This window comes from Lactuca serriola, chromosome 3, assembly GCF_051521515.1.
Source record: "Lactuca serriola cultivar US96UC23 chromosome 3, Lser_US96UC23_V15, whole genome shotgun sequence".
In the NCBI taxonomy this organism is placed as follows: domain Eukaryota; kingdom Viridiplantae; phylum Streptophyta; class Magnoliopsida; order Asterales; family Asteraceae; genus Lactuca; species Lactuca serriola.
The window spans coordinates 48751476-48823564 of record NC_136410.1 but is presented as its reverse complement, the minus strand read 5'-3'; the positions used below and the strand labels follow the sequence as shown (position 1 = coordinate 48823564).

The 72089-nt window shown below is 35.3% G+C and overlaps 1 protein-coding gene across 4 annotated transcripts; it reads right to left on the bottom strand.

Annotated features, from left to right (window-relative positions):
* Positions 1-33066: 33066 nt before the first annotated feature.
* Positions 33067-67525, bottom strand: LOC145092207 (callose synthase 7-like). Of its 4 annotated transcripts, none has more exons than XM_079030130.1 (42): positions 67122-67525; positions 60413-60513; positions 60142-60254; positions 59975-60062; positions 59785-59895; positions 59053-59160; positions 58869-58958; positions 58679-58770; positions 58470-58602; positions 58254-58379; positions 58086-58162; positions 57926-58013; positions 57736-57849; positions 55494-55611; positions 55084-55415; positions 54942-54994; positions 54811-54871; positions 54652-54733; positions 54512-54561; positions 54339-54425; positions 50906-51111; positions 50743-50824; positions 50484-50647; positions 50270-50393; positions 50039-50145; positions 49868-49970; positions 49639-49790; positions 49436-49545; positions 49236-49343; positions 49086-49154; positions 48831-49017; positions 48627-48738; positions 37582-37704; positions 37385-37503; positions 35789-35872; positions 35594-35706; positions 35218-35447; positions 34337-35134; positions 34210-34260; positions 33928-34110; positions 33391-33483; positions 33067-33316 (listed from the first exon to the last, which is right to left on the bottom strand). In XM_079030130.1, the coding sequence occupies exons 1-42, from the start codon at positions 67321-67323 to the stop codon at positions 33083-33085; spliced, it is 5778 nt and encodes a 1925-aa protein (XP_078886256.1). In that variant the 5' UTR covers positions 67324-67525; the 3' UTR covers positions 33067-33082. The 4 variants fall into 4 exon arrangements, with proteins under 4 accessions (XP_078886256.1, XP_078886257.1, XP_078886259.1 ...); XM_079030131.1 differs by having other exon boundaries at positions 57929-58013; XM_079030133.1 differs by having other exon boundaries at positions 33067-33483; positions 67122-67524.
* Between the last annotated feature and the right edge of the window lie 4564 nt (positions 67526-72089).

The window sequence follows — 72089 nt, the reverse complement described above, 5'->3', positions numbered from 1 at the left end:
TCTTGCATATACAAGATTGGTATTCTTGTTGTAGAACCTATGTTGTTGGAAATATTGATCAAATTGGTTTGTGAATCGTCCATGGACATTGTAAATACTTTTGATCGATAACCTGTAAAAGATCAGACTTGTAATATTTCGTTAAAGTTGGATTAACAATTAATGAGATACGTCAATAAAGAGTGACGACTCAATAAATATTAATCAATGTGGAATTAAAACCCTATGAACTTCTTCGACAGAAGAGGTGTGTATGGATTACACAGTCTCCTGCTCTGATACCATTTGATGAGTTCAAAAACTCTTAGATCAATTAGATCTTTCACATGTACGATAAAAGTAATCAAACAGTTTAAGATCAATATGAGAAAGAACACAAAACAGAATCAAACTTATGCTTATGATTCAAAACAAAGTCACGCCTCAGTAGAGCTCGATGAAGAACTTCCGCTGTAGAGGCGAGCTGGGGTTTACAGAAGATATGAAATAATAACAATGACAACGATAATCTCTAAGTCTGCATGCATGCAACTTATATACTAAACCCTAATACAAAATTATGCACGGCTGGACAGGCCCAATACCGGCATTCAAACTAGGCTATGGACCGAGCCCATGACGCAACCCAATAGACTCAACAGTTCTACATGAAGGATTTTGGGCATTCTAACACTCATATGGTGTAAATGCAACCCTAGAAACCTTGGATCTATGTTTTCTCTATTATACATGCAAATATGATTTTTCCAAGGTTCTCATCCTAACTAGCATACCATGGGGTACTTGTAATACAAAACTTAATGGGATGACATACCTTTTCTTGTGGTTGATTCCTTGGAGCTTCAAGAGCCTAGCACCACCAAAACACCATGGAAAAGTTGAGAGAATAGTAATCACACTAGAAATCGGCCCACTCTTGTTCACTCACACACTAGTGCCATTTCATGTCCCAAAGACCTCTTTATATAGTATGGAGGATTAGGGTTACATTCATGTAAACCCTAATACCCATGACCTTTCATTTCCATAGAATCCATGGGTTAAAATTTCCATGGACTATCCATGCAAGCTTAGCCCATCCTAAGTGAACTTGGCACATTCTATATATATATATATATATATATATATATATATATATAAGAGCCCATATTTAATTAGTTCCTTTTGATCACTAAATTAATTCTTGACCAATACTAATTAAATAATATGATTTCATATTAATATATTATAACTTATAATATACTAATAAACCATAGACATACTATTCTCAAAAGACTATCCATACAAATTGTTCCAGTGAAGTGAAACCCAATGGACCATGCTACTCTTGGGTCGAGTACATACCAATTATAGTTATGGGCTTAGACATCTAATCCAACAGTCTTCCAATTGGATAATTCTAAAACTATTATTCAAGTATGACTCCAAGATCCCGACTAGCAATCGTAGCTCTTAAAGCTGTTGTCGAACTCTGACCTAGTCAAATAACGTGTCCATTAGATAAGGGATCATATATTCCTCCATTCTAGATATCATATGGACTTAGACATGGACTATAATCATTATCTCTGTCCATTTGTTGTTTCCCGATTTCCGATTTATGACGACTGACTAATTGAACAAATCAAATCAGTCCAGGCTTGGCCAAGCACTTAAGGGTGTCATCACTAAATTGTCGAGGGGCCCACATATATCGCTTTTATCCCTCCAAGGGTAAAAGGAATGGATAAACTTCGACCCAAATGTTCGCTTGTACTTACTCATCAAATTACACACAACGATATGTGTTATAACAACCAAGTTACTGGTTGCATTTACATATGTCAATGTGCAAATGACGCGCAACTACAACTCACACGTCTCCATTTGAAAAATATAAGATATTATCGTCTCATGATCACTCACGATAAAATCCATGAAGTGATTTAAATGAGTGTGAGTTTAATCTAATACTCGAATCTCATTCCAGGAGAACTCATGAATGTTGCAGCAACTTTTGCTATGTCTAAACACTTTAGACATCTACAAGCCTAATTCATGATAGTCTTGATTCATACCTGCTTCCAAAGTATGATTGACTGTGGAGAGTTTGAATAACCTAGTTATTTAGGAAGTCAAAACGAGCAAAGTGAAACACAAGAATAATCAAATCCAATATGGTTTCAGAACTTATGAATATAAATAAAACACCTTTTATTTATCACCATATTGATTACACATTATTCATTGCATAATGTTTCAAATAATCAACTTAATACTTGAATTAAAACAATAGTTGTCCCATGCTTTAAGCATGCATACTATGTTTTTCTAAACAATAATTATGTCATACTCCAAGTATGCACACTATGTCTGTCTATGATCATTACTTTGTGAAATAGATTAACTGAACATGATTCCAATGATGCTCATTTCATAAACCCCAATTCGTTATCACAAATGTAAGAATACAATATTCTTTGCCATTTACTGAAATCTGTTAGATTCCAAACTTATATGCATTGATCCTCTTGTAATGACTATGCACAAAAGTCACAAAGACTTGGCAACATACATTTACAAAGTATTCCAATGGAGAGCAATTCCATGGAAACGAAGTCTCAAATTCAAAGCACATCCTTTGAACATCCTTCTTGCATTAAGTTTTCTAATCTTACACAAATTTAATGAATAACTTCCACCCATGGAAACATTTCCACATTCCCCTTTTGACTATCTCTTCTAAACAAGAGTTTCCTCCTTTCAGAATATGTCAATATGGTCTCTCTTCAAAAATTTACACCATACTTCCAACTGTCCACGAGAGACCAATCTTGGGTAAGCCTCAGATTGTCCTCGACAATTGCTTAATCATTTCAGTCATATCTGTTTCTCTTCCTTTTTCCCTCTTAATGCCCTAGGCATTTGGAAATTTTACAACATATGAATATTACAGCACATGTAATCTATCCTATATCCGAAGCATACGAGACATGATTCATGATGTCTCATATAAAGACATGATACTAGACCAATCTTTTGCTATACTATTTCTATTTCTATTTGCCATGTTCTCATAATTCAAATTATGAAAAGGGATGCAGTAATCATAATCGAATTTTAGAATGCAAATAATGTAATCATGACTAAATTTGATTAAAATCTCACAATCTAAGCTTTTAGATTCGTAATGAAGTATAATTTCCTCTCCCTTAATTATAACAAACAACTTTTCAACCCCCACAACTTCACGAATTGAAACCCTTTTGTTTTCTATTATTAACATTGCTAACTTGCAATACTAAACATAATAATCATTCTCCTAGTAACATGATAATTGTTAGCATAACGCTTATGCTCCCACTAGCTTTGACATGTATCCAGAAATCAGCTGGACTTCTAGAAATCAATACTTTATTGACTTTCATACCAAAGTTCAAATTTCTGATATGAGATGCTTTTGATAAGACTTTATCAAAATCATACACCTTTTCTTAGATAGCTCACATGTGTGTCTAAACAATTTTAGAACTATGAAAAGGGATGTCGTAATCATAGTCTCAATTGGTTAGACCTTTTCCATTTCTCACAAGTCCATGTTAGTGTGCCGGTTAACCACACACGCTCCACTAACAACTTTGAGAATGCAAATATCGTAATTGCTATCTTCTTAAAATCTATTTAGCGAAAGCGTTACCTCACCATCATTTTCATGAATCGAAGAGAAACGTAATGAAACTTAGATTTTATGGTGTATGTGTTCCTATCCATGTGAATTTGTCAAAACCATAATCACAAGACAAGGTTAGTGACAAATTCATATGGACCGAACTTGTTCAATATTAATTTCTTGCCACCTGGTAGCACAAGAGCCTACCATGTCTTCCAAGTTGTTATGCAAGCAACCGAGAACTCATAGAACTCACATGCATAGTCAACTTTAACTGGAATGGGTATAGAAACAAGAATTATGTCAGCATGATAGGTTATAAATCTCAAGTCGTGTGCTGGTGATAAACTACATGTTTTATTCATGATTAGTTCTTGAAACTCTTTCAGGATCTTTGAGACTCCCACTGTCCTCTTGACATATAAGAATCTCTTACCAAGAACCATTCCTTGACAAAAAAATATTCAAGAGATAGTGCAGACTCTTATCAAGACAAACACTTCACACAATTAGCCTTAGTTAGTCTTTGTTTTATCCAAAACATCACAACTTACCAATTTCAAATGTACAAGAGTAGAAAACATTTTACTCTACATTTGAAAAGTGTTATAAACCTTCTTTAAGATACGTCACTCAAGTTACAATCTTGGAGTATGACTCTAAGAATTGTTTTGGAACGAAGTATGACTCATCATCTTGATTTTACCATTTCAACAATCCATGATTCATCTTCTTAGCCATAGGAATGCACTAAGATGTCCTTAGAGGATCAATCATTAAGATGAACATAAAACATGATACTAAAGTACTCTCCCATCTTTTCATATTTAAGAAACTTTTTTCTTTCTGCCTAATTTGATTCTTCTCATTCGTTCTGCCATATATTGAAACTTTTCCAACATTTCAGAATTATACTTAAACTTGTAAGTATAACCATATTTACTAAACTTTAGTAAATCATGACGAATAGTTTTATTGATCTTTGTGGTGGACTTGACCAGTGCACAAGAATGTGTACTTGATCCCTTAGTCCTTCACTTGACTCACATATACATGTGAACAAGGAATTAGTCTTAATTTTCTAAAGATGAAAATTCTCATTCATCATACAATACAACTTGCATGATTCCAAGTTTCTGTCCAATTGAAACTTGGGTGATGAGAATCTTTCCTTATTTGGTAAATTTAGACACTACCACAAATGAAAGAATCAAATTTATATTTCCAATATTGCTAGAAACATACAAACATCATTTTTTCATAAATGCCATTGCAAGGAGATATAATAAAATAAAACAAAATTTTATTTATTTATAAAATGCGGAAAAAACTTTTTTCTTACAATGAAACTTTAAATGAAAACTATGCTATTACATATTTCCTAGCAATCTATCATAACTCCTAAGCAGCAGCTCAAAAATCCGATCTTCGAACCATACGATTGAAATCCATCTTCGCGATCAGATTCAGCATACTCTTCCTTTAAGTTTCCTTCGCTTTGCTTGATCCTGCCAAACATCAAAATGCAACCAAGTCACATCATGTATTAAGAATCAACAATTAGAAACTTAACAGAGTTAGATAGCATACTTACCTGAAGTAGAGTCAAACTTTTTAATTCTTCCTTCTCTCAGATCTCTCAGGTAGTCAGGGCAGCTTCGCAACCAATACCCCTTCTCTTGACATAAAAAGCATATAAACTCTTTGGGAATGGTACAAGGGACTATCACAAAATTAGCCTTTCCCTTTACCTTTTGGTCAATCGGGTTGACCAAGGCCAACCCCTTTCCATTGGGAAGAGAAAACTTTTCGGACTTCAAATGTTACCATTGTCAATGTCCATGGAAGTTTGAGAAGTAGATCTTCCACCCAAATTTACTTTTCCAGTGCACCAAAACATTTATGACTCAGCAGCAACAATCAAATAAGTAAGATCAATAAGGGTCATGTCGTGGTCTGTCAAATAGTAGTCCTTAATGAACTCACTATACGACTCAGGAAGTGACTGGAGAACCCAGTCAACAGCCAACTTCCTTGAGACTTCAACACCCAACACTCTTAGCCTGTCGATATGTGACTTTATCATCAAGACGTGAGAACACATAGGCCTTCCATCTTCACGTTTCATTGCAAGTAGGGCTTGAGTGACCTTGAATTTTGCAAGTCTTTGAGCTTGTGGGTCACTGAGAATAATTGGAGGAGGTGGAGGAAGAGAAGTATGATTTCCATGATCCAATCGTGGGACATCATCTTCATTAGGAAAGCTTGTTCCAAGGGATTTGGGAAGACCATAATTTTCTGAACCAAACATCTACAATGGGAGAAATTTCAAGTTAGTTGATTTAAGTCCTTAATAGAACACCCAATTTGAAATATTAAGGCTAGGACCCAACACAATATTTTATAACTTGGAAGAGGGTTGCCGTAATTCAAACTATAAAATATTTGAAGGTAGGCGAATGACGATTCACCAATTTCTACCATGAAAAACGAAATAGGTATCAGGTTTTAATTGGATTGAAACTCCTAGATCTATTGAGATTCATTGAAGTTTTCAATGGCATGTTTAAATCTCGATTGTGCCCTCTCAAGTTTGTGACTGGGATGCCAAGGATCACAAACAAAGTGTGAATAACCATGCAAATTAACTTGGTAACCTTAATTTTATCACCTAATCGATGTGCCGGTTACCCATACGTGCTCCACCGATCTACGATAACCATTAAGTCACCCTTTTCCACTCATAGTAGTCCATGTTAGTGTGCCGGTTACCCACACACGCTCTACCAACAACTTGGTAAGGTACAAAGTGTAATTTCATGGGTTAGCACCATCTTCACATTTTCCTAAAGTAACTAATATTGGGAATTTAAAAAAGGTTTAGTTACTTTAAATTTATCATTATACTTATAATGAGAATTATAGTCCTTATCCTACCCGTTCGGCTAACGAACCTCCACCAATCAAGGAAGTGGTGGGTAAGAGTGGACACCCATTAAGCTGCCATTTTATAACACAACAACCTTATACCCCCTTATAGACCGGCTTCATGAATTAGGCCTACTAACGGTAAGACTGACTTGCTCTTATACACACACACACACACACACACACACACACACATATATATATATATATATATATATATATATATATATATATATATATATTATTAACTTATAATACTATAAAGTATAAGGGTTGAATTTGAACTTTTAGAACTCTGGGGTTTGGAATTAAAGTGTGTGTGAGACTTTAGAAATTCCAAAACTTGAGGGCAAGTTTTGAAACTATTCAAAAACTTTTCATTTCTATAACTTATGAGTTTTAATGGTTTTAAAGAAAAGACCTTTGGAATTCCATAACTTGAGGACAAGTTATGGAGTCCACTAATTGACATTTAGATCAAGAATTACACTAACCAACAATTTGCAAATAATTCCTATGATCTACTAAAACTCATAAGTATGAACATTCATATAAACATATATAAAACTTGAAAATTTGAGAATAACCATTAAAAAAGGATTAGCATAATCGTTACCACACCAAAAATAGGTTTTATAAGTCCAAAACAGTTTAGGGTAATGATTCTAGTCCATTTCCAGCAGTAAAACTCAAAAATCTGCACATAGGGCCTCCTACTCGCCGAGTGCAAGAGCCTAATCGATGAGTAGGATGAGTTTACACTTGGACTCGTCGAGTCCCCCCATGGACTCGACGAGTCCACTGAACAATGATCAGATTTTCGACGTTTTAAAGCATTTTGCATCAAGTATAATGAAAACAAGCCTAGGCTCTGATACCACTGAAGGGTTTTGAGCATTCTAACACTCCTATGCTGTACATGCAACCCTAGAAACATTGGATCTATGTTTTCTCTATTATACATGAAAATATGATTTTTCCAAGGTTCTCATCCTAACTAACATACCATGGGGGTACTTGTAATATAAAACTTCGGTGGGATGACATACCTTTTCTTGTGGTTGATTCCTTGGAGCTTCAAGAGCCTAGCACCAATAATGTGGATGCCTCAAGTGGAATCAAAAATCACCAAAACACCTTGGAAAACTTGAGAGAATAGTAATCACACTAGAAATCGGCCCACTCTTGTTCACTCACACACTAGTGCCATTTCATGTGCCAAAGACCTCTTTATATAGTATGGAGGATTAGGGTTACGTTCATGTAAACCCTAATACCCATGACCTTTCATTTCCATAGGAACCATGGGTTAAAAACTCCATAGACTATCCATGCAAGCTTAGCCCATCATAAGTGAACTTGGCCCATTCTCTCTCTCTCTCTCTCTCTATATATATATATATATATATATATATATATATATATATATATAGACACACACACACACACACATATTTAATTAGTTCATTTTGACCACTAAATTAATTTTTGATCAATACTAATTAAATAATATGATTTCATATTAATATATTATAACTTATAATATATTAATAAACCATAGACATACTATTCTCAAAAGACTATCCATACAAATTGTTCCGGTAAAGTGCAATCCAAATGGACCATGCTACGATTGGGCCGAGTACATTCGAATAATAGTTATGGGCTTAGACATCTAATCCAAAACTACACACACACACACACACACACATATATATATATATATATATATATATATGTATGTATCTCTAAGTCCAAAATCGACTACCATTTGTATTTTTGTAGAGTAAGAACCAATTTTAGAGTCGCCATAACCTCTCCATATTCATCCTAATTGTTCGTGATGTTTTGTGAATCCATTTGAGGCATCACACTTGGGGTGCTAAGCTTTATTGTGGCAAGTTATTCAAGCTACTACACAAGGTAATATTCTAACTAGTTTTTATGATTCAAATATCCCCTTGCATGCTAGTTTAGGCTTCTTGCTTTGGAAAATGTTTATTGCATGTATAACTAGAGAAAACTTAGATCCAAAGCATTGGGGTTGTATGTGCACCATAGGAATGTTAGAGTACATAAAACCCAACAATTAACTCCCGCATCTGCTCATCTAACTATTCGGCCCCTAAGCTCGAACCACAACCACCTCGTGTGGCCACCATACTGAAAAGAGACCACACAAACCGTCAAAACATACATGGATAAACAATTAGGGCTCCCATACTCTAAAAGTTCCTGGTATCATCGTGGCTTTCCTTGACTCGAGTACAGATCCTCTGCTTCCAGTAGTACGGACCCATACTACCATCCACATATATTTGTACTTTCCTTAAGGATCACACGGAATCCTCCAAGTCACTCCCATATCTAAACATACAACCCTCAATAAGATGATGCTCCCAGCACCGAATCTCTTCCTAAGTTTTCCTAGGGAAAGCACCATGCCACTCTCCACCATCAACTGCAGAAGGAACTTCCACTAACACCCTCAAACTAGCTCTCAAATACAATTACATATCATTGACACCAGATAATTCTTCTAATGAAAGGTCTCACACAACAATGGTTGGGCTCAAACAAGAGTTGCACAATAGAGTTAAAACCTAACCTTATAAAATTATTTAGTCTCGATAATATGTAACTTATCATATTTACTTAATAGTTAGCTGAAGTTAATGAGAACTCCTAAAAAGCAAAAAGCAAGAAACATTCGAGCGTTGAGTAATCGGAATCAAGCATAGCCTAAATAGGTCATCCTATCACCGACTGATCAGTACTAGCATGCAAGTATACAAGCTCATACAACAGGCATACAAAGGCATCTCTCTTAGCATTCTATCATGCAATCCTAAGCATTACTTAGCCCTAATCTATCATGCGATTTATAGATTCATAAATAAGAGCATAACAAATACATGTATGGGTATTTGGGAAAAATTACTTGAGCGTGGTCGACTGCATGCACCACACCCCTTTTATCATTAGAAAACTCTTTATGTAAAATGTTTCTTTTTGTGAAAAATTTACCAAATCCTTAGTTTGAGTTCAGACACACCCGAGAGTATGCCTGAATCCCTCAAACCAAGGCTCTGATACCAACTTGTAACGTCCTACAAATTAAGACCAAAAATTTCATTTTAATTATAGTAAAAACCATCAACCCAAAAGTGACATAAAACCATACAAGGAAATCAGAGTATGTCAAACGAACAATCAAATACATCAGAGTTATATAAAGTGAAAATCATAGTGTGTGTGGAATGCGGTCATCCCGAGATCTTCTCCTTCAAACCAGAAGTACCTAAAACATAAACTAAAAATCGTAAGCACGGAGCTTAATGAGTTCCCCAAAACACCACATACCATACATATCAAACATATAATGGGCCCCACCTGACATCGCCCCTAAATCAGAACAAATCTGTCAGTAGCGTGAGATGGGCCCCACCTCATCACATTCATTAGGCCCCATTTTACCCTTTTTCTTGACCTAAAATCCAAGGCCCAATCCAATAGCACCAAAAAGCCCAATATGGCTCAAAGCTCTACAAGATACCCAAAACCCATTATGGGTCCAAACACAAGAAGGCCCAAAGCCCAACAATGTAAAAATAAAAATTGTTGATGGCCTAACAAGGCCCAAACTCCACTAGTCCAAAAATAGCCCAAAAATGCAAAAGCCCACTCCAAGCCTGGCTCGTAGCAGACCTACTCCCTCCATACTGGGTTGCATGCATGGTCGTGGACACGGGCATGTGCGTGCAACGTACTCTTAAGTATGCCCAGTATACGGACCTATTAAGCATTTTTTCCTTAAGCGGTTAATATTTTCATTCAAGCATGCAAATTTCAGATCCAAGTCTAAATGAACGTCCTAATCCATAAAGTTCTTAACTAGGAGCCTTTGCATGGCTCAAAAGGACCCAACACTCAATTTTGACCATTAAGACCCATAATAATAGTCTTAAATCATGCATGGATCAAAACAAGACATCAAGGTTGCATTTTTATGAACAAGGAACCTCAGATAAGCCAAGATCTAACATCCCAATCGTCTGGAGTAGCTCGTACTCCCAAGCATGGCTTAAAGGACTCAAAGATGCACAAATAAATCCCTAACTCGATCTAACATATGGAACCGACAAGTTAGGAACTTTATACCTCAAATAGCTTGCAAAGTTGATGAAATTGCTAGATCTTCAAGCTCCAAGTCAACCAAAGCTTCACTTCCTTCAAGGGGCACAAAAACACCTCAAAAATCACCCAATGGCTCACAAACACTCAATGAAGATTTGGGTTTCGTTCTTAGGGTTTTGAGATATAGTGGATCATTATAAGAAACCCTAAAGGCAACTTAATGTGTTTAAATAGGGCACAAAGCCTAAAAATTAGGGCTTGTCCTAGAAGAGTGTACGCCCCGCATACTACCACATACGTCCAACGTACCTGGGCGCCTCCATGACCATCTAAGGAGCTAGTACGCCCAACGTACTCGACTAAGGATCATTTCGCAAAAATTTTAAAGACGAGGGGCTCAAGGGAACAAAACCTGGAAATGCGGTGTTACAATATACAATACATATTGATGTGTGTAAAATGCACTAGTTTTAATCTTACTAACTTAAACACAAAGACAAACACACGAAAGGCAGTGTACCTATCGATTAGCAGTTTAGTTCAGGTAAGTAGGGTATCGAACACAGGGAACGGTAAACAATTAAAATAAATGCTAATATTATCTAAATAAAACAAGTAATAGAAAGGGGGTTTTCTCTAGTTTTGCAAGACTAGAAACTTAAACAATTAACTAACTTAAACTAAGAAACTAAGAGCTAAGCAAATAAAAATCAACTAAATTTTATAATTTAGGAGACTTCTATTTAGGTTCGAATCATTTATTCCTATGGTTGATTTTATGACAAGTGCAATGGATTAATTGGCATTGGCTACCGATTAGTGTGATTAGGTTCACGTTCGCTATTACTAATCCTTAGAAAACAAATTAATTCAAGCAGTGATCAGTTGATTAAACCAATGAGTTTCCTAGTTTATTGATTCGGGTTAAATAATACTTGTAATTAGTTAATCAAATTACTAATTCAATTAACCTCTTGTTGATGGTTTGTCACACAAGCTCACACATTAATTTACCCACTTTCTAGTTAATCCTAGTTTCACATTCGTTAATCCTAGGCACATAACTATGTTTTCACATAAATCACATGGGGTAAGCAATTAAGAGATGTTCATGCAGCTTAATTACTTGATAATTAATAGAAAATAGTTATGGTTAATGCATAAGGTTCTTTAACAAGCTTAATAAAACAAAGTTCACCGAATTAAATTAATCCAACCACAAAATCAAACCATAATCACAAAATCATTTATCCTAAGCAGAAGGTATGAGTTTTAGCTCATGATTACAGCAGAAACAAGCTCAAAAACGAAATCAATTGGTAAAAACATAGTTCAAACAAGAGATTAGGTAAAGAGTAAACTTGATTTTTCCTTGATTCTCCTTAAAATTGAATGTAGGGTTGATTACATAGCGTCCCACGCTCCAGCAACACCTTTAGTCGACAATTGGCCTCCAAAGGTTCATCTATATACTAGGGTATCGGGCAGGAATACCCTTTATATAGATTTTTACAAAACAAAGGTGACTCGTCGAGTCCAGTGACCAACTCGGTGAGTCCGTCACTCAAAACCCGTGTACGGCAAGTCAACATCCAAAATCACGAAAGTTCGACGTGACTCGTCGAGTTGAGGCCCAAATCGTCGAGTCCGTTTGGAATCATCATTTTCTCAAAACACAAAAGTCATCCGAAATTGTGTCTAGTTTTCATAACATTTTGAATCTCGTCAATCAGAGTTACGGTTCATGAGATATGACCACAACACTGATGATGGGTCAAGCTGTCCAGCAACATCCTTCTTTCTTCAAAATCCAAGATCCAAGCCTCCAATCGCTAGTTCCAATTCCTTTTCTATCCGAGCATGTCATTGTTGCTAAAAAATGAAATTCTAAACTAACTAAGCACCTTTTGTTCATTAAATGAGACAAAAACAACATAAAGTATTAAGATAATGCATGAATTTTATAACTAAATATGCCCATATCACATATTATCTTTCATCTATTCTACAATCATGATTCCAAATATCCACTCCAGCTTGCTGACCTAGTGTTTTTTATTCTTATTAGTGTGTCCGGCTCAAATTTATTTTCATTTCTGTAGCTTGATCGCTAAACATGTTCCATTGTTATTCGTTTTTTTAAGGCAAAGCAGCAGTTGATCTAGACACTCGCTATACACTTGTCTAACCATTTAGTTTTTTCTTTTTGAGGGGTATTTTAGACTTTTAACAACTTGTCTGATTTGAAAACAAGAAAATTTTCTAATGTGCAAAGTCTGATTGTTTGATTTGAACATTTTGAAGAATTACGCTTGTAGAATTATGATTTATTTTAATATTAAATATACTTTATATATGTTATATATGTGAAGACCAGGATCTTTGTAGAAATACGTTATATATGTGAAGAAATTTAATAATATAAATTTGAATAGAGTTTAAAGAAAAACACAATCAATAATATAAATGATATTGATATACAAAATTAAATATAACATAAATGTAATAAAAATAAATAAATAAAACACAATAATTAGAACTTAAAAACTACAAATTGTTTATAAATTTCTAAAAACTTCATTATACACAACATTGGAAGTTGTGTGTGTAAGTCTATCATCCTTATCTAAAATTAACAATTTCAATCATTCTCTACTTTGAACACTAGATAATGCAACATACAACTGTCCATGTGAATAACAGGATCTTTGAGACACATACCAACCTTCGATAATGATTGCCCCTGACTTTTATTAATTGTCATTGCAAAACATACAACTAATGGAAATTGTCTTCTTTGAAATTTGAAGAGATTTTTCCAGAAGGACTTAAAGACATTCTTGGAATAAAACTTCGATTTCCAATATTAATTCCAGATATGACAATTGCCTCAATAACACATTTTTCCAAAGATTTGACTTGTAGTCTAATGGCGTTACATAAGCCATTTTTCTGATCTATGTTTCTCGGTAACATAACTGGAACACTGACTTTTAAAATGAACTTGTGATTTGGCATACCTGATACTTTAAGACCATTTAAAACATTTGGGGGAGTATAAATTGACATCAAACTAATCATGAACAAACTCGGATTGGCAGAGACTATCTGAACTTAAATATTCTACTTCATCTCCTAGAAACAATGATAACAAATGATCATTTATTCGCTGGACAGCTTCATTTTTTGGAGCAAGTATTGGTCTTTATTGAAAATAACCTGTAACGTTGAAGTTTTCCAAAATCAAAGGATATACAAACTCGATTAATGAACCTATAGGATCATGTGGATCATTACTGAGAATATCATCCAGAACATCAATAATTGCTTCACCATCGTTCGGAACACCAACTTTTCCTTTTCCTTTGTCCAAAAGCCAGTTTTTAAAATCCTTTATTTCTCGAATATCAGATAGATCCATTCCAACAGTTACCATCATGTTTATCGTTAATCTATGGACTTTGCATTATTGCCATATATATGAAGAACTTAAAGAAGCATTAATGATGTTTTGTCTACTACCTCCTTGAACAACAGGTAGAATTTGTCTAAAGTCTCCTCCAAAAACATTTGATTTCCCTATAAATGGTATATTAGAGTTGCTAGACTTGTCAAACCTTAATACATCTTTCAGAGTTCAATCTAAAACTTCAAATCCATGCTTATGGACCATAGGTTCTTCAGCCCAAATAACTAGTGAGTTTTTTTCTTACTAATCTTTCGAGTTCACTATCAGGCGGTATCTTACAAACAAAATCTTTAGTAAGATTCAATGAAATTATAAACCAAGAGTGTGTTGTCCTTCCTCCAGTTAATAACAACGAAACAATACCACTTGAAGCAACATTTAAAACTATCTCACCGTTACATCTAATTGTTACATATATTGTCTTCCAACGCAAGGTTTTACCAATTTGTTCGATCTTGAACAAAGTCAGGTTCTTAAGTTGATCTTAATTTAGTGATAAACATGCACGATGAACAATATGTCAAAAACAATATAATATTAAACATTTTAATAGGTAATAAAAAAAATTTATACCCTTTATATTGAAAATATATAGTATATACGTTTTTATAAATACTGATAGAAACTTATAATGCCTGGAGGCCTTAATCTACGCTGTTGGTTGTAAAGAATACCATCTGACAAGTATTGACATCTATATTCCCAAACAAACTCTGGTCTAACCAAACTGTGAGACATTAACATCACAACAAATAAGAACTGTGGATAAAAATCAGTTCCTGAATGACTTACTTCCTTAATTGCATCGACGCAGTCTTTGTCATCATCTAAAAGGCCCAAAGCATAACATGCATCTATAAAAGAAGGAAATGTTTCACCATTTACTGTACAAATTTCTTCAAATAATTTTGGACCTTTCACTTTATTTAAAAGAATCCTTAATAAGTATACATTGCCAAGATTAGGTGAAACCGATTGAATTCTTCTAACTGAACGTCCAATTTTCCTTGGCTTCCATAACCTACCATTAGGTTTCTAAACAAACTTTGTAGGAAATTCAACATATGTAAGTTTTCGTGCATCTTTATTAATTTAATTACATTCCATCCAATATGTGAACATAGAACCCCAAAAGGTTAAGAACCATTTAAGAACCACTTCATTAAAGGTATTTTAGTTAACCTATATTTTTCTTATCATTTAATATCAGATTTAAACATTCTCACCAAACACTCTCTCATAAGATTTCAAATTCTTTCAACTTTCAAACACTTCCTTCTTCTACAACATCCACCACCACCTAACTCCGACGAATATACAACACTGTCGCCACCAACCTCTGGCGGTTATCGACCACCGCTACCTATCGTCTCCACCATGCTGCTACCTCCTGCCGCCGACTAAAATCCTTATAACTGTCGTTACGTCCTTCTCTGATGACTTCCAACAGATCTAAAGGATTCCAATGGTTTTTTTATCATTTCTAGGGGTGTTTCTACTCCAGATCTGTCCAAATCCAGTCAGATGTAGAGCATTCGTCTTTAGATTTAGAACATCTGCTTTCATCGCCCTCACCACAACCTCTTACCATTAACGTCAATGTTACAACCACCAGCCACCAACCTTCAGATTTGGAGTTGCTAACTTCAGATCTAGAACATCCACATTTATATTTTCCTTCATCGTCAATGTCAAACTTCTATAACTTCAAATATGTGAGTTATGCTTCATTTTCGACTTTTGAATTGTCCAAAGCACCGGAAAACGTCGTGTCGCCTCACCCAATCTTTCAGATCTAAAACCAAAGATGTCAGGAAAGTCAGCAATCGTCATCAACCTTTTAGAGTTGAAGCAAAAACTTATCGTGTAACATCCCAAAAATCACGACCAAAAATTTCTTTTAAAAACATTACTAAAGCCATAAGTATCAAATCGTTTAGAAAAATAACTAAAGATTTATATATCAAATCAGTGTATCATATCAAAACATATTTCTATTTATATCAGAGTAAAACATCCTAGGCTAAAACTTCTTGGTGTGTGTCATGTGATCATCCCGAGCTCTTCCCTCCACTATCGGAAGTACCTAAAACAAAACTGAAAACCATAAGCATGAAGCTTAGTGAGTTTCCCCAACCTACCACATACCATATACGCATAACCACATACTGGGCCTCCGCCCACTGCATCGGGCCTTGGCCGGCATCGGGCCCCGCCTGGCATCGAGCCCTGCTAGGTATACAAATCTGTCTCTCTTAGGCCTAGCCTGCTATACACATACATGCAATCAAATAACATACTAGCGCATAAAGAAACATTCTCTACTGAACTCCTATACTAAGGCCTAGCCTATCTTGGGCCCCGCCCTGGTCTGCTACCGATGAGTTATGGAACCCCGTCCACACTCCTGCGGTTAGTGAGATACGGGCCCCCGCCTACACTCACTTCTCTCCTATCATGGGCCTCGTAACTACTCTGCTAATATTGAGATATGAAACCCCATCCATACTCAGCTAGTGATGAGATACGGGACCTTACCCACACTCACCTCCCTACCAGGCACTTACAAGTATCACAAAGACAACACGTATGATCTAACATGCACTTATAAACCTTCTTCAGGCCTCGTCCGGCATCGGACCCTATTCCGGAACATACTGCCATATAAATGTACTTCGAGCTTACCCGACATCGGACCTCGGTCCGGATTCTATCGTACCGACACATACAAGAAACACAAAGACTTCTAGCATACATCATTTCTCGGGCCTCACCCGACATCGGATCTTAACTCGGAACATATACAATAAGTGCCTAGGGCTAACCCCCGGGTCTCCCTACGATACATAAACATAATGGGCTGGAATTGGTGCCTTAGACCCATGAAACAGTGAGGAGACTCACCTCGCACAACTGAAGACTGGCTGAAACCAACGACTGCTATCCGATAATTCCCCGAACTGTTGCTCCCCTAGCTCCCTGAGCTACCAATACCAATATAACAATTAGTCCCAAAATGCCCTCCAGAATTCAAACTAATTCAACTCTCGATAAGGTCAAAGTCAACAGTCCATGGTCAAAGTCAACACTTCCAGGTTGACTTGACTCGCCGAGTTGCTCTATCAACTCGCCGAGTTCAAAAGCTCAAAATGATGCAATCACAAACCAACTCGTCAAGTCATCCCCTGACTCGCCGAGTTCCCTGGCTAACCAGACTCGTGACAAACCGAGTCAACTCGTCGAGTCATTCCCCTGACTCGGTGTGTTCACCCATAACCGAAAAATGGTACAACTCACTTAAACTCGTCGAGTCCCTCCTTGGACTTGCTGAGTTCCTTGGTCTGTTGGACTATCACAAAGGATTAAGCCCCTATAGTTCAGATCTGAACTCCAAACTTCATAAACACTCCGAAAATGACTTATTAAGGGTAAGGTGTCCAGCTTTACGCATCCTAAGTCCTTCTTAATGGGTTTAGGCAAAACCCTAGCTCATTAAGACATAACTCCATGGTCCAAAAACCCTTATTACACCAAACCAAGATAGGGAAATCAAGATCTAGACTCTAGACATCCAATAACCACGTAAAGTCCTGGACTTTACTTCCTTGCATGGCCTTTAGGGCTCCAAAAGGCCATAATAATCTCTTTAAGCTTGCATGGGACTTCCTAATGGCATAAAACTTGCACCTTTATGCCTTAACCACCCCCAAATACTTCCAGATCAGAAAGGATCATGCATGGGGGACGTCCAAAACACAAAGACAACCATTCTTGGACCAAAAACCTTCTAAAAAGGGGATATAAGAAGATCTAATAAACCAAAAGCCAAGATGAAGACTTGATTACCAAGAAATGCAACAAATGGAGTGTATCTTCTAGATCTTCTTGAACCTCTAACTTCCTTCTTCTTCTTCTTCCTCTTCAAGAGCACACAGATCACACCAAGGTGGCTCAAACACTCACAAGATGCACTAGGGTTTCGTGGGTGAGGGTTTGGGGTCTGGAGGCTAAAGATGAGGCTGAGGGAATGAGAATATGATGCTTAAATAGGGCACCAAGTCCCGAAATTAGGGTTTCCCAACCTAGATTAGAATCGCCGAGTCGGACACTTAATCCGCGACACAGAGCTTGCTCCGACTCGTCGAGTTCTTCCTTAGACTCGACAAGTTGACACATTGACTTAGGGTTTTTCCTTCCCTAACTTGGCCTCCTGGAATCTGGGTGTTACAAATCTCCCCTACTTAAACTGGACTTCGTCCTCGAAGTCCGCAATGGCCAACTTCCTTACAATCTGCTTATAACTTCCCCACACGATACGCACTTTGCCCTCCTGGTCCAATCCTCGGTGGTCCACCCTTCGGAGAACCACTTTCGATGGTCTTCCGCATGGTCATTCTGCAAAACAAATCCTTGGAGATAAAAACCTCGAGAGCACTCCCATCACCAACAATCCTGAGAACATACATCTTATCCAACCGACAATCTCTTTGGTACTCCTCGAGCACTTATGTTGGACATCCTAGGGGTTCACCCCTTTTTCCTACGTGATACACGGCTTTCCCAAGGCAACTTTACATACACAACAACAACCTTCTCTTTTTCTGTGAAGGATATACCTTTCGCAGCATCCACCTCTCCAACCACCCTCAGTGCTGGTCACTACCACTAAATGATTTCACTTACTATGATCCAATGCTGTAAGCTCCACCCAGCGTTTGAATCAGATAATCCTTCGAGTAGAAGAATCCTCTCTGCAACGATTAAGACTCAGACAAGAGTTGTGCAACAGAGTCAAATCAATCACTTTGAGATTATTTAATCCCGCCATGAGCAACTTAGCATCTCCTGATCAACTCATTGCTCTACACACGAAATCCCTTATCATCACTCATGCATGAAATCATGCTGACCCTCATCTGTCTTCTGGATGAAGCGAGACCACCCTGGTCCCCGACTGATCTACCATTGCCCGAAATACCGGTCGCCCATCGGTTACCAGACGCAGGAATAATCTCTCAGTCGCTCTCAGCGACTTTTGAATATATTACGACTACCTGAACTACTCTACCAATCGAGCCACTCTGGCTCTAGAAGATCTGGGATCATCAATCCCCTATCTTTGCCCTAAGGTCTCTACCAGGTCCCACCTGCTGCTATAATTACACGAGCCACACCCACGGGTCTCACCCAACTACATTTCGGAGCGGCATCTCCCACAGGGTTCACCTATCCAGGGATATGCATGCCCACTCCTCCTCTAATCTCGGCTTGCTATCCTTACCTGATTCTTATCATACGAATTTGCTATAGTCCCACCTGCTGCTATAATTACACGAGCCACACCCACGGGTCTCACCCAACTACACTTCGGAGTGGCATCTCCCACAGGGTTCACCTATCCAGGGCTATGCATGCCCACTCCTCCTCTAATCTCGGCTTGCTATCCTTACCTGATTCTTATCATACGAATTTGTAGATATAGTCCTCCGCCCACACTCCACTAACTATGCAACTAATGAATGCTACGGCTTACCCGCAGCCTCACAATGCTTCCCTCACTAACTCACTGCTGGGGAAAGCTGCGACTACTGCGCAATCTTAAATCCTTCCTAGACCCGCGCCTTGCCGGAATTCTCCAACTTGGTTCCCAACCTAGTGATCAATTAATCGTGGGGACACATACTCAATGTGGGGGAAGTTTCCCAAGATCCCAACTCACATGCCTCTCACTCCAAACAGCCACTTGAGCTGCTTCTTCCTTACCAAGAATGCGAGCTCATCCCAGTCTCGCACGTACTTCTGCCCTTGGCCACATGGGTGGCTCTCCCGCACTTCGATTCAGCTAGTTTCTCACATATCATAGCTTGGAAGAATTTCCCAATTCTCCCCATCATCCTCTGGTCACTCTGCTGACAATACACACTACCACTGATAGTGATCTAACCAACATATTTCCATACGATACCTCCCTTGAAAACTAGCGACGCACACCTGAGTCTCACACATGCATGTTACATTTACTGCATCATGAGTGACCTGCTATAAAGGGAACGATCTCTAACTATCATTCTAAAATCTAAGGTATACAGATGGCATATAACTCTATCAAAAGCAGGCCACCAAATACAGAAATACCATTACCAATACTGATGCAGAACCATAAAAATAAAATCATAACATAAACTGACAAAGAAATGAAAGATACGCACCTGACACACCGAGCTGCTCACGCCTCCTCTAAAACCAACTGATACGCCTTGCTCCTCGCCGCAGGCGCCTCTGCCCAACCCTGATGGCTGTCAGTGATCCTCAAGGTTGCAAGGGCAGGTGCTATCACCTATCTTGCTGAAAGCAAACTCGGACATTAGGCCTTCTCGTGGCCCCTCTGACTGCAATAGAAACATATCAGTTATGATCCCTGGGTGGTGGTAGCAGTACAATCTCTACTAAAATGACCGATCCGACTACACTTGAAGTAGCCTGAATCACTCCCACTGCCTCTCCTACATGCACCCTCGTACGTCCTGCAACACTTGCCACAGCGGCCCTGATCCTGATGACCTCTTGACCTAGAATCCAATGCCTTGGGACTCTTTCCCGAACGCATATATACCTAAACCTCCAACTTCCTTTTTTTCTGTCTCTAGATCAATCTCTCTCTCTCTCTCTCTCTCTCTCTCTCTCTCACTGGCTCAAGCAATCATATCTTCCAGCGTCTAGCAGCTGGACCGACTCACAAATTGGCTGATATCGCTCCTCAACATCTCATGGTACCGAGCCTTCTTCATCTCCTCAACTACCACATACTGCAGAACCAAAAGGGCTCTCTCCCTGAACTTGGCGGTGATCTCCGCCACAGTCTCAGTAGTCTTCCGCAAGTCCTGGAACTCTCGTGCTAACTGTTGCACCTCAATCACTGGTGTAAACTCGGCCTTGCACCTGACCGAGAATCACTCCATGTCATCGCGTCCAATGCGGCATCATCCCCAATAGCATGACCAACCTCCTCCAACCAATCATACGTTATGTCCTTCAGAAGACAGGAGGCGAGTCTGACCTTGTCCTCTTCGGGACACCGGCTTGAACGAAAGGCGTTGGCTACATCCGTCAACCATCTTCTGCTAGCAATGGGGTCCCTAGCCCCATGGTAATCTGGAGCTCCACAAGCTCTGAACTCTCGAAATGTCAATTTACGCGCTCCCATCATGGTCGTCATCTCAATAAAGAAGGTTCCCAACCTCTCATCCAACGTCTACAGTATGCCCTCCTTAACCGTACCAAAGATCACAGGACTCTAGTCTAGAATAATGCACGTAATCTCAGTTGATACAAACTCCCTCATCCGCTCCTCAAGTTGCTCGATTCCTGAACCCGAGTCTGATCCCTCTCTGACGCCTGATCCGCCCACCGGTCTCTCACGTAACACCACCATGCTGAAAACATGCCATAACAACCATTATAATACACCTCACTACCGAGGGATCATACACACCCTACAAGTTCCCTGGTTTTATCTCAACCCCTATTGAATCGAGTACGGATCCTCTGTTTTCAGTAGTATGGGCCCATACTACGTTCCACATCTATCCGTACTTTCCTCAAGAGTTACCTCGACTCCACCAAGTCCCTTTCATTACCACTACTGCTACCAACACTAAACTCATCCTAGGCTTACCCTAGGGAAAACTCCAACCCAAACCCAGTCCTCAGCTACTGAATGTATCTTTATAATGCCAATTAGCCATTACTTGAATACCATCACATGTGACGAGGCTCATATAATCCTTCGAGTAAAGGACTCATCCCTACAACAACTGGACTCAAACAGGAGATGTGCAATAGGGCCAAATCCAACACTTTGAGATTATTCAACCCTGATCACATGTGACTTGGAGTATTCACCTAATGGCTAATTCCTATCATTCGGAGTCCCACAAAGCACAAAGCAAGTAGCATTCAGACAAAAGGAAAATCTAACCATAACATAAGCAAGCAATCATATTCACATATCAAGAATCTGCACTAGCATGCGATATAAGCTCATATAATCAGGCATAACCTAATCAAGCTATCCTACCACTGTCTAACCAGTACTAACATGCAGCTCCATAAACACATATAACAGGCATATAAGGCATCCTTCCTAGATCCTTAGCCCTAAACTAGCATGATGATCACATAATCATATCATAACATAAACTTATATGGGTAATTTGGGAGAACTTACTTGAGCTCGGCTGATTGCATGCACCACACCCTTTTTCTCTTTTCAAAGTCTTTTTCCTTTTTCAAAATCCTTTCTCTTTTCAAAGTTCTTTTCATAAAACGATTTTCTTTTGAAAATTTTCTTACCGCGTACTCAGTTTGAGTTCAGTCACACCCGAGAGCGTGCCCGAATCCTTCAAACCAAGGCTCTAATACCAACTTGTAACATCCCAAAAATCATGACCAAAAATTTATTTTAAAAACATTACTAAACCTATAAGTATCAAATTGTTACGACCATAACTAAAGGTTTATATATCAAATCAGCATATCAAAACATATTTCTATTTATATCAGAGTAAAACATCCCAGGCTAAAACTTCTTGATGTGTGCCATGCGATCATCCCAAGCTCTTCCCTTCACTACCGGAAGTACCTGAAACCAAAACTGAAAACAATAAGCACGAAGCTTAGTGAGTTACCCCAACGTACCACATACCACATACGCATAACCACCTACACATAACCACGTACGGGCCCCTCGCCCGCTGCATCGGGCCTTTCCCGACATCAGGCCGCGCCCGACATCAGGCCCCGCCTGGAATCAAACCCCGCTCAGTATACAGATCTGTGTTTCTTAGGCCTCGCCTATCTATGGGCCTCGCCCGCTATACACATACATGCAATCAAATAACGTACTAGCGCTTAAAGAAACATTCTCTACTGAACTCCTATACTAAGGCATCGCCTATCTTAGGCCCCGCCCTAGTCTGCTACGGATGAGTTATGGAACCCCATCCACACTCCTGCAGTTAGTGTGATACGCTCCCCCGCCTACACTCACTTTTCTCCTATTATGGGCCTTGCAACTACTCTGCTAATATTGAGATATGGAACCCCATCCATACTCAGCTAGTGATGAGATATGGGACCTCGCACACACTCACCTCCTTACCAGGCACTTACAAGTATCACAAAGACACCATGTATAATCTAACATGCACTTATAAACGTACTTTGGGCTTACCCCCTATAAACGTACATCGGACCCTAGCCCGGAACATACTACCATATAAACGTACTTTGGGCTTACCCCGACTTCGGACCTCGGTTCGGATCCTATCGTACCGACACATACAAGAATCATAAAGACTTCTAGCATTAAACATTTCTCGGGCCTCGCCCGACATCAGATCGTAACCCGTAACATATACAATAAGTGCCTAGGGCTAACCCTCAAGTCTCCCTACGATACATAAACATAATGGGCCGGCATTGGTGCCTTAGACCCATGCAACAGTGAGGAGACTCACCTCGCACAACTAAAGACTGGCTGAAACCTTCGGCTGCTATCCGACAATTCCCCAAACTGCTGCTCCCCTAGCTCCCCGAGCTACCAATACCAATATAACACTTAGTCCCAAAATTCCCTCTAGAAGTCAAACTAAGTCAACTCTAGACAAGGTCAAAGTCAACGGTCCATGGTAAAACTCAACACTTCCAGGTTAACTTGACTCGCCGAGTTGCTCCATCAACTTAAGGATGAGCAGTTAGTCCCATATCCCGATCCCGATCTTGTACCGGTACCGTACCGGAATCGGTACCGGGTTTGAAAGTATGAGACGGTACGCGGTACTCCAAATACACAAAATTCGGGATTCGGTACCATCGGTACCGGTACTAGTACCGAAAACCGGTACCATTCTCGGTACCGGTACCTGTGATGTTAATTCAGTTCGATACTCGGGATTGGATTTTAATAAAATTCGGTTTTCAGGAAATCGGGAACGGTACGGGTCGGTACCAGTTCCGTCCCATGCTCATCCCAACATCAACTCGCCGAGTTCAAAAGCTCAGAATCCTGCGATCGCGAACCAACTCGTCGAGTTCCCTGGCTAACCAGACTCGTGACAAACTGAGTCAACCTGCCGAGTCATTCCACTGACTCGTCGAGTTCACCCATAACCGGAAAACGAGACAACTCACTTAAACTCATCGAGTCCCTCCCTGGACTCGCCGAGTTCCTCGGTCTGTTGGACTATCATAAAGGATTAAGCCCCTGTACTTCAGATCTAAACTCCAAACTTCATAAACACTCTGGAAATGACTTATTAAGGGTAAAGTTTCCAGCTTTACCCATCCTAAGTCCTTCTTAATGGGTTTAGGCAAAACCCTAGCTCATTAAGACATAACTCCATGGTCCAAAAACCCTTATTACACCAAACCAAGACAGGGAAATCAAGATCTAGACTCTAGACATCCAATAACCACGTAAAGTCCTGGACTTTCCTTCCTTACCTGGCCTTTACAGCTCTAAAAGGCCATACTAATCTATTTAAGCTTGCATGGGACTTCCTAATGGCATAAATCTTGCATCTTTATTCCTTAACCACCCCAAATACTTCCAGATCTGAAAGGATCATGCTTGGGGGATGTCCAAAACCCAAATACAACCATTCTTGGACCAAAAACCTTCCAAAAAGGGGCTATAAGGAGATCTAATAAACCAAAAGCCAAGATGAAGACTTGATTACCATGAAATGCAACAAATAGAGTGTATCTTCTGGATCTACTTCCTCCTTCTTGAACCTCCAACTTCCTTCTTATTCTTCTTCTTCCTCTTTAAGAGCACAAAAATCACACCAAGGTGGATCAAACACTCACAAGATGCACTAGGGTTTCGTGGGTGAGGGTTTGGGGTCTGGGGGCTGAAGATGAGGCTGAGGGAATGAGAATACGATGCTTAAATAGAGCACCAAGTCCTAAAATTAGGGTTTCCCAACCCAGACCAGACTCATCGAGTCAGTCCCCCGACTCGCCGAGTCGGCCACTTAATGCGCGACATGGAACTTGCTCCGACTCGTCGAGTTCTTCCTTGGACTTGACAAGTTGACTCATTGACTTAGGGTTTTTCCTTCCCCAACTTAGCCTCCTGGAATCTGGGTGTTACATATCGATTTCTCAAATCTGGTTGGATATGGTCAAATCTGATGTGTTTGGTACAATTTCAGGCATAGATCTTGTATGTATGAAGCATCTCATGGTAGCCACCGATGATTCCACCATAGTATCAGATATCTTACGCCATCACTGCCTCCTCGCCTCAAACTGCCTGAAAACTCTTCAACTGCCATCAAAATTTTAGAACTAAAGTCAAAGGCATAATGATTTCTCATATCTGGTTAGATCTGCTCAAATCTCAAATATCCGGAGACTTTATGATATATGACAATCTCAGATCTATAAATCACAACAGATCTAAAAACAATATGCATATAAGGTGTTTGATCAAATGCTTCAATGGGATTTGTAAGTTTTTAAGTTATGAATAAGTGTTTAAAATTTTGTATTAAGCTGTAAATTAGTGTTTGAAGTGTGTATTATACTATGAATTCTAATTTTTTTTATGACGCATTAAGTTGTGAAATTTAGTGTTTGAAATATTTAATTAGCTTCGAATTAGTATTTGAAATATTTTATTAAATTGTGATTTTTGATTTTTTTTATCCGAATCTGAATTTTATACATGTAAATGAGATGTGAATGTAGTGTATTAAATTATGAATTTTGTATATTAAGTTGTGAATTTTATTAATAGCGTAATATAATAAATTCACATTTTAATACATATAAATGCCTCAAGATACAAACATATAGATATAAGTTTTAATTTGAGAATATGGCTGTGAATATATAATTTTTATGTAACTGTCACTTTTGTGTATTAAAGTGTGAATTGATTGTATTAAACTGTGAATGTTTTATCTGAAGTTATAAATATAAGTTTTAATTTTAGAATAATTTTAGAATATATAACATTTATATGTATTAGTTTATGAATTTGCTATATTATGTTGTGAATTCTATGTATTAAAGTGTCATTTACTATATTAAGTTGTGAATTGACTGTATTAAGCATAATTTTGTGTTAAAATATTAATGATTTATGTATGAAATCTTGTATTAATTTATTTTGTGAATATATTTAGTTTTGTGTTGTATAAGTGTGTAAGAATGTATTAGTTTTTAGATGATTGTTTTGCATTAAATTCAAAGTGAGTGAATTAATATGTTTATTAAACTGTGAATGTAGTATTTAAGCTTAATACAATAAATTCACATTTTAATACACATAAATGCCTCTAGATATGAATGTATAAATATAAGTTTTAAGTTGATAATATGGCTATGAATATATAATTTTTGTGTATTAAACTGTGAATTGACTGTATTAAATGTAAATGTTTTATTTGAAGTTATAAATATACGTTTTAAGTAAAGAATATATAACATTTTTGTGTATTAAATTATGAAGTTGTTATATTAATTTGTGAATTTTGTATATTAAACTGTAATTTGCCGTATTAAGTTGTGAATTGACTATATTAAGTTGTGAATATTTTATATAATTTTGTGTTAAAATATGAATGATTTATGTATGATTTTTTGTATTAATTTTCATGTAAATATATTTATTTTTGTGTTGTATAAGTATGTAATAATGTATTAGTTTTTATATAATATTTTTGCATTAAATTCAAAGAAAGTGAATTAATATGTTTATTAAACTGTGAATGAAGTGTTTAAGCTGTAAATGTATGACTTTATATACATATATGATTTTGAATGAATGGTGGTTGTGATGGTGACATAGATGGTTGATGGCAGCATGTAATGGTGGTGATATAGTTTTGGTGGTACTTCTCTAAATATGTAGATTAGTATAAAATAGATTGTATTAAGTTGTGAAGTTTATATATTAAAATGTAAATGGAAACATAACGGACTCGTCCCTTAGGGTATATTTCTACTGACATGACCATGCCTGCCACGCTTGTAGCAACCCAAACCCCAAGATCAACAAACTCGATCGTGTTGCTTCCTACACATGCACCACTAACCTCAGCCATGTTGGCCTATCACTCGTTGATCAGTAGTCTTGGGTCACTTTGCAGGACCCCCAATTTTTTGCACCTGTTCCGACTTCCTCTTTCTGAGGTGCTCCAAATCAATATCCCGCTCCTAGGCTCTAGTATTCATATCATTCAGTGTCTTACACCCTAATAAGCTCATAAACTCCCTGATGTCATCCCTCAGCATATCATGATACCTCACCTTCTTCATCTCCATGTCCGATGCATATTGCGGAGCCAACAAAGCCCTCTCCCGAAACCTGGCAGTGATATTTGCCACAATCTCAGTAGTCTAGCGAAGGCCCTGACACTCCCTCTCTAGCTGTTGTACTTGAATTGTCGGTGCAAACTCCTCTTAGAATCTCATTACAAACTCTTCCCAAGACATGGCCACCATGATCGTAGATCCTAATGCCCTACTGACCTCCTCCCACCAATCACGGGCTCGGTCCCTCAAAAAAACAAGAAGCAAAACCCACATTCGCCCCTTCAAGGCATAATTTCGTTCACTGAGCATTCTCCATGTCAGTGATCCATCAACAGCTAGCAATGGGGTCCATAGCCCCCAAATAACTCTGGAGCTCCATAAACCATAAACTCCCTAAATGAGGAAGTTCATGCTCCCTACTGTCCTACCGCGATCTCGACCCAAAAATCCTTGAGTCGCTCATCCAAACTCCATATCCCATAAAGGTGCACATCCAGATGCTCCTGCATAATCTCCATGATCCCCTCCTTGATCGTACCAAAGATCATAGGAGCCTGCTCCAAAATACCGCGGGTGATGTCCAGCGAGATAAAATCCTTCAAATGCTCATCAATCGGCTCAGTTCCAACACCTAAGTATGAACCAGATCCTTCACCATGAGTGCTCACCACCATACACAAATGCAACCATACAATAATCAGAACATACTCAAACAATCCTCATCCCTTAGGCTTCCTAGATCCTCCATGACTCCCCTCGATTCGAGTAAGGATCCTGTGCTTTAAATAGTAGAGGACGAATACTACCTTCCACACATACCCACACTTTCCTCAAGAGTTATCCAGAATCCTCCAAGTCACCTTCTCAAATAGGTACTCCAAGTACCTGCTAAACAATGCAATCATACCCACTAAAGCACTTCCTAGGCTCTCCTAGGTTCCAGACCTCACCCTACCATCAGCTGCTGAAGAACTCCAACTAAATGCAACTAGCTACTTTAATGAATACAATTACATGCAATAAAGCTTAGATAATCCTTCGAGTAAAATACTCAATCCCTACAGCAGTTGGACTCAGACAAGAGTTGCGTAATAGGGTTAAGCCCATCACTTTAAGATTATTAACCTTTGCGGCATGCAACTTAACATATTCATGAAATAATTAGCTTACATTAATATGAGTCTCACAAATCACAAAGCATGCAACATTTGGACATCGGAAAATCTAACCAACACATTATATAATTAGGCCAAACTCTCCCAATCATCTATAATCCATACTAGCATTCAATTCCCATAACATATATCATAACAAACATGTATAGGTATTCTGGGAATCACTTACTCTCACACCCATTTTTTCTTTATAAATATCCTTTTAGAAAACTTATTTTCTTTCAAAAGATTACCATTTCCTCATTTTGAGTTCAAACACACCCGAGACCGTGTCTAAATCCCTCAAACCAAGGCTCTAATACCAACTTGTAACGTTCCAAAAATTCATAGTAGAATTTTCATATTTTTTTAAACAATAAACCATACAAACAAGTTGTTCCAAAACCGATCAAAGTGAATATATTATTTAAACATCAGAGCAAATATTGAAAATTGCCAATGCGAAAAACTCTGGTGGACGCAGTGCAGTCACACCGGGCCCTTTCCATTCGTACTAGAAGTACTTGAAACCATAAATGTAAAACCTTAAGCATAAATCTTAGTGATTTCCCCAAAATACCTCATACCATACATACAATGGGCCTTTTCCTGACAACCATCGGGCCACACCCGGAACATATATGTCAATAACATGCGATGGCCCCACCCAATACACTCATCAGTCCCTGTCTGATATAGATACAAACACATACAATACATGAAAGAGTCACAAAGACAGCTAGCATTCTATAATATAATCCAATGGTCCGACATTGGTACCTTCGACCCGCAAGTACTGTGAGAAGACTCGCCTCTCAATTTGAATGATCACTAAACAGGACATTGTTCTGAATATCAACTCTACCAGTCACCTATTCATTGGATCATGATCAAACTTAATTTATAATCAATATATCCAAAATACCCCTAGGTCAAACTCATGGTCAAAGTCAAAGTCAAAGCCAAAGTTAACCGGGTCAACTCAGTGAGTACATTGGGTGTACTCAACAGATACGCAGGGTATACTATGCGTTTGACCAGAGTCGAGGGGCTGACCACATACTCACATCATACCCTTTGGTATGCTCGACGTACGCGGCTGTCACCCCCTTCTTCCCATTAAGAGTTTAATCCTTAAGCTCTTTCGTCCATAATTCAGATCTATCCCTTAAAAGATGTTCTTAAACATAAAGTTTCCAACTTTATCGTCTTGCATGGCTAATAAGACCTTTACATCAAAACCCTAGCTTTTTGACCCATTAAGACAACCTAGATCATGCATGGAAGGAAACTAATGCCCAATATCACATTTTTATGGTTCCTAATAACTCCATAATGGATAAGGTTTCCAACTTTATCCATTAGAATGGTCCAAACAACCAAGATCTAGTATTTAAGTCTCAAAGGGACAAAAAGTGCATCTTTTTTTCAACTTAATACATTAAGTCCAAGCCTCCAACCTTTAGATATAAATCAGTGTGATGTTTAGATAGATAAAGTTTCCAACTTTAGCCATAACAAGGTCACAAACTTTCAAGATCTAAACTTTATACACTAAAGTGACCAAAAGCTCATAACATACAAAACTAGCTAGATCTAACAAGTGCATCATCAAGATTCAAGCTTTATACCTCTAGAAGAAAGATCAAGGTGAACAAAGTCCGTATCTACAAGCTCCAATGTAACCAACACTTCTCCAAAGAGCTCTTTCTTCTTCATGATGCACCAAGTGTTGGATTAGTGTCTAAGTCCATAACTATTTTGGTATGTACTTGACCCGGTTATGAGCATGGTCCTTTTGGGTTGCCTTCACCATAGCAATATGTAGGATGAATTAAGGAGAGAAAGGTTTAATTATGATTTGTTAATATATTATGAGAATAATATATTAAAGGAGAAATCATATTGTTTAATTAATATTAGTCAATAATTAATTTTGTAGCTAAAAGAGATTAATTAAACTTAGGGGACTGGATTTGTAATTATAAGATAAGTGCAATTGGGCTATGGATTACCTAAATAATATAGGTTGGACGAATTCTATGGGAAGCCCATTAAGAATTCATCCAATGGATATGTTAAGGGAGTCCATGGGCTGCTTAGGGCTTAAGTAGCCATATTAGAGTTTCCTAGTTGTAAACCCTAATAGCCTACATGTATATAAAGGCCCTCTATGCACCAAAAACGGGGTGAACTCTTGGATTAGGGTTTCTGGACGATTTTGGCAGCCTCCTCTCTTCTCTTCTTCATCTTGTTGCTTAGTGGCGTTTGTGACTCCATTAGAGGTGCAACACTTGAGGCACTAAGCTTTCTGAAGCCAATCAAAGCAAGGAATTTATTGTTATTACAATATAACAATCAAAGGTAATTACTAAACCCTTATTTCAGTTCTTATATGATAGATCTAGGGTTTATAGCTTTGGAGATTCAATTGCATGTTCATCAGACAAACTAGATCCAAATGCTATTAGGGTTTGTATGTACACCATAGGATTGATGTTTTGCTCAAAACCCTTCACCAAGAACACTCCAAAGCACTCAAGAACACCTTATTTTGCTCAAAAGGCTCAAACTAGGGTTAGGGTTTTCAAGGGAGGGTGTTGGAGAGGTGGAGGCTGAGAATGGAATGGGTTTGGGGAAGTTAAGGAGCTTAAATAGGTTCAAACCACAAAAATAGGGTTTGGGTTCTGATCGCGTATGCCCATCATACTCCTAGTACGCCCAGCGTACTAGGGATTCCCAGTTGCCCAACGTACTTCCTGTACGCCCAACATACTAGACTAAGCCCGAAACCTTCCTAACTTCTAACGATCATAACTTCTTCGTTCCAACTCCGTTTTCGATGATCTTTGTATCCATGGAAAGGCGTTGAAGAGCTCTACAACCCTATCTAATTACTTTTGACTTCAAACACATCGAAATAAAAATCTTAATTCATAATAGAAGTCTTAAACACCACTTTTCCCATTTTACCCTTTGACTCCAAAGCACAAACCGAACTCTTGGAACACATAATCTACATTACCCATATCCAAATGGGTCTACACCTCTCTTTCCCAAAGCCCGAAGCCTTTTGATACTTGATCTTCAGGTCATGGCCCTACATTATAATGTGGTAGGGAGGAGAGTTAGGATGCAATCAACAACGAATCTCTCTAGCTTCATGGATTCAACAATGGTGCTCTTATCGACGAAGGCACTGGCCGTCAGAGAAAACAAAGGGAGAAGAAAGGTCATGCGATAGGGAAGGGGAGAGGGTGAGGGAGATGGAGGGGGCGGAGGGTGGGACCATTTATATATTTATATTAATTATTATAATATATTAAATAATTAATAAATACAAAAAAAGGGGAGGGCTAATCGATCATTTTAAACCGACTAAGGACAAGAGTTGCAAATACCAAACCACATGGACTGATAATGGGAGAAGGAGATGGTTAAAGTTTTAGGATATAGACAATCAATAATTTTTGGCAAACTACAAGGACAATTTATATAATTCATTCAAAATTATTTCAAATATTTTATCATGTCGGTGATTTTACTATCATATCATTGTCAAGTCAATGGTGAAACAAGTTACATTTTACTTCTTTTCATTTAAATTGAACAAAAATAAAACCAGAATGATAAAACTTCTTCGATTTTTTTTTGAGGTGCCTAGGTGAATCAAAATAAGATTTGTCAAGAACGTAGAAATCATTATTGCAACTTCATCTAAGATTCAGGTTTAGAGAACATCAAACAACCGTAGACTTCTTTAAGACAAATTTGTTACCTTGAATGCCATCAATATATATATATATATATATATATATATATATATATATATATATATATATATATATAGATCCGGTAAGAAATTTTTTTTGTTAGGAAGGTAAAAAGTTTTCTTTCTACATACTTTTCTGACGAACAAAATAAATGAATCACTAGATGAATAAAAAATAACATGATTCACCAAAAAAAAATCTCCAAAAAACACACCGATGATTCATTTATACAATGATTTCGTTGTTATTCACTAAAATTGTTATAAAAGTGAATTTTTTCTTAATTTACTTAAAAATGAATCATGAAGATGTTTTTTTGGGAATTTTTTCTTGTGAATCATCTTAGCTTTGAATCATTTAATGATTCATTTTGTATGTCCGTTAAAAAAATATGTAGAAAAAAAACTTCTTACCTTCCTACCAAAATTTTCCTTCTTATTTGATCTTGACTCTATATATATATATATATATATATATATATATATATATATATATATATATATATATATATATATATATATATATATATATATATATATATATATATATATATATATATATATATATATATATATATATATTTGAACATGTATGACTATAATCTCAGACAATGTTCATCAAGATCCGATCTCAAAAAAAATAACTATTATAAGTTGTAATTACAATTAACATTAAAAAGAATTTTGAATTTTAAGAATACATACAGATAAAAACATATGTAGAAATGAAATCTTGGATTGAAGTGTTCTAAATTCAAAACTTTCTTTGAGTTGTTAACAAGGTGTTGACTGATTTTACCTATCAAGTTGGCTGAGTCTTTTCCTTGTCCTTCTTCCCAGCAAGAATCATTGAAATCTGAAGACCTCTTCTCAATGCTTGACTGAAAAGCAATTTTGTTTGGAACTCTGATACAAAAGGGAACCATGATAGTACAACAATTGGCATAAATATTACCAATCCCATCAAGCACTCATATGCACGTCCTAACTCCATTACCGAGTCCCAAAATCCTATGACTTTTACATAAGGCTTGCACGCTTGAGCAATCTTCACAGTTCCATAAAACAACGTACTATCAATAAATATATTTTAAATAATGACAGTACACTTGGGGGAAATGGAAGGAATGAGATAAATTAGTAAAAAGTTATGACTTATTGGGGAAAGTCCTAGTTCCATGACATTCTCTATTAGTTCATTCTTTCTGCATTAAGTAAAAAAGAAACACATAGGTTTGACTATTGTTTTACTTTTTCAAAATGCTTGATAAACTGATTAACTATTGTGAAAATTTGAACCAACAACTTAAGAAGTGAGATTAAGTGTTAAACCATTAATCCAATTTTTATGTCTCAACCCATTAAGTCATTTTTTCTAGTTGAAGTGAGATTAACAGCCATGTATAGTTATCTCGATTAAGTGTTTAACTCATTAAGCCCATTAAGTAAAAAAACACCACTCAAGTCTACACTGATCCAAAGGGTTACTTACCAAGATGAATGCCCAACCAGTTGGCACAAAGGCAAGGAAGGCAACAAATATGTCACTGATGGTCAGGCCACATACAACAAATAAGACCGTCATGATCGAAAGGAAGACAACGAAGAGAAATGCCTTTAAGATCCTGAACATGAGCTGTAAATATGTGCCAAACTGTTTGGCCATTGAGACCAACTGACAAAAAGAGTATACACCATACAATTAGGCTTTCAAGATTTGCATTGCCTTTCTAGGTCTACCACATAATCATAGATGATCAACTTAGTTTTTTACCTTCAATTCTAGAAGAGCAGATATCAAGACCAACCATGAAAGCGCATAAACCTGACAAAATAAAATAATTAATGAGAATAGATTGCACCCTATACAAGACAAATAAACTAGGAAGGAGGAAACAAACCAGTATACTTTTGCTGCCACCTGCAATATTAAGACGATACACAAGTCCATACTGATAAATGAAGAACCGACACGCAAGTATAATTTCAAGAATTCTGCCCCTTTTGTTTGTGTACTTAAGATGTTGCTGTTCTGCATCCCACCATGATTCCCAACTTTTATCTTGTGCAATTCCAATCCCACCACGATTTCCTACCCACCTTTTCCAATCCGTCCAATCCTCCACTGTTTTCTGCCAGTCAATTCCCAAAGGATTGAACACAAAAGGAGCGAACAACCATGAAACAACCAGGAACCATATCGAGAACGTAATGAATAAGTATAGATTTGAACTTCGGTATGAGTTCCCATACGCCTGATAGATAATAAGCAGAATAGCCAATTCTAGCCCTTTCACAAAGTGACTACGCGAATACAGCCTGTAATTATCTGCAAATTTTGCATGGAAGACAATAAAACCACGACCCGTGGCACGATATTTTGAACCTCCATGTAGAATTGTTCTTCCAAAGTAATGTGCTTTCGTTCCAAGCTGGAAAGTGAAAAACACAGAGGCTAGTTGGAGTTGCATTACGATAAAGTCGCGTAATGCGGTGCGAAATCCTCTTTCTATACTTATTTCCATAACCATAGGAAGCATGAGAAGTAAACTGAGTTGAAAGACAGTTTGGATGACTAAAGCTTCTTCTAGGCCTTTGTTGCTATTAAGACTTTCATCTTCTACTATTCTCCCTTCCAACCCACTCATAACCATATATATACGTCCATATAAAAATGCATAAACAATGAGCACAGTAACCTGGATCAAAAGAAGTTATTTAATGCAAGTAATAATATTGTAAAAGTTATAAGTAAATAGAAGTAGTTTTTATTTTGTTATACCATGCTGCTAAAGTAGAAACCAACTGTGGTGTAGTAGAATGATAACATTCGGTAAAAATCAAAGCGGCGACCAAGTCGGTAAACATCACGGCTAAGCGTTTGTTCACCATTTCCATTTGCAACTTTGCATTCAAAAAGGGATATCTGATTCATACCAACATCACGACCCTTGCCTACTTGGATATATTCATAATGTGTGACATAACCTCCACGCAGAGTGGAACTATAACCTGTAAAAATGTAATTAGATTAAATTCATAGGGCAGTTCAAGAACATAACTTTAAAGATATTAGAACTAGTTTTGCACTATTTTAAGTCTTTGTTGTGTGGAAACAGTTCTACAACATAATATCTTTGGGACGATGAGAAAGTTACCTGAAAATATATCGCCGCTCAAGTTGATGGTTCTTGAAGCTTTACTTATGCCACCCCTTGTGATGTGAAAGAGCCTGTCAAATATATCTGGGTGACCGTAATGGAATCGCACCCTGTGAAGCATAAATATTCTAACTATTAATGAATTCATAGAGCAGAGTTGATATTTCATATAACCATTTTTCATTATTATACCTTAGAGGGTCTGCTAAAACCCTTTGGCCAATTGTCACAAAACTTGTCTCCAGGTTGGACGTGAACCAAGCTAGTGATGATACACTGCAAAATAATTCAACGAGTGAAAGAATTAAGGTAACCTTCCATCCGTTAAAAGTTTGGCCAACAAAAGTTGGAAAGGCTTTGTCGGGGCTTATATGATCAATGTGTGTGTAGTAGTTTAGTGCTAAAAACCATAGAGAATGATTGGTTATAGTGGCCGTAAATACAAAGCAAAATAGATGGTAACATGGGACAAAAAATTAGGTGTTATCAAAAGCCTTTTTACTAGAAAAGGCATTACAAGGCAGAAACAACTTGCTTCAATTGTGGGTTACAATGACCTGATACAACTTCTATTTATAAGCCAAAATGTGAATAATAAAATATTATATATATATATATATATATATATATATATATATATATATATATATATATATATATATATATATATATATATATATATATTTGTTGGTAATTTTAGTGTTACCATGTCATTTTATGTAATTGGAACTTACATGTGAGCTAAGGGGTTTCATAATTTGTACTATAATATATGTAAGGGTATGTGCGGAGTGCACGCATGTATAATATCGATTTAGAAGTCGGTTCAACGACAAGTCAAGGGTCCGGGGGCAACGCCCCTTTGGTGGGATCTAGGGGTAGCGCCCCTAGTGGGGTCCAAGTGGCAGAGCCCCTGTTGGGGTGATTATCTTGAGGTTGATTATGGTAAAATTGACGAAATTCGTCAGTTTTGGAAACCATTGATTTCCTCATTAAATTCCGGATTTCCCTGACTTGCTTACAAAGCAACCCATAACGGCCAACCCTAAGAGGCAAACTCTAAATCTCGTTTATTATATAAACGACTCTTCTCTTTGAGAAGAGGGACGCAACCATTAGCTCTCTTTTCTTCAGATGAACATAAAATCCTTTCGGAAATTTGGCTTACGATTTATGTGCCTAGATTCGTAAGTGTCATCTTGGATTATCCAAGGCTGAATTTCTTGCAACTCAGGCATATGGTACAAATATCAGTTCCAAAAGTGTTCACACGATCCAAGGGGTATCCAGATCTCCAACATAAACCCTAATTCTTCCAACATAAATAGCCTTAAAGGTATATAAGCTTAGGCACCCAAGCTCATTATATTACTTCGTTTTGTATCATATATGCATTGTAATCGTCCAGAGTTCTTAAAATTCAAATATTAACTTGATTTACTTCCAAGATTTTTATAAATTCCACCATTATCTTCCTCTTAAGTAATTTTCATTTTCAACTATAATATATAGTCTAGTAGGTCTGCAGAAAGATGTGATGTAAGAGTAACATAATAGTGAAATTTCGGAAATCTTAAAAATAAATCAAGTTAGGGGTTGAAGTTTAAAAGCCTTATAATGCATATATGATACAAAACGGTGTATTATGTTAGGTTTAGATACCTAAGATTATATATATTTAGGGTATATTCACTTCTCCCATATATATGAGATGCAAGTGGGGAATGTGGCTTTTGGAAGGTTTAACATCACAAGCTTTATAATAAGTAAATATGAAACTATACAAACCTTCCGGTGAAGATATGTTCTCTCAACCCCAATATTGTTGGTCTACGTTGGCCATGTTGATCCTTATGAAATTCCTCCAATACATTTCTCATTTTGAATGCTTCCTCAAAGTAATTGTCCTGTATTTATAATTTAAGATATTTGACAATGCTTCTAAAAGATAATAAAAAAGAAACTTTTGTAAAGTACTAAATTACCTGATTCATGTCGATTGTCTGCAATGCTTCTCCACGAGTAAAAATAATCGCATGATTTTGGTTTTCAGGTTTTCCTTCACCGATTTGTGAAGGATTGCCAGGAAGCTTGATACGGTATATTTCCTATCATGTGAATATTCCATGATAACAATTAACAACAAAAATACACAAAGGTAAACTTTAATCCATCATCAATTAGTTATTTTATGCATGTTAGAATGTTGATGTGTGATAATTCTCATTGATCATAGAGATTGTCTTTCCCTGGATTTGGGTTTCCCTCGCTCTATATATTACCTTTCCCTAGTTTTAAATCAAGATGATATACATAAGTATTATTGAGTTTCTGATTACATTGTATCATAACTAGGTTAGACTATGCCCATTGGTGACAAAATAATCAATTGGTCACCAAAATAATATTTAAAAAAATGAGAAAATGAAGCAAAACCCACCGACGGAGTGGGTGTATCAACAGTCAAGTTGGTCAATTTTTTTTATATATTTTAAGCTACTTGTCTTAATGAAAATGAAAGCTGAGACTTTTATAGGATAAAATTATATATCCAATAAAATTAAAAATTATCCATTTTAGAAAATTTAAAAAAATACTGATATTTAAAACTTGTTTTATATATAAATAAAGTATGATATCATCATATTTTCATATCGAATCTCCATTTTGTATTTTTAATCTCTTTTGATTTGTATTTTCTAAATATGGATGGTTCGTTTCCAAATTTTTACATAAATCTTGGAGACACTTAAAATTGTTCTAATCCTCAAAACTCTCTGTTTTTTTTTAACTCCCAACCACGACCATGTTACAAATAATCTTCAAACATGAGAAAATACTGAAAAACAACCACGGGGCTAAAAATGGAATGATGTTGAAGATGTCGCTTTAATGTCAGCATTGTCTTTTGCTAGTGAAGATAAAAAGTGTGGAAAAAACCAAAATAAAAACATCATTCGGGGAACAAATGAAGGAACTGTATGATGTTGCTCGGGCTCAATACCCATAAAAGCTTAATAAAAAGAACGAAGATCAAATGAGTGGTCATTATAAGCAACTTAGTGAAAATGCACAAAAGTGGGTTGGTGTTTATAAAGAAGAAAATCTCCGAACAAATGGAATGAGTTGGAAAGAGAAAGATGCTGAGAATGAAGCCCATAAAATTTATGAGGCAAGTAGGAACAACTTTAACGACATTATTTCTTAATGAAGTTATGTGTAAACACGAGAAATAGGCTTTAGAGTTACATTGTGACACAACACGTTATCGTCATGGAATGTGAAGCGAGTAATGAAAAAAGTGGCGGCAGCACAAAAAGATCAAGGACTACTGAAGAAGGGGAGTATTGTGTCCATTCCAACCCAGAAACGCCAACTAGCGATGGTTTAACAGTTAAACATCCAAAATGTTGCGATGCATCTAAAAAAGGGAAAAGGTAAGGCTTCTAATGAAATTACTACAAAACTTCATTCACTGTGTCTTACTAGAGAAAATGAACTTGAAGTCATGAAAAAAGAATCGAAATGGATAAAGAAAGGGAAAAAATTGAAGAAAGGGAGCAAAAAATAAATGAATGAGAGCTAATGAAGATGCAACTTATGCATCTGAACACACTACTACAAAAGTATGATTTATCGCTTGAAGAAGAAAACATGAAACATTTTCGGATGTCAAAGTTTTATGAAAACTAATTACCATTCACTATGTGTTTTATATTCAGTTTATCTTCTAATACACTTGTAAGACATTTAATTATGGAGTTTTATGTGGCATGTATTTGTAAGATATTGTATTTTTGTATCTCACATATGTGTAATATATTTTATTAAGTAATGTTGTTCATAAATCTTTTTTACACATTAAGTCGTCAGTATCATATTTATTGAACATAGAGTTGTCAATTTCATCATTTCATCTACCAAATCGAATATTATCTTCATTTTAAGGTGTCAACCTTGTATTGGATGTTTGGATTTTATTTGATAAAGCAATTTAACATTATCGCTATTCATAATTATAAAAAAATTAAATCATTATTTTTAGTATTAATAGACTATAGGACCATCATACTTTAATATCCAACACTAACTCTTCATTTTTTTATCTCTTTGAAAAATGTCTTATAATGAAAACTCACCTAGTTCGAATAAATATTCAGAATGGGAAGCACAGGTCGTTCAACATAATCAAAAACTTGATGAACTCATCATTGAATTACTAATAGAAGATCATCCTCCCAAATCAAGAAGGGGGTATTGTGATTAAGAATGTGAGCATGATGAGGCACGTTTAATGGAGGACTACTCTTTTCAAAACCCAACATATGATCAAGATACCTTTCAGCGTAGATTTTGTATACAAAGATCACTATTTATCCATATAGTGAAAACGGTTACAACTAATGACCTATATTTTCAACAAAGACATAATGCTACCGGTAGACAAGGTCTTTCCTTATTGAAGAAATATCGTACCTATGCAGGTCTTGGCATATGGGACATCAACAAATGCACACGATGAGTATTTGAGAATGAGTGAAATTGTGATAACGGATGTTGTAATAAAGTTTTTAGAAGGTATCATTTAATGTTTCAGTATAGAGTATCTTAGAAGGCTCAATGAAGCTGATTTGGCAAGACTAGTTCGTATACGGAGTAACGTGGATTTCTAGGTATGATAGGAAGCATTGATTCTATGCACTGGATATGGAAAAATTGCCCCACCACTTAGGCTAGAAAATATGCATGTAGAAGCAGTAAACCAACAATCATTTTGGAAGCCATTACATTTTATGACTTATGGATATGGAATGAATTTTTTCGAACACCAGGTATATGCAGTGACATTAACGTCCTCAGCCGATCTCTTATTTTTGATGATGTCTTAGCAGGCCGAACACCCATAGGAGTTACGTCATGAATATACGGGAAACTAATATGGCATATTATCCCACTGATGATATATATCCTTCATGGGATGCTTTTTTCAAGTCAATAACTCCCCCCAACTTCAGAAACAAAAGTTGTTTGTTGAACATCAAGAGGCCACTAAAAACGATGTTGAACGAGACTTTGGAGTTTTACAATCTCGTTTTACATTTCTTTGACACCCATTTTTTATGGACAAGGATATGATGGGGAAAATTATGATTGTGTGTATTATCAATCATAATATTATCGTGGTACATTCCTTCATTATTATGAAGTTGTGCAATTTCTAGATGACAGGCCTACAAACCAACAATGAAGAACCTCTATTGAAGATGACGAAAAAAATTAGAATATCTCACTCAACGAATTGCAGACCTATCCGTTATATGACCAAAATTGCACAACTTCATAATAGAGAAGATCATGACATGCTTAAAACGATTTGATTGAGCATATATGGAATTTTTTTGGCATTAACGGACGATTATGTTGTTTTTGCACCTTCCATATCAATAATCTTGTATTTCATGTTTTGATTTTAACTCGGTTTCTCTATTTTATTAAGTTTGTTTCATAAATGTAAAATACTTTTAGTTAGTTTTATATTTAAAATAATTTATTAATTTTAACTAAATAAATTATTTTTATTTTTATTTTATAAATATTAGTAGAATAAAAAAATAATCTTAAAGACGATTTATATAATAAAAAATGGTTTGAGTTGGTTTGCCAATGGGTGTGAAAAGTTAGGGTTGATAGGTGGAAGAGAGAGAATTTTTTTAATGGATAGAAGGTTTGGTTTTGATTGTGAATGGGAGTAATCTATAAGTACAAACCTATCAAATCTCTTATTACAAGAATGTCCATTTCAAGAGTGCATTTTGTCTCAATGCCATCATCGTTGTCTTCAGAATTCCCCCATTAGGAAGATCTAAAAACATGCCACCATTCTGAACATAGTATGAGCTACACGTGTCGCATCTCATTTTAAATGTTCGACCATGCACCGACACATGAGAGCATGTGAGCACTGTTTTGGTTTTGATTTTTGGTGTGGTGCCGACATTTGGAATTCTTCCAATCTCATTGGTTCATATTTCACCATCCGAGATTTTTTGGGTTCCAATCTGGTTTTATTCCTTTTCTCATTTTTATGTGATTTTGAGTTCAAGTTGTCCTCTTAATACGTCGAGAGGAGATGACAAATTTCTAGCAGTAGTAGTGGCCCACGTATTATTTTTAAGGTGGTAGTTGTTATACTCACTAGACTCACTGATAACAATTTAAACTACTCCAACTTACTTGAATGGAACGAAACTATTCGACTCTATCTCAAAAGCATGAGAATAACCTCCCATCTCACATGAGATACAGTCCCTCATTTGTGAGGGTCATAACCTATGGTAAAGGAACTAATAGACTACCTTGAGCCTTCTATTTTTACAAATTAGCAGTAATATTGAACATTTTGTTTCTTCCTTATTTAATCACCACATGTGAAGGAACTAATAGCTACCTTGCTTTCCTCTACTCTAATTAAGCAAATCAATCTTTCTTGAATCTACATCTATAAGTCATTCTATCATGAGGAAGATTAGGATAAGTCGTTTACTATTTTTGTCAAGGAGTTCAACAAAGTTTAAGAGGAACTCAAATCTATTTTTCTCCTAAGTGTTAATATGAAAGTTATGAAAACTTAGGAGGGAACATATTTCCATCATAAGTTTTCTGTTCGTACTAAAACCAGAGGTGGTATCAGATCTAAGTTTTTTGAACGAATATGCATTTCCTTGCCGTTAGGAAACATTTTTTTATGTTTTTCAAAATAAGAGCCTTCATCCTCTAAAACCTATGATCATTGTATTACCTTAGTTAGTCGACGAGGATTGCATGGTAGTTTTTAAGGAGGATCTCGTAGGGGCCACGGGGAGCTTCAAAAGAGGTCATAGTAACCGTACCACTAACTCACAAACTTTCTGATGATGTCGAGTGTTACTATTTCCTTGATCTCGATTATACTAAACACACATGCAAGAATCTATTGGCTAGAAATCAGAAGGACCCATTCATCACATGTTTTTTACTTTTGGAGAACATTAACAATATACTTTGTGATAAGTATGCTTGACTCAAGGGAACTCATGGGAACAGAGAATCCAACTGTTTTATTTACCGGGGCATGTAAATCTAGTAAATACTTATTATCTTCTATCTCTAAATGGGTGATAGATTTGGTGCTTCGGAATTCGAATCACATGACAAGTAATCATATGATTATTTTCCAATTTCAATAAACCTATGTCTTCATCCCATGTCACAATTGATGATGGCCGATGGATCTACCCTACTTATCCTTGGTTTTGGAACAATTAAACTTATCCCATTGGTTTCATTATATTCGGTCTTGAGCCTAACTTTTTGTTTAATATGTTATCCGTCAGCAAAATTACTCATGCTTTAAAGTGTATTGTCTCATTCTTTCTGATTTATGTTCTTAGATTTATCGACGAAGAAGATTATTAGCAAAGGACGGGAATATGATGACCTAGATACATATTTGAAATCCAAACACCATACCTATTGACTTCCTCCAATTCATTGTCTCTAACTGAAGCCCGCTTTAGATTAGTACATCCTTCCCTACATAATTTGAAGAAGTTATGTCCTGATTTTTCTTATTTTTAATCTTTATAGTGTGAGTCATATCAGTTTTCTAAACATCAACGTATTCATTTAAGTCATAAAGTAAATAAAAGGGTTGCATATATTCCCTTTTGACTTAGTCCATTTCGTTTTTTAGGGTTTGTATCATGTTACATCTAAAATTAGGTTGAAGTACTTTGTTAATCTTGTTCATGATTATTCTTGAACTACTTGAGTTCACCTTATGAAAAGTCGAACTAAGTGTTCGACAGAGCCCTATATATTGATAATGCAAAAGAGTATTCATCTCAAACCGTTCAGTCTTATATGCACCAAAATATCATTCCATATACATCATGTTGCGTTGATGTTCCGACTCTATAGAACCTAAGAGTTGTCATTGACTTGAGGTATCGAGAACTCTTATACTCCAAATGGCTATCCTTAAAACCTTTTTGTCGAATGCAATTTCCACTTCCAGCTTTCTCATCAGTCGTATAATCTCAGTTGATTTGGATGTTGGAATTTGACTCTCAACCTTATTCCATACAATATCATTGCTCCATCCAAAGATCATTGGTAATTCTTGTTTTATTTGTGACACCTGACCACACGTAACTAAGTTGGATCCAAATTCCTTAAAGTATGTCTTTCTTGGTTACTCCTAGCTCCAAAAAGGAGATAAATGTTTTTCTCCTACACTTAATAGATATATTTTATCTTGGTATGTTAAATTTCATGAAAATCTACCCTTCTTTCATGTGTTTGAATCATGAAATCATAGGGACAGTGATAACCAAGGGGCTCTTAGACGTTTTTAAAGGCGTCCCTCCCTTAAGGGGTTGAGGGTACATGTAACAACCTGAATTTTCCCATTTTTTCATCGAGGTTAGTTTATTTTATGTATTTTCTTAAGTTAACCTTTTATCTTAGTTGAATTTAAGTTACGAGGGCCAGAGTGTAAGAAAACAATAATTGATCATGTATATGGACCATGGGGTAATTTTCTCATACATTGAGGGCTTAGTTTGTAACTTATGGAGTATATAACCTATCCCAACCCTAAAATCAAGGAATTTCATTCCATTTGCAACCAACAAACCCTAGAGTGAGAGAGTGTTCTTGAGTGCTTTCCATCATTGGAGTAGAAGTCATTGAAGTGAAAATTTTGCCCATCTTGGTGGAGTTTGGTGGCGTTCATTAGAATGTGTCCTCTCTATCCAATCCCTAGTGTTCTTAAGAATTTTTCAGAAGGTATGTGTACTTTCCTTGAGCTCTTTACTATTCCTTTAAGTCGTATTCAAGAGATATCCACAGATTGTGAGAAATCCATGGTATAAAGTGTTGTGTTGATCCTCAAAGTGTCCTAACCATTATGGACACTTAATCATAGCTTGGTATGGTTGAAATCCCCCCTAAAGGGTTTTTGATAAGACATGAGAGGGTAGATCATCGAAAAACATTTTTGTAACAGTCAGTATTCCCATGGGTGACACACCAGTGTCTGCGGCGCGGTGAAGGGGTTTGTGTTTTTCCGATTCGCGACTTGTCGACCAAACCGTGGCATGGCCTCACACTACTCACGGCGTGAAAACTACGTTGTCTTGGCCACTTTCTGTTTTTAGGGATCATTTTTAAGGGCTTTTATATACTCTTTTAGGTTGCTTAATTTCTTCCTGAAGAGTGTCTTCCTCTCTTCATTTCTTCCCATAACTTGGAGTAGATGTGAATCATCTTATCTTGTAATCCTAGTACTTTGTTGGGGAAATCTCATATCCTAGAATGTGTGAACTGATACTAGGATGTTATAGGAATTATGTGCCTGATTATGAATGATGTATATGTTCGAAATGTCTTGTTCTTTACCGTGGAAGGAATGTCTAGGGTGTATTGCCAGCTAGATATTTGATATTATGTTTGTGTGTGAATTGTGTGAATATGATCATGCTAGAAAGAGGGGTATAATTTGATTATGATATGTGATGTATGTATACTATGTTTTTCTAGAAATTATTTTGTCTATGATTATCGCAACGCATGCTAGTTATATAACATGCCTATTAAAGTGATGATGTGGTATGCATGATTATATTATGATGAGAATACGATGAAATGTAAAAGGCCCTTTTGTATGTATTTAATAATAAAACTAATATGGGAAAACATACTTAGAGGGATGAGGGTAGGAAACTAGACTTAGGCGTTCATCCTACTCAGATTTTCTGATGGCCTAATAGGTTGAAAGAATACCGATAGGATAAGCGCTTAAGCCATGTCTGAAGTCGAGTGGTTTTTTTGAGGCAACCATTTAGTACATGGTCCATTGATGTTGGGACAGGATTGATGTTGGCAATTGATGGATGCCATGTAAAAACATCATGTTTGAGTGAGAAGTATCTAATGACAGAAAGATAACAACAAGCAACAACTCATGTATTGGATATGCATTGCCAAAGTAGTGAACACAGCACAACAGGGGGATAGATAACAAGTGCCACTCTCAATCTAAAACTCATGAACTTGTATATGCATCATCGGAGTAGCAAAGCAACACACCGGGGACAACATTACTAGTGAGAGTAAAGTCTCAGTTAGTGCATTAGGTCGATTCAGTCACGTTAGTAGTGAATGGAGTATTTCCTTTTGGGTTAATGATAAACATAAAGGCTCATAATAAAAAGACTCATAATAAGGAAGTAAAGCGATGATAATGAAGATTAATATTTAAAATATTATAATGATGAAAAGTGATGAATAATTATAATGATTAATGAAGAGTAATTATTAGTGAAGAGTAATTATTAATGAAGATTAGAACAATGACTAATATCAACTTATTATAGTGATAAAAATATCAAGTATGTGATGCGGTACAATTTATGAAACTGATTACATGTTATGTGATAACTAAATGACCCGTTTTGGGATATTCATGTTTTTTTTAACATTGTACTTTTGATGTACTCACTCAGTAATTGCTAACACTTGTTCTTTTCTTGTTGTTTTCGCCTTGCATTTGTTCACATATTGTGATTGATTGGCTTGGTGCGGATGGGGCTTTTGGGTAGTTATGTTCTTGGTATATCTTATAATAGTCGATTGTAGAGATTTCATTTACAGTTGGTTTTTGCAAACTTAAACTATTTTTTAGTGTTGTTTTTTTATGACAATGTGACTTTGGTGATGTTTTTGAAATAAACGAAAAATAAGACTTATGTTAACGTATTATGTTTTAAATGTTCTTTTAAGTAAAAAATAAGGTAAAAAATCATGACTTTATAGTTCAAGTCTCGTGGTGGACAAAGGTGTAATATAGGAATAGGATTAAAGGTTGTATTAGCCATTCCAAGAAAAAGACACTAGCGACTTATCATACTAGTTCCCAATCCACCTCCACATAAGGCATCCACCCCATCTGCCTCCACTCAACCTCAAGATTTTGTTAGGCAACCAATTCCTCATATCTACCATATGTGAAAACTTTCTACATTAAATTTCGATCTGCTGCCATATTTCTCGACAGATCAACCTAACAATGAACCTCATGCCTCTGGTGCTCTATCCATGCAGATACACATGTCCCCTACCTTGATGTTCTCATTTCCATTTAAAAAGGTAAGAATTTTTGTACTTACCTTATTGCCTTTTTTATTTTCCTGTGATAAGATATTTGTAAATTCTTGATATTTAGTTTCTACATTTGACTCTATTTGTATCCCTAAAACAGTTAATGAAGTTTTGACCCATCCTGGATGACGAGATGTCATGATTGGAAAAATGAATGCTCTTGATCATAACAGTACATGGGTGTTGACTTACTTACCTTTAGATAAATAGGTGATTGGTTGTAAGCAGGTATTTACTGTGAAAGTTGATCCAAACGATTCGATGGCTCAGCTAAAGGCACGACTTGTTGTGAAAGGAATAAAGGATATGCTCAAACCTATGAAGTAGATTAGTCATACACCGTTTTTCAGTGGCTAAGTTATCCTCCATCCATCTATCTATGTCTTTCTCTGCCATGTATGACTAGACCCTTTACCAGCTAGAGGTTAAAAATGCATTTTTGCATGGTGATTTACATGAGGAGGTTTACATGGAGTAACCACTCTATTTTGTTGCTAAAGGGGAGCAAGGGGGTATGGTAAAGTCTGAAAATTACACAAATCTATGTATGGTATAAAGCAGTCCCCTCATGTTTGCTTTGGATGATTTAACATGATGATAATAGAGTTTGGCTTACAGAGAAGCTCATATGAACACTCGATATTAGTTACTTCGTCTTCTTCTAGATGCATCTTGTTGTATATGTTGATGTGATTACTAGCAATAATGAGGCTAGAATAAAGAAACTAAAATATTTCCTTACATCTCGTTTTTCAAACAAAAGATCAGGTTCCTTTGAAATACTTTCTGGGAATCAAAGTCTTTAGTACTCATAAAGGATACTTTTTTATTTTAACAAAAGTATTGTCGGGATATGTTAAATCCTGTTTGATTAAATCAATATGTGTGAAGTTCCTATGATTATGAATATGAAGCTAACAACAAATGATAAATCCCCACTGAGAATCAAGAAAAATATAGAAGAGTTATGGGAAAGCTGAACTATTTGACAATAACACAACCGAACATTGTGTTCCCAGTTGGTATAGTTAGGCAATTTTTGTTATCTCCAAGAACCTCACATTGGGATGTTGTTGCCCAATTATGAAATATTTTAAGCGTGCATTGAATTTAGGTATTTATACCAAACTCATGTCATCATGGTATGGAAGGGTTTACATATGTCAACTATGATGGTGACCCTACAAACCAGCAGACACCACTACATGATACTGTGTGTTTTGAAGTGGAAAATCTAGTTTCTTGGAAGAGTAAAAAACAAAATGTTGTTTCTCGGAAGAGTGCAAAATGTGAAACCAAGGCTACGGCTGAAGATACGATAAGGAAATCTACTTGTCGAAATTGGTTTCCCTAATCCAAGCCAATGAACTTATGGTTTGAAAATCAAACAACCATTCACATTGCAAACAATATTATTTTTCATAAGAGGATCAACCAGGTTGAAGTTGATTGTCACTTCACTCGCAAAAAGATTGACGATAGAGAACTATCACTACATCTCACGTTCACTATGTCTCATGTTCGAACGACAAACTAGCTTCCTAATGTCTTCAATATTAAAAGCAATAATTAGGAGAAAATTTTCTAATATTTGAAACAAGTTGAACATTATTAACAACTATGCTCCAACTTGAAGAGAAGTATTAGAATGTATTATGTATATATGTGATATTTCTCTAGGTAGGCCCGTTGAGCACACGGGCCGGCTTTTCCTGAATTAGGGTTTCCCTCTATCTATATATTGTGTACGTACCTTCCCGTGTTTTAGATCTAGACAATAAACATAAGTATTAATGAATCTCCATTCAATAGAAAAATATATAGTTACCTCATCTAACGTATGCCCGCCTTTGACTAGAACAGAGTAGTAAACCATCTCCGATCTACCATTGATGGTAGCCTCTCTCTCATCTATATAAGCGACACGTAAAGAAGGATATCTGACCATTCAAAATATAATTAATTAAAAAATATACTTTTAAATTTTTTATTAATATATGATCATGATCACATAAATGATAAATACACTTACGTCAGCATGAGATTCAAGATGTTAGTATAACACCTTTGATCTCTCTCCTCACTGGATTTCTTTTGAGCACCATAAATCTGGCATGAGACGACATAGGTGAACTTCAAATCAGCCATTGCACTTGCACGTTCTTTGAGATACATGTGATGGTGAGTCATGTTCAATGTCCGGAATCCAGTAAAAATCTCTATGGAAAAAACTTAAATTATTTAAAAAATATACCGACACTTAAATTTTTTAATGGATCACACTAACCATCGTCTTTTGAATAGTCTAGGAAGCATTGAAGTTCCAGAGCTTCCTTATAGTACATCATCCCTCTCACTGAGAAATTTTTGTGAATGAGCTTCTAATTAATATATAAAATATAAACTTTTAATTAAACTAGCATGCAAACAGACAAACCTGTTCTGGAAAGAGTCTGCCCCCTATAAGAAACCCATTGACGTGTGGCATCTGTTTTATCTCCTCCATATATACCTTTAATCCGCTCTTCAAAATTCTTCCATTCATCTGGTTTTGCATTAACAACCAAGAAAAAAAAAAATAATGTATTTTGATTCTATATAAAGAGGACAACAGTCAAAACTAATATCAATAGTCACCTGGATATATCTTCTGGAGGTAAAACAAAATTGAAATTCCATCTTCATTTTCCTTGTGAAGCTCTTCTTCTGAATAGAGGACATCTTCCTTGTAGTACGGAGTCAAAACACTGAAGTTCACATAAACAACAAAATATAATCTTAAGGATAATAATGTAGGGCATCCATGAGTGAAATATAAGAGTGGTTGGAAAATTGCTGACCTAAATGAGAGCATGTCACGGACAATTGGAGCATTTGGCATTTTCATGTATAAGGAGTTTGCAAAGAAAGTGATACGCCTACGAGCTTCCAAATTTCTAGGCACATCAAATGCGGATTCCTTAACAGTCAAAAGCATACGAAGCCTTACCACCTAGGTGCACAAATGGAAAATTAGAAAAAGGAATAATAAGAACGAAATCGGGAGGGTGCCCAGATGGCAGATGATACCTTTTCCTTCCATGATTTCATTTGAGTTAATCGGACATTGTTTTGCTCAAATCTTTCCTTTCTGTCATTATCACGATGATTAGCGTGAGCTTGTTCAAGTATCCTACAAAAGGACACAAAATAAATTTTACAACAGAATATTTGATGGTCAGTCCAAAATAAAAGACTTACTCGTGCCCGTTATAGATCATAACATCTTGTATGATAATCTCCATGATATCCTGAAAAACATTGATGATTTGGGATGTGTATTTCTCATCATCAACATTGTCTGCTAGCTGGCAGACACCCAATGGAGTAATCAGAAAAAAAAAAAAAAAAAAAAAAAAAAAAAATCTAAGGAATATATTAACAATGACAATGAATAATAGCCCACAATTTAAAAGAAATGCCTCATCTTACCAGATTATCCAAGAACTTCACCAGCTTATCATTTAGCAAAGGCAATTCGCTCATACGAAATTTATTCAAAAACATTCGCTGTTGAATGCTAGTTTCTATTTCATGGCATATACACTGTATGATCCTGTAAAAAGAAAAAGAAAATGAAAATGAAATAGATTTTCTAACTACTTGTAAGTATAAATCTGCAATAGGATCAAGATGTACGCCTTACATATTATCTCGGTCATCATCAATGAGTTCAAATAATATTTCCTTAAGTGTTTGGTAGCATTCCATCACTGCGGACCGCATATAATCATCACCAATGATCTTCCGGAACAGATCTCCATCTTCCTTTCCTTTGAAATCGCTGGCCATGTCTAATGCAATGGGGATCTTAAGTGGCAAAAAGTCAAACCATGATTACGTTTAACTTCAGATAAACAATAACAAAAAGACGTCAAGCAAAGGCATGGCCGGAGGATTTCTACCTTACTAGCAAGCATGAATAGTGGCCACTGGACAACTGGAACATCACTTGTTGTATATGGTACAAGAAGCAGATCTCTCTCACTTCAAAAATAAAACGAATGTCAACAGTATATTCTGCTTCAGTTTGATTCCTTATATTAATAACAACAAACTGTTTAAAACCTGTTGCTGATCAAGTCTTCCATCCGCATTGAAAATATGAATTCGTTCCACACCTGTGAAAATTTTGCTATGTTCTTTCTGGTCACCAATAAATCATCTTCCACGTGATCTCTTTTAGGTTCTTTTTTTTGCACAGGCATAAGGCGTTCACAGAAAGCTGAAGGAACAGATTTAAATCTTGACCGCAGCATGCCAAGTGTCCGTATCTAAGAATCAAACAACACAGAATGATGATGTCAATTGTCATCTTTGTTGAAGGTCATCACTAGCCTAATAGAATCATGTTATTGTCTAGAAGAATTTAGCATGTTCTAGAATGATCTGGAAGATTCTAGAACATTATGGAATACTATGGAGAAGTCTAGAAGATGGAAGACCCTGGAAAGCTATGGAACATTCTAGAACATTATGGAAGGCACAAGAATGTCTATAGTCTATACTTATCTAGGACATTATAGAACATTCTAGAAACATATAAAAGCTTGTAATTGATATAGAATATGGTAGATAGTTCTAGAATAGTCATGAATGTATGTAGATCTAGAAACTTCCTATAAGGAGGTGGAAACACCTATAAATAGGTGTGGAGCTCATTTGCTCCAAATTAATCCCAACATCCAAGTATCCAAGAAAGCCTCAAAGAAAGCAAAGTGTGTAGTAGTCTCACAAAGTGTAAGTTCTCCTTAAGTTTCTTAATAAAAGTCTTGTTGTTTCCCATATAAAAGAGTCGTGTTCAACAATCTGGTATCAGAGCAAGGTTTCTTGATAGTGAGAACGAGTGATTCTCGTTGTATCGTGAGTAGTTTGTGACTCTGCAAGTTTAGTGTCGAAACTAGCTTGTTTGGTATTACCGAGGTACTGCCAACACGATGGGTGATCTCCAAGTCATCGGAGGAATCAAGAAACTCAACAACAACAACTACAAAACATGGGAAACATGTATGAAGTCCTACTTACAAGGACAAGATCTATGGGAGGTCGTTGGTGGAAGCGAAACTGCGCCAGCGAAACTGCGCCACCAGAGGAAGACGTTAATGGTGCTTTGCGCAAATGGAAAATCAAAGCAGGCAAAGCAATGTTTGCCTTGAAGACCACAATCGAAGAAGAGATGTTGGAGCATATCCGGGATGAGAACACCCCGAAAGAAGCTTGGGACACGTTTGTGACGCTTTTCTCAAAGAAGAATGATACGAGACTACAACTTTTGGAGAACGAGCTATTATGAATCTCACAACGTGACATGACGATTGCTCAATATTTCCACAAGGTCAAGTCGATATGTCGGGAGATTACTGAACTAGATCTGCAATCCGTCATTGCAGAAGCTCGAATGAAGAGGATCATTATCCATGGACTGAGGTCGGAATATAGAAGCTTTGTTACTGCTGTACAAGGATGGCCCGCTCAACCATCACTTGTAGAGTTTGAGAATTTGTTGGCCAGCTAAGAAGCTATGGCTAAACAAATGGGAGGCATCACACTGAAGAGTGAAGAAGAAGCACTCTACACAAGTAAAAGTGGAAGGAATTTCAAGTCGTCTTCTAAAGAAGGATACAAAAATGCTGACAAAGGGAAGAGTCAGCCAGGAACCTCACAACGATGGAGATCTCAAAAGACCGACAATAAGAGTTCTCGGGGGAGGAGGTTCGAAGGCAACTACAACAACTATGGAAAGTGGGGCCACATGTCCAAGGATTGTTGGTCAAAGAAAAAGTCTGTGGAAAGTAATCTCGTAACTTCCAAAAAGGAAATAGAGGATGAATGGAATGCTGAGGCACTATGTGCCATAGAAGAGAATAAGACTAAAAGAGGAAGGCTAATGTTCGTGGATGCCAGGGTAAATGGAGGATACACCAAGGCTTTAGTAGATACAGGTGCATCCCATAATTTCCTTGCTAAAGATGAAGCTAAGAAGTTGGGCATCAAATACACCAAAAATCCAGGTCGGTTGAAAGTCGTCAACTCTTTATCCAAGCCTATCATTGGTGTTGCATATGGAGTACCTCTTAAGATAGCAGAATGGGAAGGCACCATAGACTTGACAGTGGTGCATATGGATGACTATCGTATGGTATTGGGAATGGATTTTCTAGACAATGTACGACCCTAGTCATTTGAGAGAGATGATACCATGCGTATCACCAAGGGTTCAATAATTTACATTGTACCCTTGAAGAGAAGTATGATTGGATCCCAAATCCTATCAACTATGCAACTCGACAAAGGTCTCAAGAAGAGTGAGGCAATGTTTATGACAGCCTTGAAGGAGGAAATTGTTCCCTCAAAGATGGACATTCCGAAGGAGAAGAAGAACATAATGTCACCATGGTTACATAAAAAGTCTCATCTTAGACGAAAAATGGAACATGTGATGGAGAAACTGTATAAGGCGAAAAAGAAGAAAAACACATTAATTCGTAAGAGCAAAGTAGAATTTCTCAACAGAGCAACATCTAAACGAGATGAGCAGATCAATAAGGGATCGCGTCATAACATGTTAATATTATGGGAATTTTCCAAGGCTTGTAAAAGGGACAACTCACATGCTTACAAGTTTCTCAAAGGGAGGCATAAAAAACTACACAAGACAGTTCAACAAAGTTAGGAACAATATTATGCTGCAAGAAAATGCAACCACGAATGTCGTTATCAACTACGAAAACAATATACGAAGCAACGACTGCAACAACTAAGAAAAAACCAAGCATGTGGAAGAGAAAAAGTTCTCAAGGAAGAAGTCAATATGCGACAGATCAAGACTGATAAACAAATAGCGGAATTATTCACCAAAGGGCTGAGTAAAGAAAAAGTGAAGGTTTTAGATGTCAGCTCAACATGATACGAAGAATGGGGACTAGTGCTGAGGGGGAGTGTTGAAGATCATTACTAGCCTAATAGAATCATGTTATTGTCTAGAAGAAGTTAGCATGTTCTAGAATGATCTGGAAGATTCTAGAACATTATGGAATACTATGGAGAAGTCTAGAAGATGCCAGAAGATTCTAGAATACTCTAGAACGAGATGGCAGACCCTGGAAGGCTATGGAACATTCTAGAACACTATGGAAGGCACAAGAATGTCTATACTTATCTAGGACATTATAGAACATTCTAGAAACATATAAAAGCTTGTAATTGATATAGAATATGGTAGATAGTTCTAGAATAGTCATGAATGTATGTAGATCTAGAAACTTCCTATAAGGAGGTGGAAACACCTATAAATAGGTGTGGAGCTCATTTGCTCCAAATTAACCCAACATCCAAGTATCCAAGAAAGCCTCAAAGAAAGCAAAGTGTGTAGTAGTCTCACAAAGTGTAAGTTCTCCTTAAGTGTCTTAATAAAAGTCTTGTTGTTTCCCATATAAAAGAGTCGTGTTCAACAATCTTTCTCTTTCAAACTTTAGTAAAGTAAAGATATATGTGTACTAACCTCACCCAAGTGACTCAAGGCCCCGTAGATGCCACCAATAATAGTAGCATATATCGTGTACCAAATTTGTGTGTCCATGAAATAGACCTAAAATGAAATTACATTACAATTTACATACGTTTAATCGGCCTCATAAATGCAAAACAAAAGTAATTATTTTCAAGAACACTCACCATGACAATTGGAGCCCATATAGAAATAACAACGCCAATATTATGGGTCACTACAAAATGCTCAAATAAGTAAGTAATCAGATCATAATATAGTAAGAATCACAATTAGAAAAGTTTGTATATAATTTTTAAGATTTTACTGTTGGGAAAGAACTCATGCCACTCGTAGCTGCTAACATGCATTTTCATGATTAACTTTGTGGGCTTGACCAGTGGCAGTATCTATATGAAAATTGCAAATATTTAAGCATAAACTGTCTATACAAATCATATGTGTTAACAATCATTTTCATGATTACCTCCACATAGAAGCTGAATGCGAACTTGCTAATTAGAAGCACTATCCAAAATAGAGTATACCTAAGATCAACATTAACAAAGTAAGAAAAAAGAAATTTAAAAAATCACATATCAAACTTTATATCCCTACTTGAAAAGAGACAAGATGTCCTCATGCATGCCTCTTCCAACATAGAGTTTTGGCTATAAAAATTTGCAAAATTCAATAAAAAAAAAAACAAGAAGAATGTAACATCAATACAAACTACCAATCCACACGTAAATGAACTTACTTGTGCCCACCACATTATAAGAGTGGGTATACGCCTATTGGAACTTTCCATGTGTCTCCTTATAGGTGGAAGCAGAAATAGCAAGGCAGCCAGCAAATTGGGTATCAAGTAAATTGCTATAAGATAATTATAAAGTATTTGCCCTCTCCAATTTCCTCCCAAAGTACTGAAAAACTTCACAAATCCTGTTGGATTTGGAACTGATCTTAAGTAACAAATGGACAAGATTACCATCCAAAAAGCAGCTACAACAAATTTGAAAATACAGCGACGAATCTGTGTAGGTTTTAAGCTCCTCCATGCGTTCAAACTAAGGATTATGTCTAGACTAACTGTGACGAGAAACCATAAATTACAAAAAGGACAACAGCTAGAAGTAACGAAAGAATGTGCAGGAAGTAAGTATGTACCTTGGATAAAGTTAAGTATGGCATAAGTGATGAATATGCTGGAGATGTTTTTAATGACAGTTTCATCTAAAATTCCGAAGATTGATCCATCTCCATGCCATGCAACAATTATCATAGCCTACAAAATCGAAATGAAGAGATTGAAATGCTACCAGCCTAATAAGAAACCATCAACTAACTGCATGATTCTTGTTAATATGTCTTTGTAACTTTTGTTGTGCCTTTTGTGTATTTCTCCTATTCTGATGACCTATCCACTCCGGCTCTGCCTGTTAACAACCAACCAGTCTCTGAGCCCGTTTCCGAGCCAGTCTCCGAGCCAAATTTCGATCCAGTTTCTGACCCAGTCTCTGACGCGGCGTCTGGATCCCTCTCCACTCCGACAACCGAATTCTTTGGAACTGCAGAGTCTGGCCCTACCCCGGTACCGCCTTGTCCACCTGCTCCTTCTCATCCAATGCAGACTCGGGCAAAATCAGGAATATTTAAACCAAAATATCGTGCTGAATTCTCTCACGCTACTCGGCATGCCTTGTTTTCCGCCTTGTTCTCAGCCCGTGACCCAAAAGGTTTCAAAACTGCCGTCAAAAGCCCACATTGGTTGACAGCCATGCAAAAGGAACTTGATGCTTTATATAATAACAATAGTTAGACGTTAGTTCCACGACCAACCGGACAAAATGTTGTTGGTCCAAAATGGTTATTTCGCACAAAATACCGTTCCGATGGTACCATTGAACGTCACAAAGCTCGTGTTGTTGCTCAAGGCTACAGCCAAATACCCAGACTCGATTTCTCCCAAAAACGTGGTCCTGTTGTGAAGGCTTCTACTATACTTGTCATTTTGGCCCTGGTTGTTCTTAATAATTGGGGACTCCATCAGCTTGATGTCAATAATGCATTCCTTCATGGTCCCTTAACTGAACGTGTGTATATGGAACAACCTCCAGGCTTTGTTGATTCATGGTTTCTTTATCATGTTTGTCAACTTAACAAAGCTATTTATGGTCTAAAGCAGGCTCCCCGGGCTTGGTTTCAACGTCTAAGTCATTTTTTGATCCAAAATGGGTTCTCATGCAGTCGATCTGATCCCTCGTTGTTCGTCTTTACACATGATTCATGCATTATGTACTTACTGGTTTATGTTGACGATCTTATTTTAACAGGCAATCAACCCAAGCGTCTTACATCTTTCATTGCTTGACTCAATCTTGAATTTGCAATAAAGGATCTTGGCAGTCTTACCTATTTTCTGGGGCTAGAAGTCATTCGCACTGATGATGACTTGTTTCTCAGCCAATCTAAATATGCTCGGGAAGTTCTTCAACGTGATGATCTTCTCGATGCTAAACTCGTTCACACTCCGCTGGTCACTACTACTTCATTTTCCACAGTTGGGGAACCGTGCAAGGATCCCTCTTCTTATCGATCTCTTGTGGGGGCTCTCCAATACTTAACTATTACCAAACCTGACATCTCGTATGCCGTAAATCAAGTCAGTCGGTTTCTTCAAACTCCGACCGCTACTCGTTTGCAACATGTTAAACGAATTTTACGATACGTCAAGGGTCAGTTTCCTATGGGCTCTCCTTCACCAAGATGGCACATTCCTCTGTTTTGGTCTATGTTGATTGGGCTCGCTGCCTTGAGACTCGTCGATCCACTTATGGGTACTCCATCTTTCTAGGTGGGAATCTCATCTCTTGGAGTGCGAAAAAGCAGCCAACTGTTTCCCGCTCCAGTTGTGAGTCTAATATCGTGCTATGGCAACCGCTACTGCTGAGATTATATGGCATACAAATCTTTTGCGTGAATTGTGTGCCTTGCCCCCTGATCGACCGACACTCTTGTGTGACAATCAAAGTGCTCTATTCATGACTCAGAATCCTGTGGCTCACAAACGTACCAAGCATATTGATATAGATTACCACTTCGTTCGTGAACTTGTGACCTCCGGTAAACTATTCACAAAATTTGCTCCTACCAAGCTTCAAGTGGCGGATATTTTCACTAAGAGTCTTTCCCGGTCTCAATTTGAATTCTTTCGTTCCAAGCTTCGTCTTGGTTCTCCGCCCTTTCGCTTGAGGGGGGATGTTAATATGTCTTTGTAACTTTTGTTGTGCCTTTTGTGTATTTCTCCTATTCTTGGTGTATGTAATATGTAACTTTTATCATTTATAAAAGGAATGCCTAGGTGGGGGATAGAGAAAGTTAAATCAATTCAATTCTGTTATATACCTACCTGCAAGACCAATATGAGGAATATCCACATCCGATCAAAACTCCTGTAAAGGTGCAAAAATGAACGCACTTCAACAAAATTTGTTTTAGTCTTCTTTACAACTTGATTGCGCCCCTGCAGATTACTTAAATTTGAGCATTTTTATTTGGTGAATAATGCTAGCTTTAAAGTTGCATAAATGCACGCATACTACATGATGGCGCGATGACTCATCAGAGTGAATAAAAAAGTCAGATTTGCGATTCATTGGCCAGCCTAACTTAAAGCATTTGTCAGACCTGCAAGAGAAAGAATTAAAGGTTGGTCAATAGTGTTAACATGAATGCCATATTTATAATATAAAGTGTTACCAAAAATATTCATTAAGATCATCATAGTTTCTCCATGAAGCATGGCTTGCATTGCCACCTTGATTTCTCCTGGCTTCCTGCCACCATTAAAAAAAATAGTAAGTCTCATTAGGAAAGTAGATTTCATGAAACAGGAACAGAACTTATAGTGCATTCTGATGTTATTACCTTAAGAAGAACATCAAAAATAGGTGAGATGACATCACACAGAAATGCTTCCTCACCAACTTGATTTTTCCCTCCACTTACAAATTGGACTTTGCCAAATAAAGTTTCAAGCATTTCTTTTGCCATCTTTTTTGTTCAACGAAAATAAGATCACATCATAAATATAAACAAAATGATAACTGTATTCTTGTAAATATGAACAAAATAATAACATACATTATGAAAAATATAGCAAAGGCATTCAGGCATGAATCGTATGTTTGAAGCTTCACCCCAGATGAGTAGATAGAGTCCAATGTAGAGAAGATGCAACTGCTGCCTATCAGCACTAGGTGGAACCTTATTTGAACTTGAACAAACAAAAAAGATTACATCCTCACTTTAAAGAACAAGAAACATGCTATGTCGTCTTGCTAATAACTTACTCAATGATTGATGTTCGGTGCAAATAATGACACCATGAGACATAGTTCTTGAAAGTAATATCCAATAAATGCTTTACCGTTTGGCTACCCAACTGCAAAAAGTTCCTTATCGGTATTCAGTTCATCTCTAAAGATCAGTAAGCATTGAAGTTCGGTTCAAATATTATAGTGGAAAAAGTGGGAGCTTTACCTGTTCATAGTCTTCGACACCCTTCAACCTTTTATGAATATTTGCAAGCAACAATACCAAGTGTTCCCGTTGATTTGCAACGTTTCCTTTCTTCATTTTAGAATAGCAAAAATTTAAACCAGTCATATTTGTAAACAATTTATGCATAGTTAATTAAATAAAGCGGTTAATGACTACAAGTTACCTGAAAACCAAAAATTGATGATAACCACTCGAGAATATCATTAACAGATTTTTCTGAGTCAGATGGAAGGTTATCTGTAGTGCGAATTGCTCTAAGAGCTGCTTTTATCTAATCACATATGAATACCAAAATTAATATATATATATATATATATATATATATATATATATATATATATAATACCTCGGTCCCAAATTAATTGTCCACATTTGACTTTTGAAGTATTTATTCTTCAATTTTGACCTTAAATATTTTTGTTTTTGATAGATAATAGTTGATGTAAAATATATGAATGCATTTTATTTTAAATTCTTTTTCATTGTTATAAGTTTTATCAAATAACATATAATACAAAACAAAATACTAAATACGAAGGAGTAAACCGAAAGTTTATTTATATTTGAAATTTGAAATAAGTGAAAATTATAAGAACAAAATTAAAAAAAACAATAAAAATAAACATACAAAAAGTAAGTAAATAAAAATTACGTGTTTAGTTGTTAGACTCGTGTACTAAACAGGTTATATAAAGCCTAGCATAATCCATAATAGATGACGCAAGAAAGATGGTAGAGAAATTTGATTGTATTTTATTAAAAATGTGTTGTTTTGATGGTTCTATCTCTAATATTAGGTACACAAAGTCATATATATATATATATATATATATATATATATATATATATATATATATATATTAGAAAATAAGATTTATGTATAACTGAATACGACCTCGGGAATCTCCATAATTACTGGTTTAATTCCAACGGCATACAAAGGAAGAATGTTATAGGGTTCATATTGCTTTTTGTTTTCCTCTACATCACGTGCGTAGTGTTGAGTCTACAATGCCATGAAAGCATACATGAGCAATATGGTATTTAAACTTACATTACATAGAAATCAAATACACCAATCATACCTTTGGCTCGAATTTTGAACCAGGTACCACGTTCTTTAATACTTCATATAAAACAGTTGCAATCTGATAAATCTTGGCCATCTCTTCACTTAAAGGTGACAAAAGCAAAATAACAAGATTAACAAGTAAGTAGAGGATAATATCTTTAAGCATTAAACAAGCCTTACGGTTTCTTTAAGTATTTGTTGTCTTTGATGTTTCTCTCATAGAAGATCTGGTAGAATTTTTGGATTTCCTTAGCATCATTTTGTGCTAGTCTAGGTTTTGTCATTTCTTTTTCCTACACCAATAGAACATTTGAAATTGCTATTAGAATTTATAAAAGTTTAATATTATACAAATAATTTGATATTAACTTAAAACAGTATTGTCATATTAATGTAACTAGTATGATGTGAAAGACTAGCTAAATATGACAAAAACAGTGAAAATTGTAACCTTCTCAAGTCTATGTTGTAGGTATGTCATGAACTGGCGAACACCACGTCCACTAGATTTGTTATCCATCCTATAAGCCTTCTCGTATGCAAGAAACCGGCCTAATGCAACCAATTAAAGGCATTAAATGTTATAAGCAACCAGAAATCACAACCATCATTATGTGTATTTGTCACTTATCTACCCTAATAAATGAAAATGTTATTGCCACATGTCACATTCTCATTCATTTTGCCACATGTAATTTTGTGGTAATTTTAAATTAATTTTTATTCCACATGTCATTTTATTGTTTTTCCATTTTATTAAATTCCACATAATATTAAATGTAATAATAAATGCATATCAATTTCATTTATGAATTTTCCTTTTAATTTCAAAATTACCAAGTTAAAGTTTTATTAATTTCTTTTAATTATTTATCTAAAAAAAAAACACTTGAATTTTTATAATTCAATATTTTTTTTTTCATTTTTCTTATAGATTCAAACTTCTTAAATGTTTAGAATTTTATATTTAATTTTTATTTTAAATAAACCCATGTAATACATGGGTCTCACACCTAGTTCATAATAGATAAAGAAATATTACTAGGAATATGTGATTGCATAAATTCATAAAATTAGTAAATGACACTTCTAATGTAGGCACATAGGGCGAATCCTTCATAGAAGACCTTTGGCATAGGAAATAAAGAAAAAAAAACCCAAGCCCACACTTCGTATTTTGTGCACATGAAAAAGTCCACCCACAATGGAGAAATAAAAGTGTTGTGTACTAAACAAAAAACACATCTACCAATAAAAGATTAAAGTGAAGAGGATTAAGGGTAAACAGTATTAGGTAAATACTAAACGAATACGTAAATAGTGAAAGCGAATACTAGCAATAAAGTAGAAAGCGGATACTAGCAATAAAAGATGAAAAATAAAAAGGAAACAACAACTAAGCGGTAAAAAACTACACGACAAGCACAAATAGTGATAAGAAAGCCAGTATATAGTTTACTCCCATACTACTCCACTATCATAATTCTAAGTGGCCATATCTTCTCGAAAAGAGTCACTTCTTCAAGTCTAACCTCACATTATCTTCTAACTTCCTTCTTGGGTGTCATTTACTCCTCACGCCTCTATGGTGACCATCTCCACCCCTTAGCCATAAAATTTTAGTTGTCTCTTATGAACATAACATATTCGAACCAAATTTTCTTTCATACAATTTCATTATAGTGGGTGTAATTCTCAAGTCTCAATGAATTTGTGATTCTCAGTTTCGCTACCCATTCTAATAATGTTCTACTATATGTCCAATTCAGCATCCTCATTTCCACGACCTTTATCTTCCTCTTGTTTTCCTTTTTAATCATTATTTAATTAATCCATAAAACATAATTAGTCTTACAATATCCTTGGACCTTTCTATTTTAACCATCCTACTAGACATGGCAATGAAGCAAGTTTTGACCTTGATATTATCAAACACATAAGTGTCATAAGGGTTTAGATCTTAATTTTTTATTCGTATACCCGTTAACCATTTTATTAAAAGGTTTGGGTATGAATCATTACCAATCTGCTTCATTTATAACATGTCACTTATAAATATAAGAACTATAATTTTTAATTTTTAATTTATACGAACATGTTGATTTTTAATTTCAAATCCCAAGCCCAAACCACCAAAGGGAGGACCAACATAAAAAACTCCACCCTCAATGGAGAAATAAAAGTGTTGTGTACTAAAGAAAAAACACATACCAGCAATAAAAGCTTAAAGTGAAGAGGATTAAGGATAAGCAACATTAGGTAAATACTAAACGGATACATAAAAAATGAAAGCAGATACTAGCAATAAAAGATGAAAAGTAAAGAGGGCACAACAACTAACTGGTAAAATACTACACGACAAGCACAAATAGTGATAAGAAAACTAGTATATATTTTACTTCATACTACTCCACTATCATAATTCTAAGCATCCACACCCTTTTATTAGTGGCCATATCTTCTCGAAAAGAGTCACTTCTTCAAGTCTAACCTCACATTATCTTCTAACTTCCTTCTTGGGTGTCATTTCCTCCTCACACCTCTATGGTGACCCTCTCCACCCTCCTAGCCATAAAATTTTAGTTGCCTCTTATGAATATAACATATTCGAACAAAATTTTCTTTCCTACAGTTTCATTATAGTGGGTGTAATTCTCAACTCTCAATGAATTTTTGATTCTCAGTTTCGCTACCCAATCCAATAATGTTTTACTATATGTCTAATTCAGCATCTTCAGTTCCACAACCTTTATCTTCCTCTTGCGTTCCTTTTTAATCATCATTTAAATCCATAGAACATAGGTAGTCTTACAATATCCTTGGTCCTTCTTGTAAAACTCATGTGTGTGCTCTCTATTTTATAGACCTGGCAATGAAGCAAGTTTTGGCCTTGATTTTATCCAACACATAAGTGTCATAAGAGTTTAGATCTTAATTTTTTTATTTGTATACTCGTTAATCATTTTATTAAAAGGTTTAAGTATGGATCATTACCGATCTACTTCATTTAAAACATGCCACTTATATATATATATATATATATATATATATATATATATATATATATATATATATATATATTAGAAATACAATTTTTAATTTCCCCAATCATGTTGATTCTTAATTTCAAATCCCAAGCCCAAACCACTAAAGGGAGGACCGACTACCAATAGATAAGCAGACTGGAACTCGATAATTCATTCTCATTTTGGTTTTCCAAACTTTTTGGACCAATTTTCGATTTATAAATCATCAATTAGCAATATGGATCACAATCAAAAATCTGATATTCGCATTCACAAGTTATTCTAGCATCTCATCTAGAAATTGTAATCGAATGCAGAATTCGTTCTTGCACTTAGATTCTGTGACTCGCGTCATGTTGAATCGCATACCTCAACTTCTTAACTTTACATGTCTACATGCTCTGATTCTTGTTTGATATAGTAGACATTTATTTTATTTAAGAAATTTTATTTTAAATATGAAGTAAATGTGATGCATGTTATATTTTATAGATAACACTTTATGGAAAACAAACATTTTTGTAATCTTAATAATGTAAATGGGTTAGGCTAAGAAGTAGAATACTCATTGATTTGGGGATAAAGGTATGGGTTCGATTATTTAAAACCTTATGTGTTATGGATCAAGGTTGTTTCTCTCCAAAGCTACTCTATTGCCGGGACCATGACTTTGTGAAGTGGTAACGTGATCTTCAATACCGCTTCCTTATGGATCATAGACCCTAATATATGGAACTCTTTCCCTTAGTTAAAGTATTTTCTTACTAACTTGGTTTAAAAAAGCATGCTCATGGCTCGATACACACTAAGGTGTAACTATAAATGCATCAAACAAAGTGTTGTGATTTTATATCTATGATTCGAGTAGATGCATATGCATCAAGGTGCATACACAAAATCTCACATTTATGCATCCAAATACCTCATGGACTGGGATCACATAATTTATAATAAAAAAAAGTAACAACTAATTAAATATCTCATGTAATTGTTAAATTAAAAATCGCAAGTGTAAGAGAAAAGAATATATATATATATATATATATATATATATATATATATATATATATATATATATATATATATCATTTTACAAACTTTTACATTTTTAGTCCCTTAGTAAACTTTTGTTGACCTTCATTTAGTCACATCACTTTCCAAACTTTTACATTTTTAATCCCTTATTTGCTGCCAGCTAAAAATACGATATTCCTATGACTTTTGGCTTTTGTTTTCATGATGTTTCCAAAAAAAAAAAAAAAAAAACCCGAGACTAAGCCAGGGGTTTTTTACTAGTTAATAATAAATATAACATAATAGCTATCAAACAAATAAAGTTATTCAAAATACCTATTTGAATTTTTGTAAGTTTTCTATGTTTAACAAAAATCGATCGGAAAGGTCATATATAGTATATGATTAGGATGTTGATTTGTAATTATATATTTTTAACAAATGAATTTGGTTTTTTTTTGTTTTATTAAATAACAATTAATAAGTAATATTAAAGCATTTTCCTTTAAACAGTGTTTTGGTACTTTGAGTTTTTGAGCTCATAACCAACTCTATCATTCAAATTTTATCATATCTAAGTTCTATTAATCTAATGAGAGGAAGAGTGATAGAGAAAAAAATAAGAAAAAGCGAAGAAATTCACAAATTTAGCGGGGATGAGAGACATAGAGCTCATCAGCTACCGAGGTTGCTGGTCGGAATTGCAGATCAGCGAACAACGAAGAGGAGAGATAAAAAAAAATAAAAAAAATAAAAAAAGTGCACATCTTAGCGGTTCTTTTTTGTCCAAATAATAAGTTCTACATTTGATTACTTTTTTTTGTTTTCTTATAGAGTCTTCGCTTTCTTAATCAACCTGGAACCTAATTTTTCTAGGATTTGTTTGGTTTTTCAATAATTTTTTGAGATTTTGTTAACTACTAATCTATTTTTCTTACCTATTATCCCGATGTCTAAGGAAAGATAATGATATAAAATTGATTTTCAAGCTTTATTGAAGTTAATTAATATATAATCTAAAATTAATAATTTTCTTGAATTGCATAGCATATATGAAGATAGGGTAAATGACATAAAAAAAACATTATTTTTACACAGAAATTCGATTTTGACACTGTGTTTTTTTTGTCAATTTTGACACTGTGTTTTCCAATTTGTTACAACTCTGACCACTTGACCGGTTAACCAGGTTACATGCTGACGTAGCATGATGATGTGTCAGTTTTTGATAACGTGACATACTGACATTATATGTTGACGTGTCAAAATTGAATTTTTTTCTCACAAAAAACACTAAGTTTTCATTTTTTTTTTTTATTTTGACACTAAGTTTAATTTTTTTTTCAACTTTGACACTATGTTTTTTTGTTCCAAATCGAACATCATTTTTTCCAATTTTGTTCGATGTTGACAATTTTCTATTTGAAACTGTATAAATATTTTTTAATACATTTAAATCGTATAAATATGTTTTTTTTTCATTTAAAAACCATAGTTTTGTATAAATACATTTTTTTACACTCAAACCATATTTTTATATATAAATATGTATTAGTTATATAAAAATTGTATTTTATATTAAATATGCAACTTTAAAATGTGTTTGGAGGTTTGGAGGCGTGTAGTCGATCAAAACTCAGATATCAAGTTTGCAACTCATCAAATTTGTACATCTTATTAGAAGCTTATGGTTAGTGTGATTCTCATGATATAACTAATGCTTTGTATGTAAGAAAAAAAAAACACCTTGTATTTAAATAAAAGTGTGGTTTTTAAAAAAAAATATATGTTTATACGGTTTAAAATGTAATAAAAAAATATATTTATACGGTTTCAAATGGAAAATAGACAAAATTGAACAAAATTTGATAAATGATGTTCGATTGGAACAAAAAAAATATAGTGTCAAAATTGAAATAAATAGTTAAACTTAGTGTCAAAATCGAAAAAAAAAAAAAAAAAAAAAAACTTAGTGTTTTTTGTGGAAAAAAAATCAATTTTGACACGTCAGCATATCATATCAGCATGCCACGTCATCATGTCACGTCAGCATGTAACCTGGTTAACCGGTCAAGTGGTCAGAATTGTAACAAATTAGAAAACACAGTGTCAAAATTGACACAAAAAAAAACACGGTGTCAAAATCGAATTTCTGTGTAAAAAGAGTGTTTTTTGTGTCATTTACCCTATGAAGATATATCATGAATTTGTAGGGGCCAACAAGTTATTAAAAATTAAAACTACATTTATATACATTTATTTCAGGTATAATAACATCAAAAATCAGGGCCCTAATGACGTTTCACCCCAGGGTCCCAGCAACGGCTTTCCACGCTTGTGTGCCTCTTTCCTCTGCATCCAGCTCCCCATCCAATTTGTTTTAATTTTCTAGACTATTTCAAGGTTGTCTGTGTTAATGAACTTTAATTTTGAGGATAAGATATTGAATTTTTTTTTTCTCTCTATTTTCGCTTTCCTTTTTCTTTACTTTTACAATGCAGCATTTCTACCAACTTATGCATTTTCACTTTTTTTTGTGAATACCTCAAAAGAAAAGTCCATCATTCTTTATTTAGTAATCAAAATTAATCTCTATGCATCTCCCTTTTTCCCAAAAGAATATAGCAATCAAATTTTACGGTAACTAAAATCATACTATACAATGCAAAGGTGAAACAAAACTTATATTCTAATTAAACTAATCAAACCAATTTCAAGCAGAAACAAACTTAAGTAACTCCAAGATTATTCCATTTTTCGTCTCATGATAACAAGGATCACCAAAAGACCCTAATTAATTAAGAGGTTAGACCTACGACTAGGTAGAATCAGCAAGGTTTGAATCCCATTAGGTAGCTATAACTCCATAAAAGCCACGCAGAGGCACCAGAAGGACTATACATAGTACTAGATAGTAGATACCATGGATCTGTGTGATTTGCTATTGTAATTAAAGTAATTAGTTATTATTCTGATTCATCCTATTTATAGAAGCAATCTAGTCTGAATCCATATATTCTCTATTCAATCACTTTAAAAACTTATCTCCACACCCAAAATTATAAGAAATTCTGCATTCTATAGGAAAGGAAGAGTCAAATGTAGTAAGGGGAAACATACACAAGTAAGCAACTCTGTCATTATCCTTCTCGATCTCATTGGCAACCCGAAGGATAGGACCAACAGCAGCAAGGGAAGAAGGGACAAGCTCGCTGTCAACAGCATCGAATTCAGGATCACCCATATCGGAAGTCTCCGTCATCCTCCTTGACACTGACCTCGGTGGACCCACCTCATCTTTGGTCCCACTGGTACTCGCCATTCCTGCCCCCCAACTCCGTCAGCACCCCTAATATCCACCTGAAACTTGTTGGAATTGTCTCTCCATCCACCCTCAACGCTGCTGAAAATTTGTACACGAAAACAATATTTGTATCTCTTAATATTGATATATAGAGTGTGTAAAGATCCTTTGCTTGTTAATTTGGGGAATTACTTAGCTTTTAGTGCGTTCACTGATAGCAAGTAAAGAATGAAGCATTTCTCAACTTTTTATGAAGGTAGGGACTATATATATATATATATATATATATATATATATATATATATATATATATATATATATATATATATATATATATATATATATATATATATATATCTAATAAAAGAATAGTTTTATTCTCCTTTTGATATATGTCACCATATTAGGCATCATAATTAATACATATTTTATTTTTCTTTTACCATATGTTACTCTATTATGTCTCCTAATTAATGCATGCAACTTGCTAACCTATTGAATCTCAATTTCAAATTTTAAATTTTCCACTCTAATTACATTAAATTAATAACATTAGAATGGAAATTAAATAAAATTAACACAAATTATAAAGTGATATAATTATACATATTTATTTAAAGCAATGATTATAATTTTATATAACTAAAAATTCTCTTAATGAATAATTTATTTAAAATAAGTGATTAATAATTTTGAGTTTTTAATATTAAAGTTTAATTAAGTTTGTAACCGTGGTTCCCACGGGTTATAAACTAGTATGTATATATATATATATATATATATATATATATATATATATATATAGGGTTAGGTTATTTTGTTTTCACTATCTATTGTATGCATGTATGATTCATTCTGAACCAATCATTTTAGTTATTTTAATAAAGTAATTAATGCATATTACGTGTTGAAGATATAATGGATATTAATTACATCTTCAACATTTAATATGCATTAATTACTTTCTTAAAATAACTAAAATGATTGGTCCAGAATCAATCATACGTGCACACAATAGATAGTGAAAACATTTGAACCTAACTCTCTCTCTCTCTCTCTCTCTCTCTATATATATATATATATATATATATATATATATATATATATAGGAATGATCATTTGAAAACTCATATTTTCCCGATAACCCGAGAACTAAAAGTGGAGGCGTTGGATCAAAAAAAAAGGATAGTCAAGATGCATTGTGGTATTTTTGTAAATACATAGACAAAATAAGACACGGGAGTATGATTTTAAAATGAATCAGGGGCATTTTAGGAATAAAATAATTCTTTTAATTCCCCCGATTAAATCTCTCTCTCTCTCTCTCTCTCGTCTTCTTCACCGAATCACCCCTCTTCCCTGGATCAACCTCAATCACCAATTTTCTCCATGATTTCCATCGCCTAACGCCGCTACCGTTGATCTGGAAAAAATCCATTTCATCGATCCATTATACCGATCTCCAATGAAGATCCCCAATGATTGATAGATTAAACTACATGATAGTTATGTCTTTCTTCCCTCTCGGAGTTCTGTGCCCTAATAAGTCAACCAGAGGTCCGATCGCTCCAGACCTCCTGATTCAGAGGTTCAATCGTTGTCGGCGTTGTTCAAGTCTTCGACCAATTTCTTCAACTGTGTTTCGATTTCAATGAGATCAGGTCTCGCTTCACTACTTGGACATTTTAGCAAATTATAGGTCTTGCTTATCAAGTAAATTAACCTAATAACATAGAGTTCGGTGTTTGAGATTGGAATCAGAGCTCCTTTTTGTTACAGGTTCCTAAACTAGATTCTGAATTCCGACTTCATGTTTAATGGTGCTTGTATTTGATTCTTCTTAACATTCAGCTTTCTAAATCAATTCGATTTGAATGTTAACATTGTTTACATTTTTTATTGTTTTGTAGATCACTACAGATGGTGAAATAATCGGACTTTGTCATTTTAAGCATATCAGGCCTTTGGGAAGTGGAGATACTGGAAGGTATATTGTTTGAATGTGTTCATTGACTTTTCCAATTTCTATCATCAATTTATAATCAATTTGTTTATAATTTTATAGAGTTTGGGTTTATAGAGTTAGGCTTTTTTAGTGAAAATTACAAGTTTAGTTTGATTTCCATACAATGTTGGAGTAAAAATCTAATTTGTATTGGAAATTAAAGTAGAGATTGATGAAGGAATGGTTAGTTCATGAAGTTGAGTACCATAAGAACACTATTTCTGATCTTGTTGGGAAAAAGAAGAAAGCTGAGCAGGAGATTTTGACCCTCAAAACTGAGTTAAATACATGTAATGATAAATGGGGTCAAGAGCTCTCTAGGTTCAAGTGTTGTTAAAAGATGAATCTTTATTCACTTTGTTCAAGATAAGTCTTGAGAAAAAAATCTAAAAATTAAAAGAAATTGACTGTGTTCTCAAAGACATAAAGGGTAGTTTTGATTCAAAACAGTTTCAAGAGCATCATTCAGTTGAGGTAATAATATCACTAGTTCTTACAATTTTAGTTATTTTGTTTCATGTTTTTGTCTCTTGTATCTATCTCATTTCTTATGATTTATAGGAAAGTTGGGATGTTGGATTTGACAATGATTGGAACATTGGGATGCTTGAAGAGTTCAATGCAGAAGATAGTGAGGGTATTATTATTGGTTCACATGTTAGAAACACATTGCATAAGTTGAATCCTAGAAACCAAATTCTTGGTGACCAATTTGGTAGTTTCTCAATACTGATTGATGACATGATTGCATCTTTATTGAAAAAGGTAGAGGTAATAAAGAATACTATGCCATCTGTGGTTAAACAAACAAAAGAATTACAGAGTGAACTAGATAAAGCTAGATTAATGTATGATAAAGCCAAAGAAGAAAATGATGCATACCATGGAAGGGTATCTAAATTGGAGACAGAAATAGAAGCATCTGGAAACATGTGCAAAGAGATAAGCTATAAATTAGTAGATTATCGGACAAAAGAGGATAATTGGAATGAAAGAGAAAGGGAGTTGTCTGTTCAAAGTACTTCCTCCATTAAAGATCATGGCAATCTTTTTTATTTTATTTTTTTCGTATTATAATCAAACATTCATTTCATTATAATTTCTAGTGATTAAGGTCATATACTCAGGTAGTGTTTTGTTTTGCCCAGTGGAATGGAATGGACCATTCCGGAAGGAATCATTTTGCTAATTTTCATTTCTCAGCCAGGGGGTGTTTTTTTTTCAATCATGGAATGGCATGAAAATTTTGAATAAAACCCATTTTTAAATATGTAATTTATGATGGCACAAATATTTTATATTACATCAACTCAATTACATTTATTTTTAAATAAACAAAAAGTGTTATTTTTATCATAAATTATTTGGGTTTTAATGTATTTTTATTATCGTTATTGTTTCATTGGGTGTTTTTCTTCACTCCATCGTGGAATGGAATGATAATTGATAATATATATATCCCATTTTCGTTTATGTAACGTTTAATGACACAAATATTTTTGATCTTTCATTTATTATTTTACTTAATTTTCAAGTTTCTTTATTTAAAAACAATTAAAAAGTATTATCCTTTATTATAAATTATTTTAGTTTTAATGAACTTTATTATCTTTAATTTTTTTTTATTTGTAACTAAAAGTTCATCAACTATTTATAGAGTTAAAATTATTTGAGTTTTAATGAACTTTATTATCTTCAATGGCACTAGCCTCATACTTCTACTTATTTACTTTATAAGGTATGAAAAAGATTATATATTTACATGTGAATTATATGTGATTCACATCTAAATCACATGTGATTCACATGTAAATCATATGTGATTCATACGTAAATCACATATTAATAACATGTGATTCACATATTAATCACATGTAAATCATATATGAATAATATATGATTCACATGTAAATCACAAGTGAATTAAATTAGAATTACGTATATATGGACACATTCATATGTTAATGACACGAAAATCACATGTAATTCACATATTAATCACATTTGATTCACATGTAAATCACATTTGATTCACATGTAATTCACACGTGATTCACATGTAAATCACATGTGATTTATATGTGAATCGCATGTGATTTACATATGATGTCATATATAAATGTGATTCATGTGTGAATTGTATGTGATTCATATGTGAATCGCATGTGATTCATATGTTAATCACATGAAAATCATATATGTATTTTTGTGAGTGTTTTTGCATCAATCAATTTTTTTCTTGTAGATTTGGAAGAAATTGTGGTGAATATTGAAGAGGTGTAAATGATAAATTGAAAAAAATAAGGAAATATCGACACAAAGACATGAAAATACTTTGTAATTTGTAGCTTTTTTATTTTATATATTTTATTTTGTATCGAACAAAATACTTGTACTATTATGTTTATAGATTGATTAATAAAAATAAGATTTTTTATGATTTACTTACAAATATTATAGTCAAAGAAATATGCATATATGCATTTTAAAAAATATGCATATATGCACCACACCTAAAACGTTGATTTTTTTATGAATATGCATATTATGAGCTCTCAACCGATCTCACCACTATATATATATATATATATATATATATATATATATATATATATATATATATATATATATATATATGGAAGGGTTATATGGAAAACAAAAAAAACCCTAAAAATCATAAAAATGCATAAAAAATACTTAGAGATCACAAAACTTTTTTTTTATTTTATATATGAAAAAATCACATATTTATTTAAAAATTCACTAAAAAATTAAAAAA

Excerpts from the sequence above, each read along its gene's own strand:
- LOC145092207 (XM_079030130.1), bottom strand. The coding sequence starts at position 67,323 with ATGGCGAGTACCAGTGGGACCAAAGATGAGGTGGGTCCACCGAGGTCA. Across the intron at positions 54,872-54,941 it reads GACATCTTGTCTCTTTTCAA|GTATACTCTATTTTGGATAG; the intron begins GTAGGGATATAA and ends TGTTGATCTTAG. Across the intron at positions 35,707-35,788 it reads GTTTTAGCAGACCCTCTAAG|GGTGCGATTCCATTACGGTC; the intron begins GTATAATAATGA and ends TATGCTTCACAG.